The sequence below is a fragment of the Xenopus laevis genome, chromosome 6L (assembly GCF_017654675.1).
Source record: "Xenopus laevis strain J_2021 chromosome 6L, Xenopus_laevis_v10.1, whole genome shotgun sequence".
NCBI lineage: Eukaryota > Metazoa > Chordata > Amphibia > Anura > Pipidae > Xenopus > Xenopus laevis.
In genome coordinates this window covers 67,993,502-68,065,590 of record NC_054381.1, presented here as the reverse complement: position 1 = coordinate 68,065,590, position 72,089 = coordinate 67,993,502, and the positions used below count along the sequence as shown (strand labels likewise).

At 39.0% G+C, this 72,089-nt stretch overlaps 1 protein-coding gene across 1 annotated transcript; it reads left to right on the top strand.

The window, feature by feature from the left end:
- The first annotated feature begins 26,367 nt into the window (after window positions 1-26,367).
- Window positions 26,368-68,985, top strand: eepd1.L (endonuclease/exonuclease/phosphatase family domain containing 1 L homeolog). The gene is given in 7 exon segments (NM_001091639.1): window positions 26,368-27,504; window positions 47,991-48,042; window positions 60,565-60,675; window positions 61,870-62,004; window positions 64,875-65,001; window positions 65,830-66,024; window positions 68,360-68,985. Coding segments are annotated over 7 exon segments (1,671 nt in total). The 5' UTR covers window positions 26,368-26,647; the 3' UTR covers window positions 68,554-68,985.
- Window positions 68,986-72,089: the final 3,104 nt, after the last annotated feature.

The window sequence follows — 72,089 nt, the reverse complement described above, 5'->3', positions numbered from 1 at the left end:
TTTTTTCAGAATAATAAAATGGTACTTTCATGTGTTATTTTAATGCATAACATTTGGTATTAGGGTTACAAAACTTCAGGAAAAACTAGATGATAGTAGCTTGGCCACTTTTCTCTCTGGGTAACCCACTAAATCAAAAGCTCCTTTTCACCAAGAAATAGTACTATATTTCATTATTATACTCATTTGGGAGACACCCTTTCTTGTCTTTCTTTAAAACGTCTAATAAAGTACAGGCAGATACAAGAACTGGACTTGTAAAGAAGTGCTTACTAAGTTCTTACTATTACCACAGTAACTTTTTAAAGCACACAGCAAAATATTGTACAGGTACAGGAAGACTAGAACAACTAGACAACTACTATATAATACTTATAGGCATTCTGTCATGATTTTGATGGTATCACTTTTAGGAATGTAGGTGTGAGGGAGCTGTTATCTTGTTGCCTTCCCATTGTTCTGCTGGGGGGGAGGAGGGAGAGGGACGATATCACTTCAACCTGAAATGCAGCAGTAAAAAGTGACTAACGTTTATCAGAGCACAAGTCACATGGCTAAGAGCACTCAAGAAACTAAGAACATGTCTACCTCCATGTCAAATTTCAGTATGAAATATCAAAAAATATCAAAAAATTTTTGTAAAAATGTTTTCCTATTGCAGAAACCTTTTAAGGTAAAAGTATTATATATCACACAGCCTGTTATGACCCCCATTCACCTGTCCAATGGTATCAGTTCAGTCTTTATTCCTGTCTCTCTATTATGCTTTAGAAATAGGCAGAGCTGGGACAATATCTTGAAGGGTGGCCAGGGTGCAACAGGCCATTGTTGTGGCATAATGGTTCATAATGTTAGTAGTGTCTAGATTCACCTAGTTTGGTACTGTGAGGTAGACAGGAGAAGTACATCATCAAGGCCTTGAGAAATCTTCCTATACTTCTAAGTAGAGTAAGCATCCCTCAACAATTTAACAAACGTGCATGTCTTTTCACATCTGCTGTCAGAGACTACACTGGAGGTGAAACTGGACAAATATCAAATTAGCAATTTACAGTACTTTATCAAGTGACCATTTACTGTATATGTTTAAAATGATTTTCTCATAATCTAAAACAACCATATATTACTTTGGTGAGTGCATAAAAAGGGGTGTTAAACCTCAGAGAGCATTAGTATTTCAAAACAGAGGGCACATTCTGCCATAATGAACCTTGGGTTTCAATAAACATTGCGAACAATATTTTATCTGGCACAAAAGTCAGTGCTCTTTATCAGAATTGTTTAAATAGCCCAGTACAGTATGAAATGAAACGGTTCACTGACCAGGAAAGCAAACAATTTGAAAATGAGACCATATGACGTTGTGCTGTGCTGGGTCAGCTGACATTTCTTACTAGACACAGAGCTTCAGAATATTGAACCCAACTTCTAACAAGTTTTTGCTTATTTCATATTTAAACATGCTATCAGCTGAATTCTACTTTTTTTTTTGCAACATTGTATCTTTGAACTTGCTTGATCTCCATGTCGAGACAGAATTCTACTGTCTCAGCAAATAACAAAAATGACTTGTTTTGTTGAGTAATACAATAAAGTTCATTCACCTTTGATCATCATTTTTTAGAAATGTATTACTGTCTCAATAGTCACTGGGGTCTGTCTACAAAAAAAAAGCTATAGGATGATGTAACATTCAGAAATTATAAGCAGATGTCTAGTGTCTGGTTAAAAGTTTCAATGCTCAAACAAAAGTTGCAAATGAAGTGCTACAGAGTCGGATACAATGTTGCATTTGCATCCTCTCTGTCTGTACTTCCAGTTAACCAGTTCAGCTTTTTTTTGTTAAAACTTAACTTTTAATGGTTGTGCTATAAAACCACGCTGCCAAGTACAATAGACTCACTACTATATCAACTCATAGTAGTAGTGTCCATAAAACCACAATTAATAACAAAAGGTGGAACGGCTGGGTATGTGTGGTTTTTTTTTTGGACACGTGCCCCTGAAGAAGCCGTGGTATCGGTGAAATGCGTTGGGCTGCATAGGTGGATGGTGGGTGAATAACTCCCACTTGCTCCCTACATAGAAAGGGGAAAGCACTGGGGACAAATGAAAAGTAGGGGAAGGGAGCTTTTGATCATCCACTTTGGCGTTTGAGCTGTGATTAGAACTTCCTGAAATTGACTTAGTCCTTACTATTTGTTAACCAATTAGGGTAAAGCAAATGGTGAGAAGAAAGCTCCCTAATGTTTCCTGACTGAGAAGGGTGGTAGCCCTGTTTGGGGATACAGAAAAGGGATTATTTATTGATTGATACCCTTATCACCTAATTAATTAATCTTGGAATTAATAATGATATTTAAATGTGGTCATAATTATTAAACTACACTGCCGGTCCACCTTTTGTTGGTTTTATTAATTGTGGTATTATGGACACGGTCCAGCACTACCTATGAGTTAATATAGAAGTGAGTCTATTGTACTTAGCAGCGTGGTTTTATAGCACTACCATTAAAAGTTAAGTTTTAACAAGTGTGTCTAGAACCTGAACTGGTTATCCGATTTTGTAGCACTTATTTGCAACTATTGTTTGATACATTTATCTTAACCTGTAGGTGGCTTAGACATTGATTTGTCCTAAGCTCGAATAGCTGTGATCAAGTTTCATTGCTACATATGGAAGACTATAACACTGTTTTCATCTTCCGATAAACCATGCTAAATGCCCAAAGTGCTGTACACCTGACACAGGTAAAATCGATCATTTGGCAAGGTTCTTTACACAATTTGGTGTATCTTTGCACAATTTGACCACCCAAATTTTGAGCCAAATCTGGATTTTACTGGATTTCAGGCCAGTGATTGGACCATATGTGTGCGCCAAGCAAACCCATTAATAGTCAGATACAGCCCTTACGTGATGCCTTTCTGATCGAAAACTGACCAAACCAATCAGATATGGATTGGGCAGGCCATTGTTTTTATATATTTCAATTAGAAATAAATATAGTTTTTAATTAGTTGCTGTTTAATGTACCCAATTTGTATACTGAATTAAAAATGTATGCTCACCTTTTCTTTCAAATATATCCAATCATTTTGATTTACATAACTTATATTCCTTAATTAGCCATAGCAAAGGGCTTTAGATAAAACATTGCCAGCAAACTTTTTTCCAGGCAAGTATCCGCAGCAGAGCTTGCATTACCTCAGCACAGCTTGCATGACCTCAGCACTTTGCTTAGCAGTGTTTCTCCATCGCATTGCCACTTCCTCCTTGATCTGCTCCTCCTTGTCTTTTTTCCAAAGGTTTCTATTGGGGATAAGATTGGACAAAAATACAGCAAACATCCTTGTTGAGCACTGGTTGACATTTAAAGGCTGTTGTTGATCTCAAAGGTAACCATTCAGTGTTGCAGTTATATAAGTATACCACCTTGACATTTGTCCTAAAAAATGTTTTTAGCCAACAATTATATTTTCCGCCATATTTGCCTTCTGTATACATGCTTTTAGGCTGGCATTGGCTCCTCCATCCTTGATAACCACACTGATGAGATGCATGAACTCTTCTACCTTCTTGATGTCCATGGCATTCAACTGTAGTCTATTACAGTCTCCAATGTTACTGCTGACAGTCATTGCTTTCATTTTGCCAGTACCTTTGGTCAAACTGTCTTGGCTACTATAAGATTTTGTAGCTTAAGCCTTGCAACATAAGACAGATATTATCAGTGTGGTCAAAGTCCATTAGCCTATTATGCCATTTCCCCATTGAAAACCTCTTCTCTTTCCCTCAGTAACATTTTTCATCACCATGTCCAGCATGAGTTACAAGATATTCGGAAATAGAATGCATCCTTGGCTCAGTGATATGCCCCTCATGGACCACTCAGCAAATGTAGTAGTGGTTTTATGTTTGATTCCATTGATTTTCTTTGGTTTCCCATAATTCTTCATAATCATTCAGGGTCTTCCACATGCTACATCTCTTGAGGGAGTCAAAGGCCTTTTCAAAATCTATGAATACGAGATTGCGAGATTGGTCATTGGTCGTTGATTTGTTGCACTATTCAATGACGATTTGAAGTATGCCAATCTGATAATCTGATCTCATGCATAATTGTTCCTGAAATCGGCCTGTTCTTTTAGGATCCCTAAACTGAGTACTTTTCTCAGCATCAAGAGTAAGTGATGTCTTTCCAGTTGTAACAATTTGAAATGTCTCCTTTCTTTGACAATATAACTAGTAGTCCTTCTCTCCAGTTTTCCATGGCATTCTCAGTATCTCCAACCCTCCTGAAAAGTGGATGCTGAATTTCTGTCATAACACCAGGATCTTTCATCATGAACTCTAGTGGGATGGTGTTGACACCTGGAGCTGTGTTTTTTTTTATCTGTTGTTGTTGTGATACCTGTATCTATCACACGTTCTTCTCCCCTTCATCTTCAGACACATTAATATCTCCTTCTCATCATCCCTGTTCAGTGCTTCAGTGAAATATTCACACCATCTTTCCAAATGGGCTTATTAAGATTTTTATAGCATTCTTATTTCTGTCATTTAAAATAAGTCAAAAACATAGTGTTCGTTTATTTACTGTATTACTAAGGAAAATTATCCAAATGTACATATTAAAGTATGGCAAAATAATGCTTACCTTTGCTTTAAATAACTGGCGTGCCCCTATGGCAGCAATAGCTTATTTCTGGTGAATGATGATTATTCCTGCACATTGGCTTTGAGAAGTTTAGCCCATTCCTCCTTACAGAACAGCTTAAATTTAGAGATGTTGGTGGGCTTCCTTAAATGAACTGCCCACTTCAATTGTTTCCATAACATTTATAGACTTATGGTCAGGCCTTAAGTCCAGTACTGACCATTTACGAGGTGCTTTACAGAGCTTGTATCTAAGTCCCTATCACTCACTCTACGATCAATTTTATCAGAAATCAATTAACCTGTCTGTATGCTTTTAAACACAAGCATGGGGAGAGCATACACATGTCTTGCAGACAGGGCCCAAGTCAGAATCAAACTCAGGACTGTTGCACTTCAAGGCGGACATGCTACCCTACAATTACCATTTTACATATAAGTCCCTCCCCCAGCATAATGGACTTTTGTAAACAAAACACATGATGAAGAGGGGGTTGTATATTGGCAATGTAATTATCTTTCTTTCAGGGATCTATCTTTCAGGGATTCAACATATTTACTCTGTTTAGCTCAAGAAAAAACAAAAACATAAGATCTATTCATTGAACTCTTTTTCTGCCAACTCCCACATGAGTTGTATGACATTTTCTACTATATGAAAAGCAAGGATTCAATAGCTATGTCTCTTTGTACTCTATTCTATGGATGAAGTGGAAGCTGCTGGAGAAACCGAGGCAGGAAAACTCAGTTATAGAACTGAAAGTCCACCCTACAAGAAAGACAGTCTGATTTTCCCAGACTCTCTTATTTATTTGAAGGTTTGTTAAGGAATCATATTCAAAAGTATATTCTAGAGCAGTGTTGTCCAATTCCTGTGGTTTTGACAGCCAGAATTTTTCTGGCCTACATGGTGGAGGGTGATAATGGAGTCCACTGTTGACCACTCCCCATTTTTAAGCCACACCTGAAACCGCAGGGTCTACTTACATTATAGTTACATCAGTGTAAATGGCAGTGGTGTAACTATAGAAGAAGCAGACCCCACCGTTATGGGGGGCTAGGGGGCCTGAGCGGCAGAGAAGCAGACAGATTAGCTAGCGCTGGGCCGCTTGGAACATTTTTTGCAGAGAGATGCGCTGTGTTTCAATGCTGTTTAGTGAGGAGGCTAATTAGTTTAATGGACTCAATAATTATCACAGAACCATAGACTATGGATACATCATACCATTTATTGCTGACATGCTATCCTCCGAGGCACTGTGCTGATAGATTACCATTTGACATATAAATCCCCCACCAGCATAATGGACTTTTGTTAACAAAACAGTCACAACACATGATGAAGGGGGGGGGGGTTGTATACTGGCAATGTAATTATCTATCTTTCAAGGATCCAGCATATTTACAATACATTATTACACTCAATACATTATCATAGAACCATACACTATGGATATATCAGTTATCTAAAGGGACCATTTATTGCTGGAACTTCTAGGTATTATGGGGTGTACCATATTTTCATACTCTGATCTAATGTAATGGTGCAGGGAAGACTGCTTTTTTTGCATCAGAAAATTAGACCACTCACTAATTTTAATTACAGCCACTGGCATAACTATAGAGGCAGCAGACCTCGTCACAGGGAGGAGGGACTGGACTGCGGGGTCTGCTTCCTCTTTAGCTGCAAATAATTCCCCCTCCCCATTCTCTTTTTAACCTGCAGACAGGGAGCAGGGGATGTGGGCAAGTGGCAGACGAAGACAGGGGACAGAAAGTGGACGAATGGGGGGCCGGTGGAAGTCCTTGTGCACAAAGCCCCTCATAAGATCTTTTTGCACCACTGATTACAACAGTTACACATTTTAAAATGTTATTTCAAATAAAGATTATAAAATAGCATAAGCGAGATAATCTGTGGTCTGGTTTCATAAAAGCTTCAATTTCAAGAAATATAGAACGTTGCACTAAAGGTCCCCATAGACGCAACGATTCTTCTTGCCGAACGACTGATTTTAGGGAAGCCCGAGCAATCTGTCGGGAAATTGATTGGCCAGGTCAAAAAATCTTTGTCGGTCCCAGTGCAATCTCTCTATGTTTGCAGGGCCAAGCAGGCAACTCCCCTTTGTTTTCCTGGTAAATTGGTCTTTTTAGTTGATGGTAAATTCGTACGATCGTACGATCGTTCTGAGAAGATTGTGGTCTCACGATCAGGATCTGATCTTTTAAAAATCTCAACATCTATGGCCAGCTTTAATCACATCAACATCCTGCAATCTGAGATACTGCTAGCAGCTACAGTACCACTTACAGTACAAAAACAATTGTTAAAAACAACACAGGGAATCATTTTAAAGCCAAAGAATGAATATTTTGTTAATTTAGCAATGACAAGTTTAACTTTCAGTATTCTGGTTTCCACTCTAAAGATCTTATGCAGATATGTCTCTGGCACACATATAAAAAGCATGCTGTCCCTTTAATAGTCGAATCAAATGTTATATTAAACAGTACAGAACAGTGACACTGAGGATTACTTTCAGTTTATCTTAGATTCCACTTCCTTGGTTCTTCAGAGATATTGTGGGAAGTGAAAATGTTATATAGTCAGAGGCAGAGCCTCCTCCAGCTGTACTTCTTGCATAATGAGCTCATCCTTATCTGTAAGCCTGAGACATACTGTAGATAAGGAGATCATTATCAATCTTACACTACTTTTCCTAGGGGGAAATATGTAAAATTGAATGCCTAATTATTATTCCTTTGCAATAAAAGAAATAAGTGGTCATTTATGACTCCTACATGCCCTCCCCCACCCACTATATTTGAATCTACGTGCAATGGGGCATTTTGAATGAGCCCTATAAACTATTTACGTTATTTATATATTATTAAATGGTAAGTTCACAATTTTGGTTAAAAATGTGTTTTTAAGACACTCTATTTTGTAATTCATTTTTATTATTTACTTTGAACCGGCTTGAAGAATATTAGCCTCTTGGAAAAATAAGGGGCTTCACAACGTCATCTGACAAATGAGGTTGACAACCTTGCACAGAGAATTGCTGAACTGGCTCTGACTGTGTGACTTTTCTAAATAGTGCTTTCTCTTAACCCTTAACCTGCCTGAAAATCCATCAAGTCAATTTGGAGTAAGGTGAAGCAAGCTATTCTGTAAATACATTCCATGTCTCTCACTACAATTAAATCAAAGCAGAAAGCAGCATATATTGCCAAGCATGGCGGTATCAACTTAAGGTGGCCATACACGGGAAGATAAAGCTGCCGATATCGGTCGTTTGGACCAATTTGACAGCTTATCTGCCGTGTATGTCTGAGCCCCTTGGTGTATCGTAATTCAATCGTTCTGCCATACGGCCGAACAATCGAATTACCCCCGATATAGCCATGCCATTAGTGTCATATTGGGGAAAGATCCGCTCGTTTGGCGATGTCGCCAAACGAGCGAATCTTTGAGTCTATGGTCATCTTTACTTGTAGAGACTTGGATTGTATGTGCAGTTTTGCAAAATTTACAAATGCCCTGCAGTTAGAACCAGTTCAGCAAGATTGCAGACTCCAACTGTCAGGAGTAAAAAGTAAAGACATAAAAGTGAATTTCCCCTTTAACAAAAATGTAATTAATCTAAAGATCCATGATACTAAAGGCATTTTGTACATACTTGGATATTGCTAACCCACATAATGGATTATAAAACCTACATTTCCTAATATTTTGTTCACTTAGCTTCCATTCCAACCACCCAAAAATATCTATTCCTGTTAAATAATAAATAAATAAATATATATATATATATATCTTTAAAAATAACTGTTTCATGTTTAATCTGAAAAGTGCTCTTATACATAGCTTTTTTTTCTAGTTGTTAGGTAGGTGGTGGTTCAGGGGTAAAGGGTAGTATGTTATAGAATTGTCGATTCTAAACAACTTTTCAACTGGTCTTATTTATTTTTTATAGTTTTTTATTTGCCTTTTTCTTCTGACTCTTTCCAGCTTTCAAATGGGGGTCAATGACCCCATCTAAAAAAAACAAATGCTCTGTAAGACTACCCATTTATTGTTATTGCTAATTTTTATTACTCATCTTTCTTTTTAGGTAATTTCCTATTCATATTCCAGTCTCTTATTCAAATCAATGCATGGTTGCTAGGGTAATTTGGACCCTAGCAACCATACTGCTCAAATTGCAAACTGAAGAGCTGCTGAATAATAAGCTAAATATAGTGAATAAAATGAATATAGTGAAAAAAATGAAAATCAATTGCAGAATATCAACAGAGCCAAATTTGTAAACGAGGAGCCCCTAGGCCGGCTTCCTCCTGCGCCCCTCCCCCAATGCGAGTGCGTGCACAAGTTAATATCGCACCTGTTTCGGTTGGCTCCAGTCCTTTGCACCCCCTGTAATTCCGTTGTGAGGAACCTGGAAATAAATATAAAACTATAAAAAAAATTAGGTTTTATAATTTTTTTGTGATATGAATGGTTTAGCATACCTCCCAAAATTTGTTGAAAGTTAATTGCCCTTTGAGCTGTGAGTCTAAAGTTCTCCCAAGAGACCTGCTTATCTTAAATTATCACATAAGTATCGGGGCATCAATAACGTCATTAATGTGTGAGTTAGTAGACATGAGTTAGCTGCATAGGTAGACAAAACATGTTGAAGGAGTAATAAACCCCTTGTTCAACATAAGGACGACGAATAGGGCTTGTTCTGAACATATTTTTTGGCAGATTAATATCAATATAGTGGCTTTATTGAGCGCATTAAAATTGCTAAGGAGGGGGATCACATCTAACGCGTTTCGTGTCAGAAGACCTGACACTGATGAAGTGTCAGGTCTTCTGACACGAAACGCGTTAGATGTGATCCCCCTCCTTTGCAATTTTAATGCGCTCAATAAAGCCACTATATTGATATTAATCTGCCAGACTCCGTGATTGCTTTGAACAGCGCTCTGCAACGATAACAGAAGTGTGCAGTGGAAGCCGGCTAGAAGGAGCCGAACTATCGCGAGAGCTGCGGCTCAGCAGGAGCTGGCGTGCAAGGGAAGCGCTCTGCCATTAGCCACATCGTATTCTTTCGTCTGAACATATTTTTTGCCTGATTTTTTTATCACGAAAAATTTATGATAGATGTGGAAAATTAGGGATACTCCATTTGGTTCTAATGAAGTAGATATTTAGATTAACAGCGCACAGCTAAAACCTTGTCATATGTAATTGCTTGTTACAAATAGTCACAAAGGGCAGAGGAATGGTATTGTACTATAATCTAGTCTCACTTCACTAAAAACAAAAATGGAGTAGCTTCAGTTTTGCTGAAAGAAATAACATGTTTATAGAAAGAAATAACATGAACCATAGATTTTTCAAGACTAAAACAATAGACAAAAAAGTATGTTAATCACAAGTCTGTGCATTAAACTCATGTTGAACAAGGGGACCACTGTCCCTTTAAGGCAATTATAAGCTACCACCTCTTCAAGGCAGGTCTCAATTCTAGGGCTTCCTAGCCTCATGCACCCTGTACTTTGCACCTTATACTTAAATTATCAGAACATACTGAACTGGTGGTTTGGTGCCACTTGCAAGTTATAAGGCCCAAGTAGCTTTGAAGCACGTGCATAAACCTTGTTTGCCACTTTGCACTTTCACTTGTGTGTTCAAAAATAAACCTTGAGTTGCCAAATGGATTACACTTTTGTTGCAATTCAATGGATTTATGAAAATGTTCTCCGAATAGTGCTGTAAGGTATTGAAAAGTTAAGGGAACATTTTTAGGGAGCATGATATTTGTTTATATTTGTGCTTTTGGCAATCACATTGGATCTTTTGGGAAAAAAACAGAATCTATCATGAATTTACTAAGTATGAATTCCTTGAATTTGAAAATACTTCCTGCGTTGTTTACTAGAATTGCAACTGTAGCTGCAAGACCAAAGTACTGCTTGTTATAAGAAATTCAGGCATTGTGAAATGATTATGTGCAACATTTTTTTGAGGAACAAAGGTTGTGTCTACAAAAAATACATTATACCTTAGCTTTTTGGATTTTAGTGATCCTTCTATACTCTTAATCCATATAAACATAAATTCTTCAATTTTTGTAAGAGAATGGGATGCTGTCCAGGTTTTTACATATGATAATAATAATAATAATAATAATAATAATAATAATAATAATAATAGTAACACAAATTATAATAATAATTATAATAATAATATGCCTAACATGCATTATAAAGCATCAACATATTCCACAGCGCTGTACAATAAATGGGTGCGTACACTGAACATACTGATTTAAATACAAAACAACTAATAATTGATACAAGAGGAAAAAAGGGCCCTGCCCAAAAAAGCTAAGTCTAAAAACATACATGTAAATATATATATATATATATATATATATGTATATATAGCCCAACTGGATTTTGTAACTGGACATACCTACAACAGATATTTTAAATTCCACCCAGTAAGTCATTTGTGTACTGTAGAACGTAACACTATATACAAGTATCACATTTTCATATGGTTCCCAAATTGTCTTCAGTGAATCATGGATGGATGGAAAAAAATACCTCAAATTAGCTGACACTAAAATGATGCTGTCAATCTTGTTGTCGCATTTTCAAGACTACGGGTCACCTTGGGAAACCAGACACAGTCTTTTCTGCATCATTGGTATATTAGCTATTGGTACCCATTGCAAGAGACATTCTTCATCGTTTTTGTTGCACCTGTTGCTGTCTTAAAGTGAAACTGACACATTCCCAGTTCCAGTGCTATTCTTGCTATTTAAAACTAAAAACTTAGTTTCCACCCAGCAGACCTCACGCATTGATCGCTAGTTTCAGGCTCTGGTATCCCTTTTCCATGGCTTTTACCTTGTTCATACAGCTGTACATTATTGGAGACACTGACTGGAGATTTGGTGCTCAAGCTTATTGGGCCTTTTCCCATCCCCCATGACAGGTGCACAGTGCAGCACCCATAAAAGGAAAGGATCTCTTTTTAGGGGAAATATCACATGGGCCAATTTTCAGGACCTGGGCTGTCAGGTATCCTGGCAAAATGTTTATAAAATGCTGAGAGCCATTTCATGAATGCAGTTGAGTCCAAGTGCCTATTTTCTAAAAATGGTGTATTTTTGAACACTGTAACCTGGAGGCTGATACAATAATTTGTATGTTATATTATATTGTATGCGCTCTCTAAATGTTAGCAAATTCTGTGAAGTGATCTGCAAGGAAGCATGGGCAAAAATCCCTACAACATGAAATTAAATTGATTTAATACACCTTTTATAATTATGGTCCTTAATGTGATTTGAATGGTGAAATGTAATTAAGAAATACGTTTACATTTACATTTTTTTTATTAAGGACAGTGTTTAACATGTAGCAGAAGTAACATGTTGCTGTTACTTGCCTATTTACTAGCCACACTGCAAGCAGGAATGCAGATTTATTTTTAACCTGAGGTTTCCCTAATGAACCCTGGGATTTCCAAGAAGGGAAAGATCAACATATCATAATTCTTGCAATGTCAGGAAAGGATTGCCTTGCCCTTCTCTTAGGGAAACCAAATTATATGTACTTCTTTTTTGGAAAGTCGTGAAACCCCTGAGCATTTCTCCATGTTAATTTTGTCTGTGGACAGCATACTGGATGCAATGCTCAACATCCCAGCTAAAAGTGGTGTTCTGTATAATGCAGGGGTCCCCAACCTTTTTTACTCGTGAGCCACATTTAAATGTAAAAAGAGTTGGAGAGCAACACAAGCATGAAAAAATCCATGAGGATGTCAAATAAGAGCTTTGATTGGCTGTTTGGTAGCCCCTATATGCACTGGTAGCCTACAGGAGGCTCTGTTTGGCAGTACATATGGTTTTTATACAACCAAAACTTGCCTCCAAGCCTGGAATTCAAAAATAAGCACCTGCTTTGAGGCCACTGGGAGCAACATCCAAGGGGTTGGTGAGCAACATGTTGCTCGCGAGCTACTGGTTGGGGACCACTGGTATAATGCATGCAGCTGGAGAGTACTTAATTTACTATTCATGGGGCCCCAGCTGGGAACCAATAATCCCTTGGCTTTATTGACCACATGGTGTAGACAACTGCTGTTTTCTGCTGTTGTTGTTGTGCTGTTGTGGACACATGATCTTCTTGTCAGATCAAGGGATGATTTTTTTTAGTCTTAGCTGGTGGCTGAACTGTGGAGTTGCTACCAGAGAGTTAGGAAGTATCTTACCACCCTCAGGGTAATGATGTATGAAGGCCATTCAACCAGACTCTCCTAAATCTCCAGAGGACGCTGGGGGAGGAAAATCTAAATAGTGCCCGATGTGGTGTGAGCCTTTAACAACACGGTCCAATCCACCACTGGGTACACCTACCTCTGAATTTGTGGTGCCAGCCACTTTCGTAGCTACAGAGTGCAATTCAGTGGTTATAGGCTGAAAGGCATTTGATGTTATGAAAGACCAGTATAAATGTGACTGTGACTGAGTCTGCACCCCTGCACCCTAGGATTCTTGTGTTCATTATTCCAAAACTCAGAGGGCCTCTAAGTTGCTACCTTACATGGAACCAGAACTGCAAGTGGATGTAGGCCAGCCCCACACACAGTGGATGAAGGGGTTTCACAAGTGACCATGGGGAAGCGGAGGCCTGGTTGGGTATTGTCTTAAGGATTCCCACAAATGTAATACCAGCCCCCTGACCCGCACCCGACCCTAACCCGCCCTGCTACAACACGCGCCTGCCCGCACCCGCTTCCGGGGTCCTTTTATAGACCCACACCTCCCCGCCCTGCCCATGACGTCACAGTGATGTCACAAAAGGGGTGGGGTGAGCATACACGAGACTATAAAACCGGAACCATGAAGTCGATGCCGGCATTTGAAGGTGGGGTGCAGGGAGAGCAGGAGAATAGCTCAACCCGCACCGCCCGCCACCCGCGTGGAGCACTGCGAGGTCGACCCGAACCCGCCCGACCCACGGGTATCGGCTTGGCCCGCACATCACTAATATATATACATATATATATATATATATATCTATATATATATATAGTTTCTTATTGAGTTGGACAGCACTTCCGTCTCCAGTAATTACCCAGGTGCAAGGTAAGAAATAGTTATATCGAAAAAAAGACCAGCAATGGTGGGGTTTTCATACAAAACACAATATATTATTAGGTTATGTGCATAACCGACGTGACGTTTCGGTCGCCACTGGGACATTTTTCAAGGTAAATATGCATATAGTGATACACAATTTATATCCACAAATGTAATACCAGCCCCCTGACCCTAAACCGCCCTGCTAGAACACGCGCCTGCCCGCACCCGCTTCCGAGGTCCTTTTATAGACGCCGCCTCCCCGCCCTGCCAATGACGTTACAAAAGGGGTGGGGTTAGCAGACGCGAGACTATAAAACCGGAACCTGGAAGTCGGATGCCGGCATTTGAAGGTGGTGTGCGGTGAGAGCAGGAGAAGAACTCAACCCGCACCCGCCCGCCACCTGCGAGGAGCACTGCGAGGTCGACCCGAACCCGCCTGCGGGTATCGGGTCGGCCCGCACATCCCAAATATATATATATATATATATATCACTTGCAAATTATGCAGCACTATACATTAATCTATAGCAAAAAGGGGTCTTACAATAATTTAACAGAATAAAATGGGATCAGAGGACCCTTCTTACAACTAAAGGACTAGGGAACATGTATGATCTTTATGATCAATTGGTGATTTTTCGGCTGATTCCTGATCAATCAAGATGCAATAAATATTCCTGTCTTTAGGGATTGTTTGAAGGTTGGAAAGAAGGGGAGTGTAGATCATCAGCTTCCTGTCCATCTGGGAGATTATGAACTGTGAGGTAGAGGACTGCCTCAATTTAGGAGTGTAAAGGAGTCAATTATGAGTAAAACTGCAATGCGTTGTTTATTTTATGTTTCTTTCTGTTTTTACTTCGTTTCTTTCTGTGTGATCTTACTGTGTGGAGGTACTGTATATCTGTAGGAAGTCAAATGGCCTTTCTGGCATTATGGAAAATAGGTTCTCGGTAAGGTAAAGTGCAAGCCAACATTCTTTGCCCATGGTATTAGGAATGGCTTCACACTCAAAGTAAAACCCAGTGTTAATTTGTTGATCCTGAAAATGTAGTGGGTTGCAAACAAGTCCTCTATATTCTATTCTCAACTTATAGGGTTGGTTCACATGAGGAGATTCAGGGAGATTTTGTCGCCTGTCGACTAATCGCCTCGTCTTCTGAGAGACAATCTCCTGAACTGCCTCAGCGTGTTTTCCCATAGGCTATAATGAAAAGTCGCCTGTGCTAATGTACACACGGCGATGCGTTTTCCATAGTCAACCGAAGTTGCCTCACAGGCAAACACATGGAAAACGCATCGCCTCACAGGCAACTTCGGGTGACTATGGAAATCGCATCGCCGCGTGTGCATTAGCACAGGCGACTTTTCATTATAGCTTATGGGAAAAAACGCTGAGGCAGTTCGGGGAGATTGTCGCTCAGAAGACGAGGCGATTAGTCGCCAGACGACAAAATCTCCCCGAATCTCCTCGTGTGAACTAACCCTAACAAACGGACTAGGACCATTTTCTGGGCAAAATACTATTATTTCTCCGAACCACAAAGACAGACTGTTCCTAAGAATAGGACATTCTATAACATACTAAAAGTTAACATAAAGGTGAACTCCACCTTTAGGGTAAGGACACACTGGACGATTTGTCGCCAACGTTTTTAAAAAGCAAATCGTGGTGACATATCGCTCGTTTTGTCTCTGAACAAAAACAAATGAAAGACGCCAGCTCCTGTGCACACAGCGCGTTTGTGAATCGCCTGTAGCTCCAAAACGCACTGAGACCCTTTTCCGAGCGATTTATCAGAAATAGCATGTACTTAGAAAAGCACTGAAATCTCCTAGACACGCACACACATACAGATAAGTAGCAGCAATTGTATTCAAATTACAATGCGAACGCAATGACGCAAGAACGCAAGAACGCAAGAACGTAAAGACGCCAGGTTACAGCGGGAAGCACAAACCGTTTCCGGTTTGGGTGGAGCACGTACCGCACAGAGTAATGGGATACAAATCACTCTGTGCCAATAGTCGCTGTGAATCGTCTGTTCAAAAAAGACGATCGTCTTGTCGCCACGATTTACTTTTTTAAAACGTTGGCGACAAATCGTCCAGTGTGTCCTTACCCTTAATATGTCCATTAGACAAAGAAAGCTTAAAAAAAAGTAAGTTATAGTAACACCTATATGCAGTAAATACTTCCAGTTTATAAATGAGTATTGTACAAAAAATCTACTAAATATATACATTTCAAAATATTTTTTTTACTAATTTAATAAATATAAAGCATGTTGAGTCATAGTTTAGCAAGTTGTTTTGTAGAAAAGCAATTTTCAAAAAATATTATTATATGGTATTTTATTGATCTAGCTAGCATAAAGATTTTTACATGCTTCCGCAAACATTTAAATGTTAACAATATTGATATGAGGCCACAAAATATTGCCATGAGGCCACAAAAAAGCCGCTCCTGATAACTTTAAGATCCAAATGTCCATTTTTTAAACCAGAAATTTGCCTCTTCTGATGCAAGAGAATGCAATTGTGCTCTCTGTACTGGCAGTGGTGGCATCACAGGGTACGAATAGCTACAGAGTGGATCCTCTCTCTTCTGCAGCGCTGTTGATCTGCACTGAAAAGTACAGAGTCTGCTTGAGTGCAGGTACATGGAGCAGAGTGGAGATCAGCCCAAAATACCTGCTTTTGCATTTTGCAGGTCGATCTCCACTTTGCTCCATGTACCTGAATTCAAGCAGAATCTGTACTATACAAGTGCAGATAAACAGGTATGTAGAAGACAGCAGAGGAGCCAACACTCTGTGTGCCCTTGGCCTAAAATGACATTTGAGCTGCTGAGCTGTTTTTGTACTTTGTATAATCATTACAAGACTGAGGGAAATGGAGCGTTGGGTCTGCTGCTCTCAGCTTGTGTTTTTTTGAGCAGGCTGAGAATAGCAGATCTCCCTTCTCCAGCTCTGTTTATCTGCACTTAAAAGTACAGCTTCCATTTGAGTGGAGCAGAGGCTGGCTCAAAAATGTGAAAGCAAGCATTTTCGGGCTGATTTCCTCTCTGCTGAGTATACTTGCACTTGGTGATTTTTTCAATGCAGATCAATGGAGCTGGGGAGGAGAGCGGATCTGCTTCTCTCAGCAGCCTGAAAAAACTACAGGAATCTTAAAGGACATCAAGGATGGCAACAATGGACCTGTGTAATGTAATAATTATCATTTCAATAAACTGGCAAAAATACATTTCTTTGCAATGTATAAAAGATGTTTGATTCTGTCGTAAGAATATTTAACATTACTGGCTTTGTATCTCTTATACAAATGTTTCAGTTGCTTGACAGATTTATAGACAAGCATGTAAAATCAATAGACTAATGCACATCACATTTTAAATATTTTATGAGCATTTTCTTTATTATATTTTTAGAAACCTAAGACATGAAATGATAAAGTTGTTTTTATGGCACAGTGCCGTCAGAAAAGGGGATAAAAATAATTTGCATAATATACAGTATTACGTAACCTGAGTAACAGTAGCCCATCAAAGTATTTCAAGGACTCTAATCTGCTGAAAGACTCCATAGACATTACTTTTAATACACACTGTCCTGTGAACAAACAGTGCATCTGATAACTTGAAGACTGCATTTAAAATGTTGGACAGCACTTATTAAACACAAACATAGACATAGCAGACACACAGAGAGCAATAGCAATACATATAACACATTTCCCCCATAAGCAGTTTTAGCAAAAAGAAAACAAGCAAAATTTACTTTATGATGAATTTCAGTCTTGTCTTCAACACATGGCGCAGAGCAACTTAGTCTCCCATTTGCTGCCCGCATGCGCACACATTTCTTTAAGAGAGTGGCAGGGGACAGAGGTTTTTAGTGCTACAGATGTCTGCCTGGGTACAGATTTACATGGCAGATTAGCTCTGCAGAATTGCAGAGTATTGTATTCTATTACACAGCTACTAATCTCTTATCTGCTATGTAACCTGTGCCTTTTCTCCTTTTTCGGCTTGAATGGCTGCACCTATAGCTACACAGTATCTTGTTTATATCAATGTTTCATCAGTAGAGTGGCAGAGGAACTAGCATAGTTTTACAACGTTCCTGAGAAAGAGGATCAGGGATCCAATTTGGGCTAAGAAAATGAGGGAGGGGTCTAAATTTATGCCTAGACACCTGTCTTAGGAAACTGGTTGGAAGGTGATATTGTTAACTGTAATATTAAATGAAGGGAGTAGGTCAAGTTGGAATATAAGCAATACAGTCTTGGAAATGTTTAGCAAGACTGAGCATTTTTTAAACAGCGTGGGCTGAGACCAGAGTAAAAAAAAGAGGATCTGTGTTCTATCAGCATAAAGGTTATAGGAGAGGTTAAAGGAAAGTATAAGGTCACCAAGTGAGTGAATGTAAAGACAGAAAATACCCTAAACAGACCCTTGGTGCAGATTGACAGAGGATCAAAAGATGAAGAGATCCTGATAGAAATGGTTACACTAAAGGTATGTATTAAGAGATAGGATGATGACCAGTGGTGTAAATATCATACAGTAGACTCCTATCTCTTTTAAACAGATAGAATGGTCAGCTGTATGAAATGCTGCAGAAAGATCAAAAAGTATGACTATGGAATATTGTCCCTGGTCTTTAGCAGCACAGCTGTCATTAATCTTACTTAAAGCCATTTTAGTAGAGTGACCTGTGTGCAAACCTAATTAAAAGAATTGTTGGTGTAAAGAAAGTTTTGGGGCCCCTGGAACTTTCTGCGGTGACACTACCACAGAACCTTCTCCACTTAAATGGAGTCAAACTAGTGTTGCAGCGAGGTAAAAGTTAGGATGAGACGAAAGTTTATGGAAATTTATGGAGGCCCCATAAACCTTGTCAAGCAGAAGTTAGAAACAGAATAATAACAGGCTTTAGCAGGAACAAAGCAGAAGTTTGCTTGGCCAAGGGTATACTGACAGGTACAGATTTTAAAAAAGAAGAACGCTTCAAAAACAGGGACTGACAGACCTAGTTGGTAATGGAAACTCCCCAATGCAAAAGATAAGTCCCCTGAGTGTATTGTGCCCACTGTACTCTTGATTGCACCCATCATATCTAAGCAGGAGGAGAAGAGGACATTTCAGATTGCTGGGCCCATAACAGAGACAAAAATATACAAATAGCACTGCACCAGTAATTTAATCACACAACACCAATTGCCAAAATGCCCCTAAACTGAAAGAGCACAAAATATTGAACATTTTCTTGCCACTTACGGTAGTAACTGAATTTGTGGAAAATCATCTTGCAGTTCAAGGGTAAAAAACACACCTGTTCTGTTTTGGATCTGCTTTGGAGTCATCTTGGCAGCACTCCCTCGGTTCACAAGTTGCAGAATTGTCAACATACCAGCAAGGAAATCAAATTGACTTTTGGGCACAATTCCAAAAGCAATAGTAGTTAGCATTAGCAGAATTTTTTTTAAAACTTTTCCGATTTTCCCACAGAGTATCCTGTGTTGTTCTTCAGGTACAACAATCAAAAAGATTAGTTAATGGTCCATCCAAATACAATGAATGATCGGCGTGTTTGCTTTAGTTCTATAGCATATGGACTTGCACAGTGGATTGGGCAGTGAGAGGCTCATAGAGCCCTGCAACTACTGCAACAGAGTTGATGAATGCGGATAAGCTTGTTTTGGAAACCATTTACCATGGCCATGGGCAGACGTGCAAAAGCACTAAGGGGTGCAAGAGAAAATCCCTTAATCCCTTAACACTTCTGCCTTAGGTCTGGCTGCACTCTGCACCTATTGCTAGGCAGGCCCGAACTGGCAATCTGTGGGTTCTGGCAAATGCCAGAGGGGCTGCTGTAAGATGCCAAAGAAAGTGACTGTTAAGTGGGCTGGTGGGGGCTGTATGGGCCTCTGTGTAGTAGTAATGTCAGGGCCAATTTTGAATCCCAGTCCATTCCTGTTGCTAGGTACAAAAACACTGAGAGGTGCTGAGAGCAGTGTAGGTGGTCACAGGCCAGGCCTGTTCTTATGACCAGACACAGCACAGGTGATAAGTACAGGGATTTATTGCGTCTCAATGGTGCACTGTATTCATGGGACTGGCTGCAGGTTTCTGTCCTTTGACACATGACTCAGAAACCTGCAGTGGTTAAAGGAGAAGGAAAGGTCAAAACTAAATAAGCCTTATCAGAAAGGTCCACCTAAATATACAAGTAAACCCTCCAAGTAGTGCTGCTCTGAGTCCTCTGTCAAAAGAAACACTGCATTTCGTTCCTTCCATTGTGTACACATGGGCTTCTGTATCAGACTTCCTGCCTTCATCTTAAACCTCCTTGCCCTGTGCATGAGCATGCTCAGTTTGCTCCTCTTCCCTCCCTTCTCTGCTGTAATCTGAGCCCAGAGCTATAACTGAGCAGGGAGAGACTCAGGCAGGAAGTGATGACACTCCAAGCTAATACTGTAGCTGCTATCCTAAACAAACAGAACGTTCAAGAGCTTATAACTTCTGTATGGTAAAATATTCTACAGAATAAATATAGCATTCTACCTTGCACTATTGCAGCTAATCTATTGGCAATAAAATGCCTCCGAAGCTTACCTTCTCCTTTACAAGTGACAGGCAGGGTGTTTTCACTGCTTCCTTCTGAAGCATCTGTAAAGGGACTTTTAAAGCAACCCTGCCAGTTTCTGAACATAGTAGTCAATGTCATATCATTGGTTACAAGATTCTGAGAGTTAATTCTAGTGACAGGTATTCTAGTGCCCTGCACACCGCGCATACCATAATATGGCTCTTTTTGACCCTTTCCACTCTAACCCAAACCAGGTCACAGCTACAGGGTTTTCCCCAAATCTTATTCTAGAGAGGCTGCTATATTAATATACTAGAATATATATATATATATATATATATATATATATATATATATATATATATATCCTGTTAAAACTCTTTGAGGCCCATATTAACAAACCAAATAAATGGCAGTTCAAATGTAGCAGCATAGGGCTCATTTATGACTACATCTGAAACTGTGGTATCAGATAAATGGAGCCAACTTGCATTGGCAATATTTAGGTGTTGGTCCCACCTCCTGTGCCGATTGATTCAGGGGAACCCTAGAACAATTGTCACCTTCATGCTGGTGGTAATTCCATGGCTTCTTTTGTGGGTTGAGACATAGACGCAGGAAACTTACAATATGTGAATAAAGTGCACTGGCAACTATTTCCGTGCAACTCTGTGCTCAGCTGCAATGGTGCTGGTATCATGCTGTGAAATCTGCTGCCTTAAGTTTTATTTTTTTGTGTGATCTGCTTAATTAGCATCAAATGCAGGTACAACTTTATTGTCCAATGCCTTGAAAGCTAGTTCCAGGACAGGAACCGTTATTTTCTGTTTTATAGATGGCGCTTTGTGACAGTAGGGATAGAGAAGGCCAGACAGATAGTTAACATCAGATAAAGAAGCAACCAATAACAGAATAAAATACTGAAATTAAAAATTGATGGCTGCATTAATATTTAAAATAAGCTCTCTGTCCAACACAAACAAGGGAAAGTTGTGCTCACCACTAGTTTTTAAAATCATTAGGCAGGGGTGCAATGAGGGTGTGACCACAAAATACATATAGACAAATACAAGATTCCTCTGCACTCAACCCATTATCAATATATTTAAGACAGAGACATTTTGTGTATACTGCTACTGAAAAATGCCTTACCCTTTAAACAAAACAGGGATTGTTTGTCCATATATTGCAATATATTTAAGCTGGCCAACTACGTCAAAGTCATCCCATATCTGGCCCTGTTTTGTTTAAAGGGTAAGGCATTTTTCAGTAGCAGTATGCACAAAATGTCTCTGTCTTAAATATATTGATAATGGGTTGAGTGCAGAGGAATCTTGTATTTGTCTATATGTATTTTGTGGTCACACCCTCATTGCACCCCCGCCTAATGATTTTAAAAACTAGTGGTGAGCACAACTTTCCCTTGTTTGTTATAGTTCTACAGGAGCAGTGACCAGCTCCATTTTGTAGCTCCCACCCCCTCCAACTATAGTCAGGTGATCCCACTGGTGTCTAATAAAAGGGCAGCCAAGTTTGGGAGTTTTACTTTGAAAGCAGCTAGTAAGTTGCAGGTAAAACGTATTCGTCCCTTTTATAAAATGTATAATGAAACCATAGAATTCTTAATGAATCAAATGAAAATTGAGCATAGGACTGGCCAGATATGGGATGACTTTGACGTAGTTGGCCAGCTTAAATATATTGCAATATATGGACAAACAATCCCTGTGTTGTTTAAAGGGTAAGGCATTTTTTAGTAGCAGTATGCACAAAATGTCTCTGTCTTAAATATATTGATAATGGGTTGAGTGCAGAGGAATCTTGTATTTGTCTCTGTCCAACACACACAAACACACAAATATATAGTGAATAAAAATCCTCCTCTTGTAAAATATAAGGATATTATAAGTTACCGAGGAGTTTCATGACCATATAAAAACACGAGGCCGAAGGCCGAATCTTTTTATACAGGTCATGGAACTCCGAGGTAACTTCTAATATCCTCATATTTTCCAACTGGGGGTACTTTATTTATTATAATACACAAGTTTCAGTGAGTCATGTGACAGAAATGACATCAGAACTCACCGTTTATAATTGATGACATCACTCACCATTTATAAGGATATAATTTACAAGATATACATGGCTTTTGTGTATTATATCTATCTATCTATCTATCTATCTATCTATCTATATAAAATACACAAAAGCCATGAATATCCTATAGATAATATGCTTATAAACGGCTCTTAGTGATGTCATCAGTTATAAATGGAGTTTAGTGATATCATTTTTGTCACATGACTCACTAAAACTTGTGTATTATAAAAAATGAAGTGCTCCTTGTTGAAAAAGTAACCTCAGAGTTCCATGCCCTGTATAAAGCTGACATAGTCATGAAACTCCTCTGTGACTTATAATATCCTTATATTAGGGCTCACGCTCAACAATTATGGGTAATCGAGCTGCTAACAAGAGACTGGTATGGACTGTAATTTCTTGATGTGGTTGGCTGCAACTGGTGCATTATATTCCCAGCAGCTGCTGTAGGTGGGACCTAGTATTGTTAGCAGTGAGGAGGGTGTCAGGGAAACAAAGGGTGGCAGTCACTTGTGTGTAATATAAACATTCTGATTGCAACAGATCTAGATAACAATAGAAATGAAAACACCAGACTCAGTTTTGGTAACAAATCGCCTCTTCTTAGGGGCGACAGTCTTCCAGAACTGTCTTCCAGAACTGCCTTCCCCTACCTTCCCGTTGACTATAATGAAAAATCGCCACTCGCATAGCTTCGTTTTCCGAAGTCGCCAAGGTTGCCTCACGAGGAAACTTTGGGTGACTTTAGAAAATAAATCCATGCACCTACCTAAATCAGATTCAATGATATTAAGACATTCTGAAAGGAGGACTCGGCCCAAATCATTTCCCCCTGCATGAATTGCCAAAACGGCAGGGGAAGAGGTTATCCTGCTACTCGCCACCACTTCAGGAAGAACCGGCAACCACTGTAGACATCCTGTTCCCTGACAATGAAAGTTAACACTCTTAAATGAGAACTAAAGAAGTAGGCTAGAAATGTTGTACATCATGTCTTGGGCTTCTGTACCAACCTAAGACAACCACAGCCCTTTAGCAGTAAAGATCTGTATCTCCAAAGATGCCCCAGTAGCTCCCCATCTTTTCTGCTGATTCACTGCACAGGCTCCGGGCAGCTGTCAGTTACTGAGCTTATGGACTGACTTAAAATATACTGTACATATAGAATAGAAATGCAACGTTATCAGGAACCTTGCACAGCGATGGGTACCTACAGATGCACAGGTGGACCCTATGGATTCCGATGTTCACCGACGCCGTTTTGGGGCCCCGGGCTTTCTGCTGCGGGAAAACCAACAATTGCATAATTTAGAACAAGTCTGAAAACAAGGTACTGGCAGGGATAGATGTAGTCAAAATCAAGCAAAGGGTTCAAGGCAGGCGTCAGGAATCGTAGTCAAGGGTCAGGCATGAGTCAAAAAACAGAATATCGAATTCAGAATAAACGTTTGAGCAGTAACAAATAACTGAAGCCAGCTTGGGTACTTTCAAAATGAAGACCTGGCTTTTTAAAAGAGATTTGGTGCCAAAGTTAGGCCTAGGGCACCTAGCGGGAAGACCGGTGTTTCCTGCATCTCTACCTGGACCTCTCGCATGAGCTGTCCCATGAAGAGGTGTAGGCAGAGGAAGCAGACTTGGAGGAGGAAGGCGATGAAGAAGAGGACTGTGAAGCAGGTCCAGACTGAGAATTAAAATAGGCCCTGGAATTTCAGGTAAACAGAGGCCCAATCAGCCCACATTGAGGCCCAAACAGCCCCCACCAGCCCACTAAATTGTGACTTTCTATGGGACCTTATAGCAGCCCCCCTGGCATTTGCCAGAACCCACAGATTGCCAGTCCGGGCCTGCTGTGAAGAGGGGAAAAGTTCTCTCACACCTTGTTTGTGGCTGGTGCTCTTATGGGTGGATGCAGCTCTACCCCTAGATTTCCTAGTAGCATAGTGGCTAGTACACCTGTGCGATACTAGGATGGAGATCTGCTACCACCAGTGCGTGCCCTCCTGCCTGAAGAGTGGAGCTGGCTAGCACTAAATCACAGGCCCGGAGTTGTGGCGAGGCCATAAAGGCCCGGGCCTAAGGTGGCAGAATCATAGGGGCGGCATGCCACCAAGCTGCTTGCTGAGGAGCAATGGTGACACGGAGAGGTGTGCGCACGGCGGGCGCTAGGACCGGGCTGCGGCAAGGCGGTAGGACTGCGCAGCCTAGGGGTGCCTGCACTGCATATTCGGCCCTGCTGAATCATGGGGTTGATGAGAGTGGTGGGGGGCTTTGTGTAGGGTTGCAACATGTTTGGTTTTGACCCTAACAGTTTGGTTTTCCTAAGGTCTGTTGAGGTCTCAACTTTCTGTTTGGTTTTTGTCTTTATGAAACCCGAACAATAATCTGGCCAATAAAAAACATTTAAATACAACAATACGCAACTCAACTTATCATGGCTGTTATTATCAAGTACAGTTAATGTCTTATTACAGAAAAAAAATGTCCAATCGATCAAAAATAAGCAATTGTTTTTTAAAATTAGCATTTCTGTATTTTAGAGCTTTCTTGATAAAATGGATCCCAAAACATTCAGAAAACTGAACAGAAATCGAGCAATTTGCATCTAAGTGATGCACTAACCCCACCCTGGCGTCATTACACCACTGACATCATTGTTCCTTCCCCTGATGTCATCATGCCCACCCCAACATCACTGCCCCTCCCCCTGTTCGGGTTTAGCCTTTGGCAAAGGTGGCAACCCTAGCTCTGTCATAGTGGAAGGTTCCAGTCAGGACTGTGATCTGGGGTGTGATCACTACCAGAGGAGCATTCATTGGTGTCAGCTGCAGGGGCAGAAGGTCTGCCTGAAGACTAAGAGGGAGGGGTGAGCTGCTGTGGTGCTTGTGGAAGGAGCAGGGGTTAATGAGCAAAGGGAGGGAGCAGCTGCTCTGGGCTTCTGTTTAGTCGGGATCTACCATCAGCTGTAGCAGAGGGGTAGACTGAATGAGCTGATGAAGGACCTGCCTCCTCTGTGACATCATCAGCTGCTGCCCTAGCTGTGCTCTGTGTAGCTGGAACTGCAGGCACAGCTTTTTTCTTAGATCATGGGGACTGGGGCTCGGAGGGTCAGGAAGGGCGAGATAGAACCTACTTTGATGAACTTTGACCCTGACTGGCTGCAGTATCATGGGGGAGGGGGGGATATACCTTCTCTCTTGACCCTCTCCCATCATGCCTATGCAACCAGGGGATCAGTCTCCATTATGGGAGACCAGACAGGCTGCTAAGCCTACAAATTTTATACCAGCCTTGCTTTAGTGCCCATAGCCAATCCCTACGTAGTCAGTCCCCTCCCAGCAACTCCCCACAGTCCTGGGCACCCTTTGTTAACCACTTCGGTGCCATACATACAAGCTAAGTACAAGGGGCTTGAAAATATGAGAGTTAATACTGATATTGTTCATAACCAAAGGGCATGTTAACCGAGCACAATGTACTATATATGAATATGAACGTTTAACATGAGGGTGGGAGAAACTACATAGAAGCTTAGAGAGCGGAGTATAACGTTGAAAGCACTACAGAAGAAGCATCAGAATTCAAGTTTTGACTTCACAGGCACTGTAAAACTTCCATCTCCCATCATCCCATCATCCCACATCAAGTTGTTTGTGCTTAGCTGGAATGCAAGCTGCATATTAATTCTTTACAGCACTGCCAGGACTGAGTACTGACAGAACGATTGGGAGGGGCAATGGAAGGCAAGGGGCGTACCCCGAGCAGGCAGTGTGTGTGTGTGTGTGCTATGTACGTCTAGTTCTCTGGCTTCACTTGGGACACAGTAGGGAGTGAACAGAACAGTGTCAGCTGCTCAGGGTGTTGATGTCATTCTACTGGGATCCTTCGTACCTCATTTAAACTGATATCTGTCACTAGTCTTCCTGGTGATTGGAGATGAAAGGGTGGGCCCACTGATAAGGTAGGGGGGTTAAAAGCATTATGGTGTGTGTTCACGTATATCCATCTCAAATTAAACCTCAGAGCACATCGGGCAGCCTTGCAGAACTGGATGCAGAAGATATCGCCGCAGTTTATATAGTCTACGAGAGGGAGATTTCTTATTGCCTTAGCTGAGTTGTTTTTGGAAAGAGTGCAAAATGGGGGGCAACCTTGGGTGCCATCGGTCCATCCCTAAGGATCCCTCAGATCTATGCCAAAAGAGCCGCAAATACAGCGCAGCGTGCAACTTCAGCAACATCCTGGTGAGTCAGGAGCGACTGAACATTAACACTGCCACTGAGGAGGAGCTCATGACTCTGCCGGGGGTGACAAGACAGGTGGCCCAGAATATAGTGGAGTACAGGGAATATATTGGTGGCTTCAAAAAAGTAGAGGACTTGGCACTGGTGAGTGGGGTGGGAGCTGCCAAGCTGGAGCAGGTTAAGTTTGAAATTTGTGTGAGCAGTAAGGGGGGTTCATCCCAGCACTCCCCCAATTCCTTGAGAAAGGACACAGAATATGGGCAGCATCTGTCAGCTGCCAGGCTCAATTTGAACACTGCTTCTGCTTCCCAGCTCATGAACCTCAGGGGGCTGACCCAGGAGATGGTGGAGGATATTGTTCAGTACCGCAGTCAGCAAGGTCCACTGAAGAGCATCGAGGATCTGGTAAAGGTTGACTCTATTAGTCCATCTTTTCTGGATAAAATCAGACATCAGGTTTATGTCCAGAGATCGCGTCCTTCTTCCGCACATACCAATGGAGGGTTACATTTTATGGCAAAGCCTCACCCCAGCCCAACCTCCATAAGCCTGCACAGTGAAGACTTGGATTTTCCACCTGGGGGGCCCACCCAGTTCATTTCAACTCGCCCACCTGTGGAGTTGTTTGGTGGTGAGAGGGAGGGCAAGCCTGTCCTTAGGGTGGCAACCTGGAATCTGCAAAACTGTAGCCTGGACAAAGCCAACAATCCAGGAGTGAGGGAAGTGGTGTGCATGACCCTGCTAGAGAACAGGTAAGATGCTGAGGTTGCCGACAGTCATTACATGCAACAGTCCCTCCTCCTTATAATTAACATGCCTCTCCATGGCTGCTGTCAGAAGGGCTAATGAATCATTTTCTTTTCCAGTCATTTATACTTTCCCCCTGAGAGACATAGCCAGTGCTAGCTAGGCCTAAATGTACTGAACTCCAGTGGTTAATACTGGCATGCTAGTCATGTATAGCAGCCTAAGCAGTGACATTCTTATTTAAAGAGCATTTTGTTTTCTGTGATTTTTTTTGTGTTTTATACCATTATACCAGGGATCCCCAACCTTTTGAACCCGTGAGCAACATTCAGAAGTAAAAAGGAGTTGGGGAGCAACACAAGCATGAAAAATGTTCCTGGGGTGCCAAATATGGGCTGTGATTGGCCATTTAGTAGCTCCTATTTGGATTTTCAACATACATTGAGGCTCTGTTTGGCAGTACATCTGGTTTTTATACAACCAAAACTTGCTTCCAAGCCTGGAATTCTAAAATAAGCCCCTGCTTTGAGGCCACTGAGAAAAACATCCAAGGGGTTGGAGAGCAACATGTTGCTCACGAGCTACTGGTTGGGGATCACTGCATTATACCATTAAAAGTAGTACAATTTAAGTCTATGGGGCAGGTTCCCTAAAGGGCGAAATGACTAACGCTAGCGAAAATTCGCCAGTGTGACGTCATTCGGAACTTTGTCGATTTCCAAATGGGCGCAGGCATCACTTCACTAGCAAAGGAGATACGCTAGCATTGCTTCGCACTCTAACGCCAGGCACACTGACGTAACTCTGCAAATTCACTAAGATGTGGTTATTACTGAATGTTACCTCATTCGCCAGACTTGCCTTCGCTAGCTCAGACCAGGCTAAGTGCAATTAAGTGCTGTTTTTCCAATATTGAAGTGTAAAATTTAACGTTTCACCTTCTTATGTATTTCTAAGGCTAGGGCCAGACAGGGCAGAAATCAGATTAGATTCAGCCCCCAACTGCTAGCAAAATCCACCAAGACTGTTTGCGCCAGAGGCAACACAAAGATTCCGGACGAGAGCAGAGAAGAAGATTTGGCTACTGGTTAGGTGCTGAAATCAGCCTGCGGATTTCTGCCCTGTGTGGCCCTAGCCTTAAGTGTGGTGGCACACGGGGAGATTAAATCTTCGTTACTGTGGGCGACAAATCTCCCCAAAATGCCTTCCCATCGGCAACAATGTGTTTTGCTGGCGGGATGGCATAAGTGTTGCTTCGTTTTCTAAAGTTGCCTGAAGTTTCCTTGTGAGGCGGCTTCGGAAAACGAAAGTGACTGGTGGTAAAACCCATGTGTCGCTTCAATCTCCCAAAATTGCTTGAAGTTGCCTCAAGAGGAAATATCAGCTATTGTAGAGTAACTTATCTTATCAGTACTCTGCTTCTGTAAGCTGTTTATTCTCTTTCCTGATCCTAAAGGCTAATACTAGCTACTGATTGCCAAAGGGGTTGTGATAACTTTTAACATCCTGTAACAACACATGTTGGCACGTGTTTACGTGGCAAATAACAGATAAGCTCAGTAGAATACAGTGGGTCACATGTAATTCATAGTTATCATTAACATGTATTTATCAAATGCCAACAACCTCTCCAAACAAGCATATCTGTTCAGTGTATGGCCAACTTAAGGGTACTGTCAGACGGGTAGATTTGTCATTCCATTTAAATCTGTGTTCCTTCGGGCAACAAATTTCCCCAAAATGTTTTCCTACCGGCAATAATTGAAATTGCTGGTGGGAAAACACACGAAGCACTGCCATCAGCTATTTACTTTATTGCCAGTAGGAACTAATTTCTGATAGATCTGTCAGCAGCAGTAGTGCAGCGTAGCTGTTTAAAAGTTGCGGGCGACCCATCTCCCAAAATCTCTCCGTCGGTCACTGCCCTTACAAGTGGCCGACAAATCTCCCCATCTGTATTTACTATGCACATATATTGAACTAGAACAGAGGGTGTAACTAAGTATTAGAGTTACTTTTGTTCAACTAATGCAGTGCTTTCAAACTTCTCTGGTACAGAGGGCCAGAATATTTCTGGCCTGAGTGGTGGAAGCCAATCTTGACCACACCCTTTTTAAAAACCATACTCACTTTGAACCACACCAATGTCATCACAAGAAATATGAAGACCATTGTGGTTGCACAGCAAAACACCAAATGGTTGGTGCTCACTGCAGGGAAATCAACCATCGCTCATATGTGAAAAACATTTGTCATATTTAACATGCCTCATCCTCCCCTGTGGGTAGCAAAGTAACCCCCAGCACATGATTATACACCTTAGTATTTCCAAGTGCTAAGAAACCCCCAGGACAAACTCCCACCAGATTCACCTCCCAGAGTCAGGGCAGAGCAGGCAAAGTATGTCGCACACACAGAGGCAGAATATGGCACACACAGAGAGCGTATGGCAGCAGAGTATGGCACATACAGGCAGAGTATGGTACACACTGCTTAACCAGTATAAAAAACTTAATTGGAACCTGTCTTCAATTTTCAACAGAATGCTTCCTTGAAACCAATATTTATATACCAGTACCACTGTTTGAAAAAATTCCAGAATTCACTGCTATTATAATAAAAATACACCTCAAAATAAAACTTTGCATGTGTATATTTATACCTTGCGGTCTTTTAAAACTGAGATCTGTGATAACCTTTAAAGGGGGAGTAAACCCACCCCCAGCTTCTTCCAGCTCCAGTTGCAGGTTTAAAGAACAAAGAGCCAGATTTACACACATTAGGTAGGATTTGCACTGGAGGATTATACTTTTACATTTTAATCCAGCTGCTGGCCTTGGAGAGTTAGAAAAAAAGCAATAGTGCTTTACAAATACAACCTTTATGCAGCTGGACTTCAGCTCCCAACATGCTTTAACCATTGATAATATGTTAAAGTATAATGACCTTTGTAGTCCGGCAGAAACGGTGTTAAGTATGTTTGGGCATTGTTAACTTAAAATTTGCCTTTTGAGTACAGAAGGCACAACTCCAGATGGAGCTAGGAACCTGTTTTCATTTTATAAAGAACCTCTTACAGTGTGCTAAAAACAGATTTTTCGAAAACCATTTTCAGTAGCACAATTATCTCAAACACAGAAGGCCAAAGTAAAAGCACAAAAATACAAACTCTTGCGTTTCTTCACCAAAATCAGCAGTGTGTGCCTGCACTGGAGTCAAGCAGTTCCGGGTGCGGGCAGAAGAGGAGGCTAATGGCCATGTAGGGGCTGATTTTAGCCACCTTGCGACAGTAGCTTAATAGCTTCTGGGCATGCCACAAATCCTATGCTCATACTTGACCTGGGGTATTTCCCAGGCTTTTTTTGCTCAACAGCTTCCCTCACTCAACACTAATCTGTCTTTTGCTGTTTAATGTCTACAGCCTGCCTTCAGCAATGTTAATTAGCTGTTGAGAAACAGAGAGGGTGTAGATCCCATAGCTTTTCATAAAGTTATTGGTGTCTTAAAATAAGATTATGCATTTTTGTACCGTTTTGCCTTTTCTGCCATCTTTAAAATACTCTGGATACAATGGATATATTGTTTAAATTTTAAAAGCGGTGTGAATATCCACCTCACATTTCTAGTGAGTTTTAAACATCTCTTATGGTGCACACCAAAAGTAAAACCTTGATTTAGTGTTGTTTACCTTCATATATTTAAAGTCATGGTTTCTGTGATTGTCCAGTCTATTCTGCATAGGCATTCCAAGATAGCTAGCATGCAGTTGATTGTTGTCAGCACTGTTATATTGTTAGCACAGGATAAGAAAGAGCTGTAGTTAAGAAAATCAATGGCACTTTTTCCATCTCCTGCTTGGAATCTATGGAATCAGAATGCAGAACAATAGTTAGCCTTGTTAGTATGCTGCAGAGGAGGAAAGCATCCTGGGATTCACAGCTGCATGCCGGTAAGAATATGTTCATAAATATTAATCTCATGTACAGTTTCATAGAAATATTTCCTTTCTCTGGGACGAAGAAAAAAATATATAATTGTCATTTACCATAAGCGAGATTTTTAAAATAAAAAAACAAACAGAGTTTAACAGCAAAATAGTTTTTAGCTTTTATACTGCCAATTTGGAAAGGGTTGTAATGCCACATTTTCTTACACTCATATTTCATTATAATATCTATACAACTTCTCATTTCCACTACCCTTTTTAATAAACTCAGTGGTAAGGAAACAATAAAAATATTTTATTTCTGCACTTTTAATACATTTACAGAATTCAGTTTATAATAATTAGTGTGTGGCTCTTGCAAAGCAGGGAATTAAGTGAGATCTGTTGCTCAGTCCATATACCAAAAGGACCACACACATGCAAAGGTGAGTTCTGAGATTTTATCTTATGCATCTTTTGATAGCTTTTATGAACGGACTTCCTTCCTTGATTTTTTTGCATGCAGATTTTGAATAATTATTCACAATATATCAATAGGGGATGAGATGACTGAGGGGAATTGAAAAGCATACTGCCTGATTAATAATGTTTCAATGTTTGTTATTACCCTCTAACCTCCTCATCCAACCCCTTTGAAGTTAGATTATAGAAATAATGTGGATTACATTACTAGTGTAATGTACTACTGCCTCTGTTGGTCAAGGGCTGCTGCCACTCACACTTGCCTTATTTTTGCATCTGTGTGAGTTAGGCCACAGCACTAGTGCAGAGGTGCAGTTTCCCTTTACAAATAAATGGTCCTTGCAATGGCTTCTTCAAGATTGTATACATGTGACAAGGCACACATACACAAACACGCTAAAAGAAGTCCTGACACTGGTTACTTACTGGCAGGAGTGGCCCGTATGGTGATAAAAATGCCTCTTGTGCAAAAGCCCTTTTGGCCTTCAAATATTTTTTCTGAAGTGTTGTTGTTTCTTTAAAAACAACAACTGATATATAAGAATAGTATATAATATATGGTACACTTGATAAAGGGTAGCGACCCGAAACATGTTGTGTAACCACAAAAAAAAAGTTTTGCAGAGAGTTTGCGGGAGTTCTCCTTCCTTTACTGTTTTGATTTACTGCTATATAATAAGGCTATTATGGCTTTCTGCCCTAAAATCTGCTCTGTGTTTTCTTATAGGCTGATGCTATGTCTGTGACTGCACTTGTAAAAACAAGTGGATTGGCTTGCATCACCTTTTCCTCCGCATACATTTCTACACAGGCAGAAAATACAGCTCTAACCATGGAGACTCCAATACCTGTATTTGTTTTCCCCAGAGATAATTGGTAATTTCTTTGGATGTCTGCTGGTCCTTGAGGAATGTGCACCTTGAAAAAAGTTTAACGTTTAAATATACACAATATACCCGTAAAAACTGACACCAGCAATAAATGTATATTTACTAATGCAAGAAGCTTGCCTGGTAAAATGGGAGTTAATGGCACTGGATGACAAATATGATGGCATTGGCACTACTGAAACAAGTCTGAGAAATTCTAACAACTGGGCAGTAGATATAGCAGGCTGTTCCCTGTAGTGTAGAGAGCACTATTAGCAATATAATTTTTTACCATACTACTTAAACATACTACTTAAACAGAAAATATATCTATAAACACTAATTCACTGGGGATCCCAATATGTTTGCACCCTCCAGTAAATGTAGTTGCTTTTAGATGGTGAACCAATTGGTAACTTTTCTCCCAAGAGCAAATGTTACTTTTAGAAAAAAATGCACCAGCCCAGAAAACTGCAGAGATTCCTAACTTATTTTAGGGTCAGGCCACACAGGGCGTTTTGGGGCGATTTGGTCGCCTGGCGACTAATCGCCTCGTTTTTGCGGCAAACAATCTCCCAGAACGCCTTCCCTGACTAAAATGAAAAAACGCTGGCACTAATCACACGCGGCGATTCATTTCCGAAGTCGTCCGAAAACGATCAGGCGACCAAATCTCCCAAAACGCTCAGTGTGGACTTACCCTTAACCATGAGACACATTCAAATGTAAAGAGAGTTGGGGAGCAACACATGCAGGAAATCATTCCTGGGTGGCGCCACATAAGGGTTGTGATTGGCTATAGGGAATTTCTATTCTATTCTTGTTAAAGGAGTGGAAAAACTGCAGTAGATTTAGAAAGCTTGTCCAATTATTGCCAATTACCAATTATCTCTGGGGAAAACAAATACAGTTATTGGAGTCTCCATGGTTGAGCTGTATTTTCTGCCTGTGTAGAAATGCATGCGGAGGAAAAAAATAAGATACATGAACGATTATGTTTGTAGGTTGACTGGGCTGGAGCTGCATTAACAACCTGACAGATACTACTTTCAACAGCAGTTGCATTTAAATTTAAAACAATTGAATTAATTAAATGTATACTGGAAAGTTGAATTACTTATCATGCATTATCATCCTCAGAAATTTGCCTTCAAAACAGTACCTAAAGGGAAAGAAAACAACACATTCAGTGTTATACTTGTGGTCACTATAGCTTTTAGAAATCTGCTACATGCTGAGGAAAATCAGTGACTGTGGGATCGTTTAGTAAGTCTAATACCGAATGTATAATTAGACATGCATCTGTTAGGTGTTTTCGGGAAAGGGCCTGTCAAATTCAGCTTGAGAGAATGAAGGAGACCTTTAGTTAAAGGGGTTGTTCACCTTCCAAACACTTTTTTTCAGTTTCCAGAAATAAAGACTTTTTTTCAATTCCTTTTCTTTTTTTAAAAGGGTTTTTATTTTGTTTTTAAATGACATACAAACAAGACAATCACAGTCTATATACAGTTCAGCATAGACTTTACAAAAATATCTTCTGACAGAGCAATCACAATACTTATACAGTAAAAAAAAAGAGAGCAAAACAGTTTGTATCCCTGATTAATGGTCTTTACACTTTTACCGGGAATATCTAGGCAGGGGGGACCTCTGGAAGCTCAAGTGTTGGGTTGGCATCTAACCATAAGGCCCAAATATTATCGAATTTTGTAGGAGAGCCTCGAGCTGCATATGTTAGTTTTATAAGTGGTAAGGTTTTGTTCACAAGTGTTATCCAGTCTAGCAATTTCGGTGACTCAGAACTCATCCATTTAATGGCAATTAGTTTTTTCGCATAAAACAGGATTGCTCTCATTAGTTTCCTTGAATTAGATTGGGGAAGGAGATCCTCAACTACTCCCAGGAAACACACTTCTAGAGACTTAACCCTAGGCAAAGCCAATTGTTCGTCTATTACCCATTACCTCAGACCAGTATCTGCTGATGTGCAGACGTTCCCATACCATATGCTCAAAGCCCGCGTTTGCAGCTTGACATTTTGGGCACTCATCATTGGATGATCTCCCCATAATTTTCAGCTTAAGTAGAGTAATATAGACTCGGTTGAAGAATTTAAATTGTATGAATCTATCCCTAGTGGCAATTAGAAGGTCATATATATGATCAGTTGCTTCTGCCCATTGTTCCTCCCCAAGCGCAGGAACCACCTTAGTCCATTTAAGTTTTGCTTTGGCAAAGGGGGTAGGTGTCGTTGGAGGCAGCAATATGTATAGTTGAGAGAGCAACTTATCAGTCTTGAGCTCCCAGAGTCTATTCTCCCATATGGTTGTGCCCATTTCCAGTTTGAGGGAACCAAATTGTGACTGAAAGGCTTCAATTCCTTTTCATGTTTTATTTTTTTATTGTTTTTCAAAATTAAAGTTTAAGTTATTGTTTTTCAAAATTAAAGTTTAAGGTTCCTGTCTCTGGTGTGTCAGTCTGGCAGCTCAGTAATTCAGGTGCAGATTCTGAACTGTTACAATTTGCTACATTAGTTGATACATTTCTCAGCAGCATCTGTGGTATATTAGCAACTAGTGTATCAATTTTAACAGCTGCCTTTAATGAAAGATGCTTAAGACAAAAGAAGGTTAAAAATGAAAAAAAAACTTCCATATTAGAAAAACGGTCACAAATAGAAGATAGAGCTCTTTATTTCTGGTAAAAACGACTGAACTGATAAAATGTTAGAATGTGAATTAGAGGTAAATGGTTTCCCCCACAGAGCTTGGTTGGGAGAAAGTATTTTGTCCAAAAACTCATGAGGGAGCAAAGAACCCCTGGAAAAATACTAAATATCAATGCAGACCTGGATTAAAGTAAACATAATTTTATTCACTGTGTGTGTCAAGGGGGGTGGGGGGCTCTTATCCTTTATTGTAATGGATAGTGAATGCTAGGAGTATACACTGAACAGATTGCATATAAAAATACAACTGATACCCATTAAAAGAGGTAAACAGGGCCCTGTTAAGTAAAGCTTGCAGTGTAATATATTAGCACACAAAGGGGTATATTTATCAAAGAGTGAAGTTAGAGATCGCTACAGTCCTCTAGAGTGAAATTCCGCCACTCTCCATTCATTTCTATAGGATTTTGAAAGGCGTATTTATCAAAGGATGAACTTTCACTTCCACGCATTGACAAATACTCTTTAAAAACCCCATAGAAATTATAAAACCTCCATAGAAATGAATGGAGAGTGGCAGAATTTCACTCTAGAGGACTGTGGCGACCTCATAGTCACCCTTTGATAAATATACCCCTTAGCCTATAAGAAGGGCATTTAAATGAGTAGAGAATCTCTTGAAATACTATATTTTAGCACATTTTCAAGTGATGGTGTGGGACTAGGTTACATTTTTTCTTGTTGCTCAGTATTATTTTTTTATTTTCCATAAATTATAGCATGTCATCAGATTCCTGCTACCACTTTTGTGTATACTGTATATTCAGTATTTATGAACTGTCTTTACATTATAAGCCCATGGTTCCTGATCTGAAGATATAGAGAAATATCATATGGGGAGTAGTGGAAGATGGGAAACATGGAACCCAGTCAGAAGAAAGCACTTGCTACAATTTATAGTTTGTTTTTTTAGATATCTTGTTTCCTTGTCCAGTAAATGACCCCAGTTGTAATTACAGTATTTTCACCTGTTCATTGAAAGGGATACTGTTGCCTGTGTTTGCTTGTGCAATCGCTTGTGTAAAGCTGGCCATAGATGTTGAGATTTTTAAAAGATCCGATCCTCATCGTGAGACCATGATTTTCTCGGAATGATTGTACGATCGTACAAATTGACCATCAACTAAAAAGACCAATTTGGCAGGAAAACAAAGGGGAGCTGCCTGCTTGGCCCTGCAAACATAGATAGATTGCACTGGGACCGACAAAGATTTTTTGACCTGGCCGATCAATTTCCTGACAGATGTCGGCCGAAAAATCGTAAGATCTTCGATCATTTGATCGTTCGCTTCTCACTAACCGCACAATAATTTCGAAGGATTGGTCGGACTTCGCTAAAATCGGTCGTTCGGCAAGAAGAATCGTTGCATCTATGGGGAGCTTAATTGTAGTTTAGTGTTGGGAAAAAAAAACCATTTAATTTAGCTTCTGATGAGAAAATTAGCAGCCATCTTTTGTACACATAAAGGAGTTTATTTCATGGCATTCATGTGAAAGTTTTTGTATTTCCATTCTGCAAACAGTGATTAAGCTCTGTATTTTTTTTTCATAGCAGAGATTTTAGTTAATTTTAGTAATTTTAGCCTAATGTCGGAATAGGCATTTTTTCCACAATTGGGGAAAACACTTATGCTGTGCGATGTTTGTAGTAAGTGACATCTATGGCAGCTGCCTGTCACTGCACACTTCGGGATTAATTAACTTCCATATTGTTTTAGTTTCCCTGAATCAAACTTTATAGTGCTAAAAAGTGTGTATTTCAATTATTTCTTGTACCATGAATAATTAATTATTTATTGAGTGTAGAAACCACAAAAACTCTAATACAAAACTTTGCCATCTAAAAGCTGGCATGGTCATGTAAAATATTTATTTAATTCAAGGCTTTTGGGTTTTTAGGGTTTTTTTCCTCATAGTTACATAGTTAAGCTGGGTTGAAAAAAAGACCTTCAAGTCCATCACCTCCAAATGAATCCCAGTGCATATGCTATATATTCACATTCATACCATTCAGTGTCGGACTGGGATATCAGGCGCCCACCAGAGAACCTTAGACCATGGGTCCACCTGAAATATTAGACCATGGCTCCACTTTTCCTCTCCTCACTCAACCTCTTTATTCCCCTAGTCTTTTATATTTACTTACTATATTCTTCCATTATTAAGCATTGTTTCCCCATAAAGAAATAGGAAATTACCATGAAATCGGCTAAATGGTCAGAGGGCCCACCGGGAATTTTCCTGGTATCCCTGTGGGCCAACACTGATACCATCCTAAATATACTCACATAAACTATATACCGTATAGCAATATATATATATATATATATATATATATATATATATATATATATATATATATATATATATATATATATAGCTATACGGTATACATTGGTATATATATATATATATATATATATATATATATATATATATATATATATATATATATATACTAATTGTAGTATCAACATACACTATGATACTATGATATATGCTTGTCCAAGAAATCATCCAAGACGCTCTTAAAGGCATTAACTGAATCAGCCATCACAATATCACCCGGCAGTGCATTCCACAACCTCACTGTCCTCACTATGAAGAACCACCTACATTGCTTCAAATAAAAGTTATTTTCTTCTAGTCTAAAGGGGTTGCGTCTGGTGGGTTGATCCTTCTTATGGGAAAAAAGATTCCCCACTATCTGCCTGTAATAATTTAGGGATACCCCCAACAAACTGCCATTTAAGTGTATAACTCGCAATTATATTATTTCTACCAAAGTGCATAACCTTGCTTTTCTCGCTTGTATTCAGAAATGTCAAGGTTTTGTATTTGTTCTGAATTTTTTTAGTTTGTATTTCCTGGCAACTATTGCTGCCACATTGAAAGATAATGTCAATGTAAGACTCTGTAGGATTGTTTTGTGGCTCTGTATTACAAGCATCTGGGCCATTTGCTATTACTATAAATGCATGAATGGACTGATAAGGGCAATGGTACATGGGGCAGTTCTAGACATTTGCCACCCAGGCATTTCAATAGCTCTCTGGGTGATCAGTGGCAAACTCTTGGACCATTGGGGGCATTCATAAGTCATTGATTGCCATTAGGAAACAAGCATTTCAATTGTTCAGAGGGCGGTCGGGGTCAAATGTCTGGACTTGCCATTGGAGTCTATATGGAGCTATTATAGTAGAACAAAACCCTTAAAATGAATATGGCTAAAAATGCCATATTTTATATAATGAACTCATTGCATCAGCCTAAAGTGTCAGCTTCTCAAACTTGTCACAGGGGGGTCACCAACTTAGAAAGTGTCTGCGACATTTACATGCTCAGTAGGCTCTGAGCAGCTGTTGAGAAGCTAAGCTTAGGGGTCATCACAAATTATCAAGCAGAAAATGAAGTTGGCCTGTAATATAAGCTGATGCTACAGGGCTGACTATTGAATTCTAAAGCTAATTCCACTGGTTTCTGAGCTGCCTTATATTGTGGCATTTATGTTCTATGTATACTGTATATTGGGAGTCGGTAGCTAAGCTCAGTAAGTGACGGCAGCACAGAGCATTTACAGTGAATAAGTAGGAAAACGATGAGGAGCTACTGGGGCATATTCACAAACACAGATTTTTACTGCTAAATGACTGTGGTTGCCTTGGTCTGGTACAGAAGCCAAGGACATAATGTACAAAATTTCTAGCTACTTCTTTAGTTAAGCATTAGTCTGAAGCATTATGCATGAATTGCACTGTGTTTATCATAAAAGACCAGTTATTAAAGCTTGTGTAACAAATGTTCTGGTATTTTAATCAAAGGGGATTCTTATGTAACAACACTTTCCTTTTTATGCATATAATTTGCTGTTGCCTGTGTGTGTTGGGTTTTGGAGAAAACTAGAAAATCAGACAAAATCTTTGTGTTTTTATTATTTAATTTGGCAAGTCGTATGATAATGGATGTGCTTTTGCTCAATGGAAAACCAGCGAGACTTTACGGTTCCCCTGTAAAATGAATACATGGCATTCAGAATGGCACTATGGGGCATATACTGCTCCTTAAAGTCAATAGGCAGCAGGGGGCTTTAAACACAGGCCAAGAATCAGCCAATCCACAGACCTCTGCTTGTGTGTGTTTGCAATAACAAGCTCTGCATCAGCTTGGGTGCAAATATGGAGCAGATCTTGCCACCGAAATGCTCATGCAAACATTTAGCCTGTCTGCTTTTGCCTAACCCCCTTCTCTGCCTGTCAATGATCCTTACTAATTTGCATATTAGTGAAGGACAAGCACTCAACTAAACCTTCATCAATCAGCGACAGCCAGATCTTTGTGTGAATATGCTTAAGCTAGAGTTTTGTCATCGAGGGACACCACTTGAATTTTTAAACACATCCCAGGAACCTAAAGGACTGTTTTTTTGTATAATAAGACCAAACATTATTCTAAGCAACTTTTTAGTTGGAGAAAGAAATTGTCCAATCCATGTGGGTGCCAAATGTAGTTCACCCCCCCCCCCCCCCAAGGATTGGAATGACATCTGATTCTCTGGGCCAGTGTTTATGTTTGCAGAAAACTGCACTGGCTGGGGAGTTCTTGTGAGTGAGCGATCCTCTTCCTCTCGTGGCATGTACTGTAGACCAAAAAAAAGTCCAGCTTTTAACTTTACTGCACTTGTGTGTCTGCATGAAGAAAGAAATAAGGAAGAAAGAGGATCAATCGCTCACAAGTAGCCCAGGCTCACAAGTACCCCAGCAGACAGTTTTCTGCTAACTGGAACACTCCCCCGTGGTATCAGTTTAGTCATTACAATCCTTGGGGGCAGGACCTCCATCAAGGGGGCACAAAGGGTACAGTTGTACCAGGCCCGGCCTATGCCAGACTTTCCTGTACTTTTCGAAGAAGCCAGGCCCCCCGTTGACAGAGCCAAAGACTCGAAGCAATGAACAGAGACAAAGCCGCAAAAAAAGACCCGAAGCCACGAATGGAGCCAAAGTCATGAAAAAAATACCTTATGCCATGAAAAGACCCAAAGTTGAAGTCCTATAACAGTGAAAAGACCCAAAGCCACGAAAAGAGCTGAAGCCCTAAAGCCACGAAAGGAGCCAAAGCTAAAGTCCCGAAGCCGTGAAAGACCCAAAGCCACGAAAGTAACCGAAGGAAACCGAAGAACCTGTCATTACCGAGGACAAGGACAAAGAACCTAAGGTAAGTTCCACTGAAAACCTCTGGTCACCAATTATTTTAATACTCTATAGGCCCCTGGCCACCAATGTTGTATTTTTACTTGTAGGGGGGGCTGGCCACCATTTTTTTAAAAAAAAATTCAATGCGGCTCTTGACCACCAATGTGTGTGGGGTCTCTAGAGAGGGGCCTGTGACGGTGGGTCATACAGGCCCCTGTGATTTCTGTTGTCGGCCCTTATTGGGGGTGCCCTAACATTTGGCACACCCATGGATTGGACATTTCCTTTTCCTTTAAACTTTTTACATGGTTTTCATGTTATTTGTAAATGTAATTTGTAAATAAATTGTTTGGTTATCTTATACTTCTTCCCTGGGTATGACTCATTAAACAATGTAACATGAATCAGATTTCCTGTAGGTCTTTTAATCTTCTGGCTTGCAACGTTGTTTCAGGAGTCTGTTCCAGGAGTGCAGAGAATATAGACAGCCAGACAGCTGCTAAATTACATTTATAAACACCTTAAAAACCTTTTAAACCTTAAAACCTTTTCGGGCGAGGAAAATGTATCGCGCAGAGTGCCATCCTGCCAGCGATTTACATTTAAGCCAGCGGGGAGGCAGAATGGGGACTAATCTCCCTGAATCTGCCGGTGTGCCCTGACCCTTAAAAAACATTGATTTTCATGTTGTTTTCCTTTTGCTAAATCAACAAGAATGTTCAAAACTTGTGACTTTAGAGAGATGATGAAAAATGTTTGGGATTTTGCAACCTAGCCAATATTTTTTTCATCTCCAGTTCCTTGACCAACCATGTTCCTCTTCTACAACCAAATGTCTGTCTGGATTGCTGCCCACAGCAGTTTATAGGAGTTCAACATTTTAAGTGTGTACAGAGGTTACTACAGGCCATCTGTTTTTATCTTGAAAACCAGCTATGCTAAGAAGGAAGGATAATAGAGGGAGTGCTGGAAATACCTTCAGGTTTTTAAGGTCTGTGTCCACACTTTTCCCATGTTTGTTTTTGGGAGAGAATATAATTTAGCCTACCTCTACGGTTTGTGGTATCAGAATATTTGGCATGATGTAGTAATGTTGTTATAATGGAAAGTACGTACCAAGGGAGCACTTGATATAATTAGTATATTTTCAAATATTTGAAAATAAAATTCTTTCCTGGAGTCCCACACATGCCATGCATCTTATTCTAATATTTCTGGGTCCAACAAAATCATCTTTAGGTCACCCAACCCCCAGGCCTTTCTGGAGATATTTATACACAACTACACAATACATTTTCATCAGTCAGCACGCCTCCCCCACTGGGCATTCTATACTGCTGTATCCTAGTATTTGCTAAGTTTGCTGTCTCTGTTGCTGAGTCCCTGCCTCGAATTTAGGAACAAAGGTGCTGTGTGTTAGGACTAAAACTCTAATATGTGCTATATTTAAGTGATAATAGCATGTAAATTAAACATTTTAATAATCTAATGCAATCAACTATGCTTATTCTGTCCACAGGCCCTGTGGTGATGGGAGGTTCAAGAGGTTTAGGAAGCTGTAGATCAAATAAAAAATATAACATCACAGTCACTGTGGCATCATTGAAGAATATACTGTACTTTTGCTAGGATTGTAATTGGGAGTGGAATGTTTATTTTTTTCCCTGCAGTTTTACTATTATTGATTATTATTATTGGCCTTTGATAGAATACTGGAAACTTGCTATAGTTTTGCCATAGATTAAACAGATGACAGTATTACTGTAATTCTTTAAGCTTACAATTCTCTGTGTTTCACGGTGACTTTTAAATCCTTAAGATTTTAGTAGAGGCTATCCGGAAATTATGATGTATCTACTGTATGTATGAAATATGATGTATCTACTGTATATCTTTACTCAACACTTCGTACTTTTTGTATATTTTTTAAAAGAATTTTTTTTGCGCTATCTAGTCTCTTAGAGATATATAAGACTCTGTCTCTTTAAGGATTGCTTTGGGTTTTTTTTTCTCTTTTTTCTTATTTGTGTTTTGATTGGTTGTCCCCTGTATAAATGCTCATATCCTGTGACTGACATCAGAGCCCATGACCAAGTGGGTACGAAACGTGTAGGGTGGATGGAGATGATACATATTTTTTAACTTTGTATAAATAAAAATATCTTTTTTTTAACTATTCTTCTCTTGTCCTGTGGATCCGTTTGAGTGCCGGTCAGCCCTGCTTCTACTTATCCTTGGCTATCCAGAAAACCCATTATCCAGAAAGCTCCAAAATACAAAAAGGCCATCTACTATAGAGTCCACATTAAGCAAGCAATTTCTTGTTTTTAAATGATTTGAGTTTTCTCTGAGATCATGAGTGAATCTTTTTCAAGTCCAGACACATATTCTATATTGGATTTAAGCCACTCTTGTGTAGTTTTGGCTTTATGCTTGTGTTTGTCTTGCCTAAAGACACATCGTCTCTCGAGGCTCAGGTTTTTGTAGACTGCTTTTGGTTTATTAGAAGCAAAAAGCTTTTTGTGTGATGATGTTATTTGTAAGCCTTCATGTATTGACACAATTAGGCCTTTCATTTTTTAACTCACAATTGCTTTCAGTTGTCTGCCAGCAGATATCAGGCATACAAGCGTAACACTGCACTGAAATCATTTGCAATTAGATACTTTTTGCCAAATGTTTCATCTTTTCAATCCCATTCTCCTCACATTTTTAACAATTAAAAAATCCCCATGATATAATTGCTTATTTTCACATGACTTAATTATATGGTATCTATCTTTTTCTTTTGACTTGTATAGAGTAGGGCTTATGCACTTAAGTTGTTAGCTGACAAAATGTTGTTTTATTAAGCTAACAAAGTTTCCACAGGATAGTCAAATAGTATTAAGTAAATATTTGCTCATCTCAAAAACGTGTTCAAACCTTAACTGATATGGGGCAGCAGCTAAACCAGATGGCTCATCATCATCATCATTTCTCAGGTTAGTCAATTTGCTTAAAGGGATAGGCATAGTTTGTCAATAGTTGAAAATTAAATCCTTTTTGTACTTTGTTGCAAGGTAAGCTGCAAAAGTAATATTCTAAGATTAAATAATTGACTGTGCAAGTAACTTCATAAAGATATAGTAGCACAAATTGGTAGAAAAGCATATAATTTAGGTGGCTACAATAGAGATCAATAACATGTTTTATGTGTAAAACAACTTTATTATAGGTGTGTATTAATGCAACATTTCTATGCAGCAGGCTTTTCCAGTGTATAACATATATGCAGGCTAATGCAATAAAAGATGCTGTTTGCCCAGGTCTGTTAACCCATTGTGTTGAAACAGCTATTTTTTTATATGGCACAGTCAAGCTATCACAGAAGTTAACACTGGTGTGTGCTGGGCCCCTTTCTTCTACAATATACTACAAACATTGACGTGGTCGTATGTCAGGAAGTTGCACCACCAAATGGAAAAGAAAATTTACATAAAGGATATGTTCCTTTTTGCAAACTTTTGAAACAGTAACTCCCCTCTTGTTATTATCGCTATTTAAGAAAATCATGTTATACAAAGAAGATGGTGAAGGCTGACTGATGGCCATTACAATCTTTTGAAGTGTGACATCTGGACTTCTGGCTCTCCAGTTAGACATCCCTAGCATATAAAATATAATGGAATCTTTTGTGAAATAGCCTTTTAAATGCTGGGGTGGTCCCAAGGAAGTAAGGGGTGAACTAGTTCTTATACACAGTGATTCTGGTATTTAAAATAAGTTAAGTTGTAAGTTTGACATCTTTCTTGGGGAAAGGTATAGTTTGCCTGATGTGATACACAGTTGCGGAACTACCAGGGGTGCAAAGGGTGCAACTGCATCAGGGCCCACACCGCACCCCCTCTGGGCCTGCCGGCAGTTTGCGCAATTTGCGAATCTGTAGCGATCTCTGCTTCCAGAGGGGGGTGGCCTGGGTATTTCTGTTACTGGTAGGGTTGACACCTTTTCTGGAAAAAAATACCGGCCTTCCTATATATTTATCTTTTTTCCCTATTAATAACATTGGGATCGACCATCATTTTTACCGGCCAGGCCAGTAAAATACCGGCCAGGTGGCAACCCTAGTTACTGGTGATACACTATATAAAATGGGGCCACCCATTCCAATTATTGGGATTGACTAATTAATTCTCAACCATCTTTGCTGACATAAGTCCCATCCCCTATGATTGAACAATGAATGAAATAATACGCATATCCACTATAACAGCATGTATACTAAAAGTCCATGAACTCCTATTTTTTTAAATGATCACACAATTCAGTACATAAGACTAAAAGTCAGCAAGGGTTTCAGATGTAATTAAAATTGGTGCCATATATATTAGTAGAGAGCATTATGCCCCTGGCTTAATACACATGGGGCCTCCCCCTTAGCCACTATATCTGCAGCAGTCCATTAAATAATTAGTTGGATACCATCTCTGCTTGTGCCTCTGATATATCCACACTGTATTATATGTCATATAACTAGTGATGGCCAAATTAGTCCCATTTTGCTTTGCCAAAATATTTGCGAATTTCCAGAGAAATTCACAAAAAAAGGTGAAAAATTTGCGAAACGCATTGAAGTCAATGGGCGCCAAAATTATTTTGATGCGCATCAATTTCAACATCCGCTGCAATTTTTATACACGTGCCTATTTTGTCCAAATGCATTAAAGTCAAGGGGCGTCCGAATAATTTTGATGTGCGTCAATTTTTATACGCACGACTATTCTGACACGAGCCCGAATTTTTTTGACATGACAGATTTTCTGGCTGCGAATTCTCACTGCATTTTGCCAGCGACAAAACGCAAATTTGCAATTTATGTATTCGCCCATCACTACTTATAACCATAGGGTTACACAGTATATAAATTAAATATAATTTTTAACCCTATATACCAAATTTATACCCTTAAAGGGATGCTATAATCTATAAGTCATCCTGCTATTTCAGAAACAGGGCAAGCTCTATTAATTAATATCAATAATTAATTAAGGCAACAATATGTAAATTAAATATTAACCTTTGTTTCAAACATAACGGTTGATACTGTGTATTCCTCCCTTTTTTTCTTTCTTGGTCAATAATTTGACCTTTGATAAATAACCCCCTTATTGCTATTGCTACTTTTTAGTACTCCTCTTTATATTCAGGCCCTCTACTATTCATATTCCTTTCTCTTATTCCAATCAATATATGAAAAAATATGAAAAGTTGGACCCTAGCAACCAGATTGCTGAAATTGCAAACTGTAGATCTGCTGAATGAAAAGCTAAATAACTTAAAAACTACAAATATTAAAAAATGAAAACTAACTGCAAATTGTCTCAGAATATCACTCTCTACATCATACTAATAAAAAAAATGAACAACCCCTTTAAGCTGCAAAGGCAGAATCAACTTCATATTAATACCCTGGACATGCAGGTGTCCACGTGTTTTTGGCCATATAGTATATTTGTATGAGCCCAAAATAGCATGCTCCTCAACCTATGCACAGCTGCTCAATGCAAGCAAAAATTTGAATCTGTGTTTGTAAATCCGTTTTTTTTCTTTGGTAAGTGTGGGTAAATTGTGTCTCTTCTTGTGTCCTGGCATTGCAAACACTCCAAAATCTGTATGAAAAGTAGATATTGTGGAGAAGTCAAAATGCTTATACGTATATGCCTTACTTCTCAAAACTAACACTTCAATTATTTTGACAGAATGTTATATACTACTGTAGTAGAAATGCACAGGGATCAAGTGGGTTCAGACTAACCAATTGCCCCCTATGCAACACCAGCCTGGCCACTCCCTGACTCCTCCGTGCCATTCTAAGCCCCAGGGCGATGCTTGTTTATATAAGTTATCTTTTTAATGCGTGCTGTACCAAGAGTTTATTGCAGTTCATTTCTCTCTTCCTGTCATATGACTTTTATTTCTGTTTTTTGCCCTGGGTACTTTTTCATTTTAACTGTTCATTTTTTTCTATATTGCACAGTGGTTACTATTGCTTCTTTGTAGCTCCTGTATACTGGGTTGAATTCTGACTTGGGCATTATCCTTATAGAGTTAGCAGTTGCTCCAGTTTCCTCCTAGAGACAAAAAAAAAAAATTGTAGTTTAAATGGCTGACAACAGTATAAGTGCTTTATCAAAATTTGACTGAGCAAATACCCTTTTGATTTTTAAAGCTTACTTTCAGGATTTTTGTGAAACCAAATAGGATAAATTGTAATATTTCTGTGGCAACCCTGATATAGCACCCCCAATAATTATTCTTACTTCTATTTTCTTCAATCTGCACCACCAATGTATATTCTTACTTTTATTTTCTCCAGTCTGCAACCCCAATGTTTATCCTTATTTTTGTTTTCTCCACTCTGGATTGTCATAAATAATAGAAGATTCTCATTGTGCCCCTAAGGGTAATATTACTTTCAGTAAGATTGATGCCCCCAAACTATTGCTTGGCTGAGTGTTTGACCACTGAACGCATAAGAAAATAGGGCAGGGGTTAAAGCCATCCTGAAACAAGAAGGGGGTCACAGGGACCCCTCCCACCTAGCAACACCACTGTCTATCAGTACTTTGTTTATCTTATTTCAAAATGATTTTTTTGCATCCTATTATGCAGAATCTTTAAACACACATTTCATTACAAAGATTTCAACTATCTTTGTAATGACAGAGCTGCTGGGATCACCTGTGCACAGGCCCGGATTTGTGGAAAGGCCACCTAGGCCCGGGCCTAGGGCGGCAGGATTTTAGGGGGGTGGCATGCTTCCCAACCACACCCACATTGGTTCAAAAACACTGGGGATGCGCTGGAGATACAATAATTTTTAAAATTTCCCATGCGCCAATCCCCATTGCTCCAGTCCAGATGATGAAAATTTGCACGAATGGAGGGGACAGGGGCGACGAACGGCAGTGGGCCTAGGGGCGCCCACTATGTAAATCCGGCCCTGCCTGTGCATGTTTATCCAAAGGTAGAGTGCTTAGTGTGTATGCGATTTGTCCCACACTTGAAGGTGTTTGAAGGTGACTTAACCAAAGGGAATGTTGTGGGATTATGCTAGATCATGCAAGATTTTTCCAAGCTGCTTGATCAAGGTAAAAGGAGAGTGAGTTCAATAATACATGAGTTAGCTAAATACAGGTATGTAATGCATAGACCATTTCCCCTTTAAGAATATATATTTCCCTTTGTGCACAAAAATAAATATGTATGTGGCACAGTACAGAATACTTAAGCACTACTTGTTTTCTATCTTCAGCATCAAGTTACTGGCTGTTCAGGAGCTGTCTGACAAAGATGCACTGGAAAAGGTACTTTATCATTGTCTTTCTGTGTTTAAATGTTAGAGCACTAATGACTGTGAAAGAAGAAACCCCTAAAGCAGTTACACAACCTCGATGTTTCCGCACAGTGTGGCTTTCAGCATCTTATTTTAAATTGTAGAGGGACACTTTTTTTGTTTTCTTTAAGTGTGAGGAATACATAGTCAACGTACTCAAAAGTTGCTATACTGGAAGTGCAAAGTGTGGAAATGCAGAACACTGCTAATGTGCCAGAGACTGGTGATTTAGGTATTTATAATGTTGTGCATAAAACAAAACTCACAAAAAAATAGCCATTAAATGTGCATGTCGGGTTTTTTGAATGTACACTTATGGCATTGAAAATATTTCCTGTATGGTTTCTATAAAGTATTAAAGGATTTATTCTCCTTTAAATTAACTTTTAGTATGATGTAGAGAGTGATATTCTGAGACAATTAGTTTTAATTTTTTTTTTTATTATTTGTGGTTTCTGAGTTATTTCGTTTTTTATTCAACAGCTCTCTAGTTTGCAATTTCAGCAGTCTGGTTGGTAGGGTCCAAATTACCCTAGCAACCATGCACTGATATGAATAAAAGACTGAAATATGAATAGGAGAGGCCCGAATAGAAAGATGAGTATTAAAAAGTAGCAATAACTATAACTTTGTAGTCTTATAGAGAATTTGTTTTAGATGGGGTCAGTGGAAACTGGAAGGAGTTAAATTAAAGGTGAACCATCCCTTTAAAAGTTGTCTTTAGGCTAAACAACTGATTTGTTAGGTTCCGTTACCAACATCCTAGGTACATAAAAATAGAAGGCTGACTACTTTGTTTTCCCGGAGCCAAAGCACAAGTGACTTGATGAGAACAGGAAACAATGTTTGCCTACACACATATCTATAGTATGTATTATACAAAGTACGTGTTATGTTAGATACTACACAGGAAATGGTTTATGAATAAATGACAAAATGAATTATTCCTAATTTCATGTCCTCTAATAAAACACATAAGTATAAAAGCTATGTCCCCAGGGACAGAGGTTTTAATATTAGTTAGTTACCAGATATTGAGACCCGTGGTACCACCCACATGCACTCTACCCCCCTCCCCCAGCACTTGATGTAAAGTAGAAGGAGGGGTGGGGAGATGGACAAGGGGGGGTAAAAGCCATACTGGAAAAAAAGGGGTTACAGGGTCCCCTCCCACCTAGGTACACCACTGTCTATCAGTACTTTACTTATCTTGCTTCCTACTATACAGAATCTTTAAATATATTCCAGACATTTTCTTAAAATAGATGTAACACTGGGGTGTACTCAAGTAAGTTGCAGTCAGAGTAGGGATGCCTGCAGTTAAAGGGAACTCTAACCTTTAACAGTACATGAGCTGCTCCATAAAAAAACAACCGCCACTGATTGCCATTTTAATAAAACAATGTCTGCCTTTTCAATTACAGGGTTAAAATTAATCTGAATGCTAACTCAGGGTTCAATAGTATTTCATAACATCCATTTGTTTCCAATGAGACTTTTTAGCATTTGTTTCCATAATACATATTGTATATTTTATATACTACTGTTACAATTAATAAGTTAAAATCGTGTGGATGCACATTCACTTACTGAAATGATGCTTCTCGTCAATGGTAGATTGACAGCTCTGTATCAAGTAAATGGGCTTCCCTAGCATCCCCTACCTATCCCCATACAAAATTTTGCAGGTTCGGGTACGGGGTAAGATTTTGCAGGTTAGGGTCGGGTGAGAGTTTAATTTTTCCTGACCTGTACATCACTAATAAGGAGTCATTTACTAAGGGCTGGGTGCAAAGAGCAGAATGCAACTTTTACAGACAATTGTCTGCTTCTTTCAAAGTGCAGCTTTTAAAGACAACAGGTTGCCTAACACGCTGTTGGTACAGGGTTGACACTTCGGACTGGCAAATGCCACAGGGGCTGTTGTAAGTTGCCATAGATAGTTGTTATTTATTAGGCAGATGAGAGCTGTTTGGGCCTCTGTGTAACTGCAATTCCAGGGCCTATTTTGTTTCTCAGTCTAGACCTGAATGTGTTTGTTCTAAATGACAAGCAAACTGAGACATCTTTGTGCTACGCACCTCTCATACATTCTGGGGCATATTTATTATGCTGTGTAGAATGAATTCGCTGAAAAACAGTGTAAAAAGCTGTGTAAAATAAATGGCAAATTTATCAAGGTATGTTTTATTTTACGTCATGTGAATGCCAGATTTGCCACTGTTATTTTACATTGCTTGCGACGAAAGGCATTCTAAGAAATGACACGTAAAATAACCTGGTGATGTGTGGTGTTTTATCCTGCCACTTTTTACACCACATAATAAAAATGCCCCTCTGTGTACAGAACAGTTGAAACACAGGCAGTGGAGGGTTGGCACCTTTTTAAATTGTACTTACTGACTGGTGGGGGGGGGAGTGGTGACAAAAGGGGACAGTAACAATATATAAAACTTGACATAAAATCATAAACAGCTTCAGAATGGAAAGAGATAAGGTAAGATCTAAGCTAAAATTAGATATTTTATAAGATTTCGGAATTTTGATTTAAAGCTTGCACTTAACAGTATTTAATCTCCCTCATTTACTTAAGTACAAAGATAAAAATAATAAATGTGAGTATTCTGGATTTTATGAGCAAGATAAATATGCAATCACAAAGAAGTAATAATGCAGTATGGTTTGTGCTTGTACTATTCACACTGAGCAATATACCACTGTTTATGGCAAAAAACTGATGTTTTGCAATCCTTTGCTGGGGTATAAAACTGTGCTTTATGTTTGAATGTAAGAAGAATACTTGGAAAATAAGATGATGTTAAGGCTTAAGACAATTAAAGGAGTGGTTCACCTTAAAGTTAACTTTTAGTATGTTATAGAATGGCCAGTTCCAAGCAACCTTTCAATTGAATGTCATTATTAATTTTGTATAGTTTTTCAATTATTTGACGCATTCTTCTGACTCTTTCCAGCTTTGAAATGGGGGTCACTGACCCCATGTAAAAACAAATACCCTGTTAAGCTACAAATGTATTGCTGCGGCTTCTTATTATTACTCATCTTTCTATTCAGGTCCTCTTCTATTCATATTCCCGTCTCTTGTTCAGATCAGTGCATGGTTGCTAGGGTAATTTTCACCCTAGCAACCAGATTGCTGAACTTGCCAGTGATCTGCTGAATAAAAAGCTAAATAAGTCAAAAAGCACAATTATTAAAAAATTAATACCAATTGCATATTGTCTCAGAATATCACTCCAAGGTGAACCACTCCTTTCCAAAAAGTACTTTCTAAGTAGTGCTTTCCAAAAGTAAATGTTTTTCTGGGGTCAACTTAGGAGCCCTTATGTCACTTAAAATGTATGCAGTGTTTTTGCAGCATCCAAATTGTAGCTTTAGCCATGAAAAGAGATAAGATGCAAACTTTGATGTGATTTTCTGAAATTTCATGAAAATGCTAATTTAAGCAAAGCTTTGCAATTAGGTAGTTCACAATAGGCGTATTTTCCCATTTATGATTCAAAAGAATGTTTATTTTCTAGAGGTAAATGCAGAAATTAAGTATCGCACAGCTGATCTATACAAGTCAGGAATCTCTATAAAACTATGCATGTTTGGTATTGACATGCTTCCAAATCAGGTATATTTTTACACATATAGTGAAATCTATTTCTCAGATGTTTCTTTATATTGGGAAAAATAGATAATGCTTTCATTTTTTAGATATAAAAAAATTCAGGCACTTTCAGAAAGCTTAAGTTTTACTAAAAAAATTAAATTGTCTAAACTTAAACAAAACAAAAATAAATTGCAGAAAATCTGTAGTCTGTAAACTTTTACAATCAGGCCCCTCTAATCCTTCTTTTTATGCAGTCATCCTCAAATTGTTGAAAGTCACACTTTCAAAACTATTTTCCCACATAATTCACAAGATAAGAATGAAAATAATTTTGGATAATTCAAATATCAAAGGTAGTTTAAATTTTGAGTGTTCTCCCCATAATATTTCTATGGCCATTCAGCTCCATGCTGGCCCACACCTAAGTAAAATTGTAACTAACACTTTCTGGATTGCATGCTGTATTTTCTGGTGTGCACAGTTCTATCAGCTTTCATAAAAGCAGTTCCATTTAGGCTGTAGGGTAGGCCTGGACTAGGATTCAGAATACACAGAGGCCTAAACAGCCCCCACCAGTCCACTAAATGTTGACTGTTTATGGCATCTTATAGCAGCCCTTCTACAATTTGCCTTAATGCACAGATTGCCAGTCTGGGCCTGGCGGTGAGTAAGCAGTTAATTTTGCTTTTCTTTCCCCAGCTGATTTTTTATTTGCTTGGGGATCACATTGTTGGTAATAACAGGCTCAGTTCTGGCTTTCTCTTGTTACTTCTAGTTGTTTCTGATGCTGCAGCCATGTTACAGAAACCCTTCTAAAGTGACCAGAAAGTACTTTAGCAGATTGTTTTACATTTATAATCTGATATGTTTTTTGTTTACAAATTTTTTTTTTTCACAGGGAATATCAAATGAACAGTTCAGTGAAAGTATTAGAACATTCAGCATCAATCATAAATGAACAATTAGTGGATTGTTGTTGCTGGGGTTTAGCTCGTCAGCATCCATCAGAACCTATTGTCATGTCTGGGAAAGGATTATATTTCTTGACAGACCTGAATTAAAACTAAAGATTCTTTTGTCATAAAGCCCTAACAGATTATTTTCTGAGATAGTTGACCTTGATCACCTAGATCTAGATATAAAGTTTATATTTTGTAGTTGTGGTACAAGTGAACATTTAAGAGGGTTAAAGTAAACCATTCAAATATGTAGTGCAGATTGATTCTTTTATGTAGAGACATAGTAGATGAGGTTGAAAAAAGTCACGCACCCATTTAGTTCAACCTGAATCCATCCTAACTGCTGGTTGATTCAGGCTAGTGCCAGACTAGGAATCCGCTCCACTGCTGCTGCTGTCCTGAATGATGTGTCTTCATCCAGACGCATGGTCTCCACATTGGTGCAGGCAGATGCGTTGGATACCAGCAATTAAAGCAAGCGTTCGTATTTCATGGCCGATATCCGCCATGTCTGTCTGCACCCGGGCAAAGACAATCAGGACAGCAGCAGCAGAGGAGCGGATTCCTGGTCTGCATTTCTGCACAAGCCAACATCCACCTAGTCTAACACTAGCCTTAGAGGAAGGAGAAAAATAGCCCCATCTGAACCATCTTCGGTTTTCCATTTAGGAGTAAAAATCACTCATGACTCCCAAGGGGGCTATCAGGCTAGTCCCTGGATGAGCTTTGTACTAAGAGTTAATTCCAGTAATGTTGTATTTTCTACCTTTTCAAAGGGCATCCAGCACTATTTTAGAACTTAATGTACAGGCCAATAGAACAGCCTGAGGGAGAGATTTCTACACAATGTTGGCTTAAATGCATTCCACAACATGTATATTTTTGTTACATTGCACATTATACAACATCCTCTATAATTGGGTAGACTAACATTTGTAACATTTGACTCTCAAAAATGAATTGTAACTGATTAGCAATTGTGTGCATTGCAAATAATGTATTCTCCCAAAATGTTTAAAAATGTATATGAAACTTTTATTTTTAGTTTTAATTATGGTGTGTGTGTTTGGACAGTCATTATTATTTATTATGCACACACCAACAGTACAAACAGCATCATTCAAGTGCTTTTCTTCTTGTTTTACTTGCTGTGTGCTATTCTCACCTCTATCTATAGGAGGCATAGATGGATTATGAGCAGTACAGATTATTTGATTCTGAGCTAATTTTTATCTTCTTTTTTAAAGTTTATTTATTTATTTATTTATTTTAAAGGTAGCATTTTTATTGTTATATTGCTGAAACCAACTCCCGATTTCAGGTAACCTTTGTTTTGAAAGTGTATGGGGAAAGTGTATGGGGTTTGTAGTCGCACTGCATTTTATATTATCAGAAGCCTTGATAGGTAGATAGGGTTGTTTTAATTACTGCTGATTTGGCTGACAGTAGGAGTCTTCAAACAACCCATCACCCCATGTGCTGTAGCCCTGAGGCTATCAAAAAGAAATGTTGTAGTCCTTAGACCAATGCATTTCAGCAAAATTTCTCACACATCATTACTGATGGGTGCTTTGTTGCATGCCAGAAATCATGATATCAGCTGTTCACAAAGTACCCAAACATACCTGAATTGTTCTGTATATAAATAGCTGCTGATAAAACTGATTTCTCACGGGTGATAAAGCATTCCATTTGCCATTTACTTAAAGCAAATAAGAGGCAGCATGGCTGGTGTTGACTGTTTCTCCACTCTCTATAATATGGGGCGGCTTCTCCTCCGTGTGCTATAAACCCAGAGTATAGCAATGGTATCAGCATAATTATCTCTTTTATCCTCATCACCTTTAAATTCATTATCTCATTTGTAGGAGGTGTGACTATGGAGATGGAATTTTAGAATGTTCTGCTTGCTCTCAAAATATAAAGAATGTAAAAACATTTAAAGGAGAAGGAAAGCTACTGAAGCAGTTTATTGCCAATAGATTAACCACAATAGTGCAAGCTATAACACTATATTTATTCTGCAGAATACTTTACCATACTTGAGTAAACAGCTCTAGAAACTGTCTCAGCAGCTGCCATATTGGCTTGGTGGGACATCACTTCCTGCCTGAGTCTCTCCCTGCTCGCTCATAGCTCTGGGCTCAGATTACTGCAGAGAGGGGAGGAGGGAGGGCGAGAGGAGCAAACTGAGCATGCTCAAGGCTGTGCCCTGGAGGTTTAAGCTGAAAACAGGAAGTCCCATGTGTACACAATAGAAGGAAAGAAATGTGGTGTTTCTTTTGACAGAGGACTCAGAGCAGCATTACTTGGAGGGTTTAGTGGTGTATTTATATAGACCTTTCTAATAATAACTTACTTAAGTTTAGCCTTTCCTTCTCCTTTATGGAATAATCTTAGGCATTTTATTAATGCCATACATTTTACATAATATATTTGACAGTATAATTGTTGGATATAAATGATTTAATATTAAATATTGCAAATTTATATAAACATCTGTGGGCAAATGTGGTTAGGATTATTAGGACAAGTAGATTTTAAAACAGTATGGGTTCTTTCTGTAGTGATCCCTAGCAGTGTTTTTAATGGCTGCTGATTTTTGAGCAGTGTCTTAGGCTGGTTTTCCTTCACTGGAGCCACTGCTATGGGGCCATGATTCACCTTCTGAAGGGTTTATTCTAGAGAACTTGCCCCAGAACTAGCATTTGCACTGTTTAGAAATGGATTTGGAAAAAGTGTCTGATGCCACAAACCTGTTATTGTAGTTCTCTCTTGGCCACTGCACCAATAAATTAGTATTTTATTTTGAGGCACCACCTTTATTTCTACACAAAGCTCTATCAAAATGTCTACTATTGCCAGACATCTTTAACCTACTGGCTGTTACATAATCGTTTTGGTTGGTGATTTTCCTTCTTCTTGAAGTGCTTGTACTGATTTGTCACTAACAAATCACATGTCCAATATTAATGACACTTTGCACCAAATTTGTATGCCTACATCCGTGCACTATTTAATTACTAAGTTTCATAAATTTGGTTTTTAAAACCAGAGAAAATAGAAAGAAAATGAAATGGTAATAAAAGTCACCATTTTAAAGGGCAAACCCCAAAATAAAAATGCCTAATAAAAGAAAATATAATTCTTAGCAATGTTATTAAACATTTTCAATGCTTTTAAAATTGTTTGTAAAAACAATTGCTATTGAAAGCTGCATTTGCCTAACTCCTGGTTGTTACTTCAACAATGTTGCAAAAGTTCCCAAGCAAAGAACTACCCTACATAGACCAAGCCTAGGAGCCCCCCCCCCCTGGGCAAATGCCCCTAACTCTTTACCCCTTTGTGCAGATTCTGTCCAGCGGAGTTCACGGGCGCCATCTTCTTCTCTTCGGTAATCTTTGCCCCCCGGGCAAATGCCCCTAACTCTTTACCCCTCCTTGCAGATTCTGTCCAGCGGAGTTCACGGGCACCATCTTCTTCTCTTCTGTAATCTTCGGAATGAGACCGGAGAACAACTGTGCATGCACCGAAACTCCCGAAAATTGCAGAATCACTCGTCTCATTCCGAAGATTACCGAAGTGGCTGAAGACGTCACCCATGAATTTGCACTGAGGGTTAAGTTAAGCGTTAGGGGCATTTGCCAGGGGGAGGGCAGCTAGGCTGGGGGGGAGGATGGAGGGGCATCTATGTAGGGTACGGAGGTAGGGTTTTTTTTTTATTAAGGGTTTGTTTCTCTTTTAAGGGGAGGCTAACTGTGCTGTTGAGTTTTCTCTGCCTAACAGTGAACTGTCCAAGCTGTTTAGAAATAGTTTTGTAACTAGCCTGTTTCTTACAGTAGTGGTGCTCAGAAATCTTTGTATTCAAGCCATGACATACTTCTACAAACCTGTGATATCATAGTTTCCCCTTCAAATGACCTGAGAATCCTAGAAGTTGGAATACTGTTAATATACAAAAATATGGATACTTTTCCTCAATAAATAAATGTATAAGTATAATCTCTCTGACCCCATGCTGGTTATACTAAACAGATTATACTTATTGGAACAAGATGCTAAGGTATTTAAATCCAGAAACATCTTTGTACAAGTCTGAATTGAGAAAACCAGTGGGATGACTAGCGAAACGTTTTTAAGAGAAAAACTACAGCATGTTGATTTGACTTATTCCTCTCTAGATATTTATAACACTATATGCATTACCTACATGTAGGTACCATGTACCATAACTGGTAAACATATAAGATTTAATAAATGTACTAAATAAAAACTTAAAATAAAACAAAAACCAGAAAAAATACCAGACTATAACTTTTTTTTAGAAACTTTCTTTTAAAGGCACTGAAGAGATAAAGTATTACTGCAAGGGTGGTTGTCAGGGACTAATACGTTGCTTGTGAGTCCTCTTCAATAAGATGTCTCTTTGCATAGGCTATTTTCTGTCCTTAATCATTATTTTTCTTTGCTGTTGAGATTGAAATCACCCAAATTTCCCAACTATCTGGGCATACATGGCAACTCTCATACCTTTCTGATATCCTGTTATTAGGAATAAACACATTGTCCTTCCAATCTCTGTTAAAGTGAAATCTAAATTTTACACTCCCTGATTTTACGTTTTACTGCTTTTTACACTTTTTTCTGTAGTCCCACCAATGTATAATGCATTATACATTTCCCTGATTTTACATTTTCCTGGATTTTTCATCTGTTCCACTAAAAAATTTAAAATGGAGGTTCAACCGTATTCTATTATTTCTTCCCTTTTAAAGAAGAAGCTTAACTAGGATTTGGGTAGATATGTTGTACATTATGATCTGGACATCTGTTTCAAGGTGACCACAACCCTCCAATCTGTGATATGATGAGATCTGTGCCTCCAAAGATTAACCCAGTAGCTCCCAACTTCTTTTCTGCTAATTCACAGTCCATACTCAGCACTGCTGCCACCTGATTTAGTGGCCAACTCACAATATGCTGTATATATATCACAATATAAAGCTGATATGGAATTAATTTTGATTATTAGTTTATAAGTACATGGCAGCTCTGCAACCAGTGAATTTGGCATCAGTATTTAGTAATCAGCCTTGTAGCATCAGCTTATATGACAGGCAAACCTTATTTTCTGCTTGACAATCTGCAACGTCCCCTAAGCTTACCTTCAAGACAGCTGCTGAGAGCACACTGAGCATGTGAGTGTTGCTGACACTTCTAACAATATCCAAGATTGGTGAAAATCTGTGAAATCTGTAAAAGCCTGGATCATTACTAAAATATAGATGGTGATTTTGGTCATAAATTACAGACACAAGCATTTTCTTCCAAAAATCAACCTTGTGTGCGCAATGACTAGCAGATCTCATTCACACACAAGATGGGTACAAGACAGATCTACCAAATATGTCGACAGAGAAAAAGCAGTGTGTGCTATAAGCCTAGAGTTCAGTCTCTAATTGGTATTTTATTAGGAAAAGATGAATCATGTAAAAAATTATTTGGCTTCAATAGACTTTTTTTCCCCTACCAAAGCAGCAGTATAATATGAATAGCACAATGAAAACCCCCACTGAGGGAAACTGATAGGAAATCACATTCCCATGGGTAAAATTAATGTTTCACATAGCTTTAGGTGTGTATTTTTGGCAAGATTTTCTTGTTGGCTAATCAAAAGCATTTCATAAGAAGTGGACCAAACCCAACAAGAGAATTCAGGTTCTGTTAAGGTCTTCCTGACCCTACAGAAAAGTTACAAAGTAGTTTTGTTCTTAAGGCTGAATAGAAATGTTGTCCTTGGAATTAAGGTTTTCTGGGCTGTGCTTCTGAAACTTAATTTAGTAACTGTGGAATTTGCTTTCCCAGGCACTGGCCTTGATTTAAAGTCGTTAAAATCAGCCATCATTCTTTGAAAAGTTTTCAGGAAAAGGAGGCTTGAGTAGAATCCTAATTGTTTGCCTAAAAATTAGATTTATAAGTTAAGGTGTTCTTCTTGTTCCTGAAGAAAACAACTCATGGATGCATCCACTTTTGATTGTTCAGGTCATGCAGTCAGGTATCAGTCCAGTGAATTGAATATATATTCAATTATATAATATCATATAGTTGGGGTCAAGGTGTTTACAGTACAGGTATGGGACCTGTTATCCAGAATGCTTGGAACTTGGGGTTTTCTGGATAACAGGTTTTTCTGTGATCTGGATCTTCATAACTTACATCTACTAGAAAAATATTTAAACATTAAATAAACCCAATAGGCTGGTTTTGGATTGAGTATATCTTATTTGTATCAAGTACAAGGTACTGTTTTATTATTACATAGAACAGATTTATTTTTTTTAAGAAATTTGGAAAAAATAGAGTCTATGGAAGATGGGTTTCCATAATTCTGAGCTTTCTGGATAACGTATTGTCAGATAACAGATCCCATACCTGTTCTAAAATCATTTAAATATGCCTGCACTGAGCAGCCATTGATCCAGATCAACTGAACAATGGATTCATAAGATGACAGGTCCAACAAGAAGCCTGCCATGTTTTGTGCTTTTTTAAGAAGCAACTTATATTTTACAGTTCTATATTCTAGTAGGTCTTGCATTTTATCTTATCTTGAAAGAAGTTTTACCCAACAGGATTATGAGGAAAGGAAGAGTGTTTCTACACAGTTTCAAAACAAGTCTTGTGCAAGCCTTAAGCTGAGTCAGTAACAATAACAAAAACAAAGCTGATTTTGGAAGCCCCAACACAATATATATAGTATACGTATAATACACGCTAAACTCTAAACTCTAATTTATTTGACAAATCGTGAACCCTCCAAAAAAAGATGCATACATTTACTTAACTAGAAGTCTTGCATATCCAAATTTGAATTAAACAAATAACACTGCACCATATGTTAACAGTAATTTAATTGTCCAGATTTTGAAAATAACTGGACTGGTTTTGCTTCAGTTTGGTTTGGCACTAAGTAGGGTATGACATATTTGCCATTATGTTGCTACTTAAAAGCAGTAATTTTGCATGTTGTATCATCAATTTTGTTTGATTTGTGAATTGTTTATCTCCTGAATATGAGTGTACACTCTGTGAGCAAAGAATAGGATATAAAGTGTGTTTTGCCTTTAATGGGTGGGAGATGTAAGTTTTAGGGAAGGTCGCTGTTCAGAGACTTTTGCTCTTGGGCCCTGGAATTTGGAATGGATGAGCCGTACATTCCATTCCACCAGTCCAGCTCACATATTGAAGTAGTCTTTGGATTGGATTCTGGGATTGAAGTCCCTCTATTTTCCAGAGAATCCATGCATCCCCCACTATGGAAAGCAGAATGGCTTCAAGTCCCAGAATCCATCACTTCAAAATGGAGCAAGGGGATGGAGTAGTTGCTTTACACTATGATTATAAGTAGGTTGGGGAACTGGTAGGGTTGCCATCTGGTCGGTACTGGCCTGCCAGTAAAAATGTTGATGTATGCCAGTTTTATGAATAGAGAAATACCATAGGAAGGCTGGTATTTTTTCCAGAAATTATGGCAACCCTAGGAACTGGTCACAGGGAGTGCAGAGACAGACTTCATGGGTCTTTTCAATCTGTGAAATCTGGTATGTCTGTGAAAAAATATATATTTATTTTTGGATGTTCAGATAGTGTTAATATTTTTTTACATAAGCCCAACTGCATGAGCTTGTGTTAGAAAGGTGGTTTATTGTCTCCTAAAAGGGATGGCATGTTGTATGTTGTGTGTTTCTAGCTAACAAATAAATGATACTCATTCTCAAATAGTGACTTTATATGGCATCTTACTGCAGCCAGAATCCAGAGATTACAAGTCTAGGCTTTAATAATTTAGTTACAGAGTGGGGTACACGGAGTCTACTGTATTGGATAACTTCTAATGTCATACATTTTTGTTTTGCAGTTATGCACAGAATTAAATCAACCATCACTGCCCAACATTCGTAAGTGGAAGGGGATGCGGGGATCGTGGAAGTGTATTATTTCTGAAAAGTCATTATGTGGTCCAAGTGAGGTATGTGAAATTCCTGTACCTGCTACCTAGCTATGTACTTAACCTTACGTGAATGAGAGACTGTGCTATAACAGGGGAGTGTATTTTTACTTGTTATGGAATGTTCTACATTGTTGTTAAATATTTTTTGGCAAGAGCTTGTCATCCGGTTGTTCTCTTCAGCGTCCTATAAGGCTTTGCCAACTTATTTTTGGAGCAGCTCGTTTAACGGAAATTTTAGTTTCCAAATTTTAAATTGTCACTTGTTATGGAATAAGAAATAAAATAAAGACCCAAACTATCTGTGTGGATTTTGTCATGATTTTTATGGTGTTGTTTTTAATACTACTGCATATTACACTGTGTACTTGACAAATACTTTATTCAACATTTCAAATATTATTCCAGAACAGATGAATGTTTTTATTTTATTTTTTTTTAAATGATGTTTTGTAGGCAGCCATCTCAGTTCATTCTGCATATTCCTGTGCTTTTAGAAAGAGCCAGTGCAGCACAATGTAGTGCACCTAATAGCATTTGCTTCTTTTTCTCTTGCTTGGGTGCTATTCTTATAATTATAACTAGGTGGAGCATGGGAACATTTTTAGAAATGCAGATGATTTCTGAGTACATTTTGATCTATACAAGGCTGAAACCTTCAGTGGGACAATATGTTGTTTGGCAGGGTAAGTAGGGGGTTTGGCGTATTATAACCCATTGCCTCTCATTGTATATAATGTATTTGGAGCTAAAGTACTCACTGCCTCTCATTTTATTTAATGTATTTGAGTTGTCTCCACTACCCTCTGCTCTCTATGAATATATATACTTGTATAATGTACAGACTTCATGACATGAGTGTGCACTCCTTAGCAGTTATAGTCTTCACTATGCCAGGCAGTGGGTCTGCTTCTATAACTGTGTAATAGCACAGATATCTATAAGGAGATACTCAGCTTAAATGTTGTTTTTTTCCTTTACTTTATGTGTCAGGGAGATTATTTTATTTTAGAGTTTTGAGTGATAGAATGCCTTCTAACTTAGTTTGTGCTTATGTTGAATGTATGGGGCAGTTCTTTACCACGTCTTTGGTTTATATTAATATGTTCAATTTCAAAAAATCAATTAAAATATGTTGATGCATTTTTTACTTTTTCTGATTATTCTGATTATTTATGATTATCCATTATAAATGGTTTTGTCTTTCCATTGTAGAAAGAAGAATATTTTGGTTTCCTCTGGGATGTCTCAGCTGGCATAGAACTGAAAAATGTTAATTTATCGGAGAATATGCAAACTAATGGCAATGGCAAGCACATGTATCTGCAGCCGTACATTGCACATTTTAAGGTATTTGTTCTAATTTATATTTAGTGTGTATATTTAATGTGCCCAGTGCTCTAATATTGCAGTGATGAGCCAAGCACAGTAGGATTGTGCCATTTTATAAAAGAGGGCATGAATTCAATTCTTCAGTAGACAACAGAAGGGCTGGATTTTACAGGTAAAATAATTAAAACAATATTGCAATATTGTAGAGTCCAATCTACCTTCACAATCAGGCACTGGTTTGAATGAGAGATGGGAAGAAACATAGGAGGAAAGGGCCTGAATCAGGACATCAGGCCATCAGAAATCACAGGGCCCCATACAACAACATTTCCTCGGCCGCCTGGGCTGCGCCCACCGCAAGCCCCACCTACAGATCCGCCCTCCCCACCCCACAGGTCCGCCCCCCACGACACAGTAAAAAAAACAAAAAAAATATTGATGGCTAGGGTTCCCACATGTTAATAAAAAATAAAAAGATATTGGTGGTCAGGGCACCCCATAAAAAATATTGGTGGCCAGCCCCCCCCCCCACATTATAAGAAAATTGGTGGCCAGTGCCCCTTAAACATCCATGCCTTCCCGAAGTCAGCAGCTCTCAGAAAGATGGGGGGCCTGGCTAATCAAGTAAGTGCGGCGTGGCCGGGGCTGGGGGCCCCCCTTACACTCTGGCCCCCTACAACTCTCCCCCCTGTCCCCCCCTGATGGCTGTCCTGGCCTGAATAAAAATGTAGCCTCAGTGCAATTAGTGTTTGACAAAAAGGTATAAGAGGAAGTCAAATGTAATTTTAAAACTATATTAAAAAATGAAGACCACTAAAAAATTTCGTAGAAATAGGACTTTCTATAACATACAAAACGTTAGCTAAAGGTGAACCATCCCTCTAAATCTGTTTGTCACTCTGGTTAATCCCTGACTATCCAATGCCATGTTATTTGAGGCAAAACTGTGTAGAAGGCTGGGCTTTCTGAGTTTTTAATGCTATTATTTCTATGCCTAACTTAAACTAATCACAGAACCTTCTCTAGCCACCTCAACAATCTGGTTAACAAACTGTTTTGTTAGCAGCTCCAGTCAGAATCACTGTATTACCTCCAAGTACATGCCCAAAAACCCTCAATATTTTATGCAGTTAAAAATTCTGAAAATATATTTTCACAAAAGTCCAGCCAAACTGGTGGCTCTACACAAAGCCCCTAGGACACTCCCAGGACTCTGTACTATATCTTTTAAATGGTGGTCTGACTGGTAATAAATATGGAACGCAAATGTTCTATACACCTGACATATATGCAAATTTGTTATAGATTTACAGTTGGTAACAATTTTTCATCTTTCAAAACAGCATATTATGGTAAAATGTAACATTAAATTTGTATTTAAGGAGAATGAAAGGATAAAATGAAGTAAGGTCTATATAAATACACCAGTACACCCTCAAAGTAATGCTGTTGTTACACTGGTTACCACTGTTCATATGTAACAGATTAATATTACTCCAATCTCTTTCTGGTTTACATTGTAAGTCCTTTGTAAGTTCCTTTATCACTTCTTTCTTAAATATGTAATATACATTAAATAAAAACAAAATTATATTGACTGCAAACACTTGAACAATAATTTGTACCACAAACTTGGGTTAAGAAAGAGAGACTTGAACAGGGTAGAGTACTGGGGAAGAAAAAACAAGACTGTGGGGCTGATTTACGAACGTGGGGGATAAATTTCATAAGGGCATGTACGATAGCATAAAGCTGGCCATAGTCGCAAAGATCTCATCGTAGGAATCGAGGATTCGTATGATTTTCGGACTGTGTGTGGAGAGTCACGACATTTTTCATCCGGCGGAGATTGGTCGTTTGGTCGATCGGACAGGTTAGAACATTTCTGTCGGCTGCGGGTAATATATCTGCGTGTATTTCCCGATTGTACGATTTTCAGTGGGAGACTGTCACTAGCTTTGTCTATCGTACGATTGCTGTCAGGGGCAGAACATCGGCTGATCTGTTCTTTAACTACTTTATTTGGTCGGAATGGTAAGACTTTGATCTGAATGGTAAGTGGCAGGTCAGGAGATGGGAAAGTCCGATCGGACATTGATTCGTACGATCGGATCTTAGTGTCTGTGGCCAGCTTTAGTCATTAGTTGGGGGATTTAATGGGCAAAGTAACACTAATCTCCAATTTTTATATCCCCCCCCCCTTCAGCTCTTTTTGCATTATGCACCTCATCTCTTTATTTCTCCCTTCTTCACCTCCTTCATTCTGGAGCACAAAGACTATTAAATAAAGTGCTGCACTCTTCCCAGCACATAGTAAATTACACTTATAAACAGCACATGTGGTAATAGAAGGGGGTTTGATTAATAACCTGCAACTAAAGTTCTAAAGTTCTAAACAGGCTGATGGTCAGTTTAGCATTTTGATTTTTGAACTACATCAGTGTAAAGCAAGAGTTCTTGGAAAACCTGGATTCCATCAGTTATAAAATACATTAATACCTTATTTATTTTTATTTACTTAGTATTATTTTGGTGTTTTTGCAGTTTATCTCATAGGAAGAAAACAAGGTCATTTTGGATAAATGTATATCTTTATTAATATAGTACTATTTGAATATAGAGTTCTGTTACATTCTTCAACAGATTAAATAATAGTACAGACAGTCTGAAGAAACATTGCAATAATTAATAAATACACAGATTAAGTGCCACATATTATGAGACACAGGAGGAAGGTGGTCCATCCTCATAGATAAATGGGTAAATAACTGACAAGAACAGATTGGAAGGTAATACGTCCTATGGGCCATATAAACTGCAGTATGTACTTTGTCATCTTTTGTTTTGTTTAGTTTAGAGCTACTGTAACTTTGACATTTTTTCTGCAGGTCGGAACATGTGACTTGACCTTAGTAAATATTCACTTGTCGCCTCCAACAGTGGAAACTGTGAAGCATCAGAATGACACTTACAAATCAGCAGTGTTTGGCCAAGCACTGCAGGAGACCCTGAAAAGTAAGCAGAGCAGCTTAGACCGAATAGAAGAACATGAACCAGCCTTTCTTAAGCAGAAGCACTAAAATGACAGTGTTGTACCAACAGAACAGATTTGCCTTCACTGTGTAATAGCAACTATACAAAACATCCTTGCAAAATCAAAATGTATTTACATTAGAGTATTTTTTCTTATTTAAACTTTTAACATGCCTTAATAAGAGTTAAAACTTTTACTGTAAAAGTGGCCATACACGGGAAGATTTAGCCAGATTCTGCAGTTTATCTGCCCTATTAATGGGGATCTCTGATCTGCCCACCTAACCAATATCTGGCCAATAATGGGGCAGATGTTGATTGAGCCAGTTTGATTTTCTTGTTGGATTGGGGACCACATCGGCTAGTTGATGTGGTCCTTGCTCAGACCACTCATATACCAGCCCTTGTAATCCGACCATTTGGCCCAAGGGCCAGTGATTGGACTAAAGCCCAATCTTGTCCACCTTAGGTGGGCATATTGGGGGAAGATCTGCTCATTTGGCGGCAACCACAGATGAGGCTGGCAGAAGATGTGGGAAGATAGGATTGTATTTCAATGTTTAAAAGTAAAGAAACTGGTAGGGGACTATATTATATATGTTATAGATGTAACAATTCTGAGTTTTACCTGTTTGCTCCATCTGAGGCCTGCATGATAATCCATACTATTTATTTAACGTTCCCGGCAATAAGTTTTAAACAATTTGGCAGGAATATTTCTTACCTGCTTTACTATAACAGGGAATATAGTATATACTGTAAATAACATTTCTTTTTCCTTTGCTAATTGTTGGGCTTTTCCTTTGTCAGATGAGAGGGATGTCATCATTTTGGGGTGTTTCAGTCTTCCAGCAGACTCCAGTGAGTTTGATGTACTGAGAAAAGAAAAGTTTCACTGTCTACTTCCTCTCAACACCTTTACCAATATTAGCACAAAGAACCCACAAGGCAATAAGTCCCTGGACAATATCTGGATCAGTAAAAGTCTAAAAAAGATTTTCACAGGTAATAATACTAATAAAGGGAAAGAAATGTCCCTTCTGTCATTATTATATAGAGTGCTTTTTCAGTACCCTAATTATTGTTTCACAGCAGTTTTACCTCATGTTTATAGAGTGAATATTCATGACACCAATTGGGTTTGTGTATGTATGTGTAATAGCAATTATATTTTATCAGTACAGGTTTGGGATCCGTCATATGGAAACCCATTATCCAGAAAGCTCAGAATTAAGGAAAAGTTGTCTCCCATAGACTCCATTATAATCAAACAATTCAGATTTTTAAAATTGATTTAATATAGTGCCACACCGAAGGTTACTGATTAAATTAAGGATTGTTGGCATGAGAAGGATCTAGGGGTTTTTGTAGATAACAAGTTGTCTAATTCTGGGCAGTGTCATTCTGTGGCTACTAAAGCAAATAAAGTTCTGTCTTGCATAAAAAAGGGCATTAACTTAAGGGATGAAAACATAATTATGCCTCTTTATAGGTCCCTGGTAAGGCCTCATCTGGAGTATGCAGTGCAGTTTTGGACTCCAGTCCTTAAGAGGGATATAAATGAGCTGGAGAGAGTGCAGAGACGTGCAACTAAATTGGTTAGAGGGATGGAAGACTTCAATTATGAGGGTAGACTGTTAAGGTTGGGGTTGTTTTCTCTGGAAAAAAGGCGCTTGCGAGGGGACATGATTACACTTTACAAGTACATTAGAGGACATTATAGACAAATAGCAGGGCACCTTTTTACCCATAAAGAGGATCACCGTACCAGAGGCCACCCCTTTAGACTAGAAGAAAAGAACTTTCATTTGAAGCAACGTAGGGGGTTCTTCACAGTCAGGACAGTGAGGTTGTGGAATGCACTGCCGTGTGTTGTTGTGATGGCTGATTCAGTTAATGCCTTTAAGAATGGCTTGGATGATTTCCTGGAAAGACATAATATCAAAGGCTATTGTGATACTAAGCTCTATAGTTAGTATAGGTATGGATATATAGAATTTGTGTGAAAGTAGGGAGGGGTGTGTGTATGGATGCTGGGTTTTCATTTGAAGGGGTTGAATTTGATGGACTTTGTCTTTTTTCAACCCGATTTAACTAGGTAACTATGTAACTATGATTCCCTTTTTCTCTGTAATAATAAAACAGTATCGTGTACTTAATCCAAACTAAGATATAATTAATCCTTATTGGAGGCAAAACCAGCCTATTAGGTTTATTTAATGTTTACATGATTTTCTAGTAGACAAGGTATGAAGATCCAAATTATGGAAAGATCCGTTATCTGGAAAACCCCATGGCCCAAGCATTCTGGATAATTTGACAGAATCTGGTGTGTTTGGTGTGAATCAGACCTTTACCAGCAAATAAACACTCAGCATCATGGTATTATCAACATATACTGTGATGTCCAGACCTTTACAGTATATGCAAATTGTAATACTCTTCTGTACTGACTTGGGTTCTTACTAAAATTCAGACCCTTAGCAATCGGCGGAAAGTATGTTTAAGTCCTGTTCAATGAACTTTGTACTTCCCCTTTATGGAGGAGAAAACATCTGTTGGGAGAAGCAGATGAATGAGTCTTAAGATTCTGTGTTTACAGATGGGCTAATTTATAGACAACCCTGTCCCCTCACATAAGCAAAATACAGCTTAAAGGAGAACTAAACTATTAAAGCATTAGTGAGGGGAGGGGGCAATGCCAGGCAGTTAAGGGGGGCTTTTTTTGGTATAGGGGGGTTAGTTCTCTTTTAAAGGTGAACAACCCCTTTAAGACCCTGTTTGTTGTTATAAATGAATGTAAAGTGATGTGTAACTTTCTGGCGCTAAAATGATGATGATAAACATGTCCTAAGCAATATGAGTCTGCCTAATTCATGGCAATCTCCCTTCAGCTGCACAATGTTAATCACACACAGACCTTCTGTCACTCCCATCCTGCAGAAAACCCCAGTGCTCAGCTGACAACAGACTATCTGCAGACTGCAGTCACAAATTGTAACCACAGGAAACACCCTGCGTGTGCTGAGTGCCTGTGGTTATCCCATGATTTTTTGTTCTGCAGATAGGAAGCTGCATTTCATCTGAGCTGCCTGGCACTTGAACTGCTTACTACAGAAAGCCCTGCCCGTATTATAAAAGGAAGGAAGGCACCTCTTTGCAATACATATGCATAATAAATGCAGATGCTAAACTGAGAATAATTCCGATAAAAATACAGGACATAATAGATCCCAACTATCTGACTTTACTTCTAATGTCTTTTAATGTTCTGATTTTATTTTATGCCTTACAGAAATAGGCGTTATTAGAATAAAGACCTGATTTCCTTCTGTTTCAGGATACTCGTTAGTAGTAAGAGAAGGCCTTACAAATCCCTGGATCCCGGATAACTGGTCCTGGGGAGGAGTGGCTTCAGAACACTGCCCCGTGTTAGCAGAATTTTACATGGATAGAGACTGCAATAAGAAGGAAATGGCTACGAAGGCAAATGGCATGACAGTGGAACGCAATGACACAAAACATGAAAGATGAAAGAAAAACAGAGCAGCCATATCATTTCAGCTGGACAACCGGGTAATAACCCTCGTGTCGACTGTGAACTTTAGAAAGGAATTGCTATGCCTTGCACATCTTGCATATTAATGTTTGGTTTTAAGTATCCCACAAGCTCTCATGCTAGAACTGGATATTCTATATCCAATTGCAATAGAACAGCTGCTGTCTTTAACTTGTTCCAGCCTCCTGCTGCCGCTTGGCTGCACACAGATTTTTGATATGGATGTACACTGTGCAATAGAAAGAGAAAAAGCTCTTTAAACATTTCAGTGAAACAATACAAATTTCTGGGAAACTATTGTCTTTTTATTTGTAATGTTTTTGCTAAGCAAATGCAATAACATAAGACCATTAACACTGTAATATTTTTCCTTAAAATTAATTAAATTACACAAAGTAATGAAAGTACTATTCCTTGTTGCGTGATGTTGGCTCTATTTTAAACAGCTTGCAGGAGAAAAAAGTAGGATGCATAAGAGAGTTTATCTAGAAAAACTGATGCAGTTTGATCTGGATTCCTGCAATTTCTTACAGAGAAAAGTAGTATTTGGTAAGCCTCTTCCTCTTATATCACATGCCTCACCCTGTGGAAGTGCAATTCATTACTGTATTGAAGAGAACCAGTGAAGAGGGAATAGAAACTAGTGCAGACAAATTGAGCCCCACATTTCAAGAGAATGTCCTGTAGTAATGTTTTCCCTATGTTACAGCATAGAAGTTCCAAGAGTTTGCAGATAAAGCCACCTCTCTTTGTTATGTGTTCTGGACTCATCATGTGGTTTTCAGACTGCTCCTTCAGTGAAATCTAACACAGGGCAGTCTATTGTATAACTTTGCTTCCAAATCTTTTATCAAGAGCTTGGGGTTAATGCAAGCTAAGCACTCTGAGCTAAGAACAAACCCCACATTCATTGCTCTCACTCTAATATAATAGATTCTGCTCAGATCCCAAATCCCTTTTTTACAGATTTGTATCTTAATGGAAAAACACTCCATTTCTCCAGTCTGCTTTATCAGTCAATGACTCCCGAATGGAGTAAGCACATAAACTCCTAAACTGGTATTTCAGGCACAGCCACCTATACTGGTGCCTGGACAACAGAAAAAGCTTTAAGCAGTCACCTCTGTAGGTAATTTGACAACAGGCTGGCTTTTTGGTTCTGCTAAGTGGGAGCCTTGGCAACAGAATAAGCTTCAGGCAAAATGCCTGAAATACTGACTGTGTTTTACATATAGTGGACTAAGTGACAGATTCGGTGCATTGGCAGCTGATTGGTGCAGGGGTATTTTGGGGTGGGCTGTAGGCATTGTGTTAAGAGAAGAAGCTTGGCCAGAGTACTCAGCTGCAGGCAAAGAATCCTCTATGCAAGCTGAGAGACTGGAGTCCCAATAAACGAGAATACAAAATCCACACCCAGCAGTGCGCACAAAATGAAACATATAACAGTCAAGGATGGAGACCTGGGTTTTATGAAAAGGAGATTCCTGGGAGGTGATAAACAACGAGCTGTAGGTACAAAGCAGAACCAGCAACAAAGTGTTTTTGTTAAAACATACTAAAATAACACCAAAAATATGCAGACTGACTCTATGGGGGAAATTTACTAAAGGGCGAAGTGGCTGACGCTGGCGAAAATTTGCGTGACGTCATTTCGGCACTTCGCCAATTTACTAACGGTAGCTGGCGTAATGTCGTAATTTTGCCAAGAAGTTTTTGATTTTACTGACTCTTACCTCTATCGCCAGACTTGTCTTCTCCACCTCAGACCAGACGAAGTGCAATAGAGTAGATAGGAGTTCCTCAAAAAAAAGTTCTAAGTCCCAAAAAACACTGGCGTTTTTTCCTATTTAAAGGGTGATAGACTGAAAAAGATCGTAAATTTTTTTTTGGGTACCCTCCTTCCCCCCTACATTTGCTAACATATGGCACCTAAACTATACTGTGGGCACATGTGTAGGGCATTATAACAATTTTTATATAATTTTATTAAGGTTCCCTGGCCTTGTGTAGTGTAATGTATTTGCTGCAATATATACAGCCATTGTACTTTAACTGCACGCCGTATGCTAATTAGCCAACGCTAGTGTAACTTCGAACTGCTGAGCGTAATTTCGCTGGCGTAATTTTGCCAGCGTTCGGCACCTTGTGCGCAACTTCGGATTTTCGTGAACTGGCGTTGTCCAGACGAATTTATGCCTGGCGAAGTGTTGTGATGTGCAAGAAGCCAGCGCAGGCGAATTTTCGCCAGTTAGTGAATTTGACCCTATATGAAGTAAGACAGTACCACTACAATGGGTTTTTATTCAATAATTAATTCACTTAGCTGTGTTCTGCAATTAACCAAACCTGGTGCGAGGTGATAAAACGACAATATTGACTGAGATAAAAGTACAAATTGATATCCAAATATTTTATCTTAAAGGAGCTGTTTACATTTAAGTTCAATTTTAGTATGATGTATTTTGAAACAATTTGCATTTGGTCTTGATTTTTTATTGTTTCTGTGGGGTTTTTTTTTTTTTTAAATATTTCGCTCCTTGTTCAGCAGCTCTCTCGTTTGGAATTTCAGCAGCTATCTAGTTGCTAGGGTGCAGTTTACCCTTGCAACCAGGCAGTGGTTTTAATTTAAGAGACTGAACTATGAATAAGAGTGGGTCTGAATAAGTGGCGTAACTAGAGTGTGCTTGGGGCCCCCCCTGCAAAAAAAAATCTTCAGAGGGGCCCAGCGAACTCCAATCCCTATCCTCCTGCCCACTTCCCACCTCCTCCCACTCTCTGCCCGGACACCACCCTGTGACTGCACGCTGTGCTTCCCCGCCGCAGGTAAGAGAGCAGCTGGGGAAGGGGGAGAGTTCTCACTAGCGGATCACTGGTCTGAATAGATAGATAAGTAATAAAAAGAAACAATTACAATAAAATTGCAGCATCATGGAGCAATATTTTTTTGACTGCTGGGATCAGTGACTCCCCATTTGAAAGCTGGAAAAATAAGAGGAGGGCAAATAATTCAACAACTATAAAATAAAGAAAAATATAAAATGAAGACCAACAATAAGGTTGCTGAGAACTGGCTATTCTATAAAATGCTAAAAGGTGAACTGCCCCATTAATAAAGCAGTGACGCAGTTATCCTGCTTGGGTTCAGCTTCCTTTTCTTCATATGGTTAACTATTTTTAACTCAAGTGTGTATGGTAAAAGTGAAAAAAGTATGTTTTAATGATTAGGTATCACTGCAACTGTGGAATGAATACAAGTGGACTGAACACCTACCTTACTAAAATGTCACATGGAAATGATTACTAAAATTTGGCAAATTAGATAATCTGTTTTATTATGGGTTGGAAGGATAATTTTATTACCCTTCTTTGAATCATGACAGTTTAAATGTACACTATATGGCATATTTCAACACCTTTTCTACTTACTGGATTTCTGAAAAAAACTTCAACTTCAACATGGAAACAGATCTCTGATCTAAAATTGAAACAAAAAAAAACCCCCACACAGGAA